This window comes from Cicer arietinum, chromosome 8 (genome assembly GCF_000331145.2).
Source record: "Cicer arietinum cultivar CDC Frontier isolate Library 1 chromosome 8, Cicar.CDCFrontier_v2.0, whole genome shotgun sequence".
NCBI lineage: Eukaryota > Viridiplantae > Streptophyta > Magnoliopsida > Fabales > Fabaceae > Cicer > Cicer arietinum.
The window spans coordinates 7,731,174-7,802,912 of NC_021167.2; the positions used below are offsets into that span (position 1 = coordinate 7,731,174).

At 28.6% G+C, this 71,739-nt stretch overlaps 6 protein-coding genes, 1 long non-coding RNA gene and 1 pseudogene across 16 annotated transcripts; 3 read left to right on the forward strand and 5 right to left on the reverse strand.

The window, feature by feature from the left end:
- Positions 1-5,531: 5,531 nt before the first annotated feature.
- Positions 5,532-7,651, forward strand: LOC101512796 (large ribosomal subunit protein eL33w). The gene is made up of 5 exons (XM_004512345.4): positions 5,532-5,682; positions 5,893-5,928; positions 6,130-6,358; positions 6,444-6,486; positions 7,426-7,651. The coding sequence occupies exons 1-4, from the start codon at positions 5,651-5,653 to the stop codon at positions 6,483-6,485; spliced, it is 339 nt and encodes a 112-aa protein (XP_004512402.1). The 5' UTR covers positions 5,532-5,650; the 3' UTR covers position 6,486; positions 7,426-7,651.
- An 11,396-nt stretch (positions 7,652-19,047) lies between these two features.
- Positions 19,048-23,844, forward strand: LOC101513123 (probable methyltransferase PMT21). Of its 5 annotated transcripts, none has more exons than XM_027337337.2 (8): positions 19,048-19,170; positions 20,565-20,863; positions 20,958-21,106; positions 21,349-21,544; positions 21,657-21,867; positions 22,075-22,747; positions 22,873-22,950; positions 23,157-23,844. In XM_027337337.2, exons 2-8 carry the CDS (start codon positions 20,591-20,593, stop codon positions 23,377-23,379), a joined length of 1,803 nt encoding a protein of 600 aa, XP_027193138.1. In that variant the 5' UTR covers positions 19,048-19,170; positions 20,565-20,590; the 3' UTR covers positions 23,380-23,844. The 5 variants fall into 5 exon arrangements, with proteins under 5 accessions (XP_027193138.1, XP_004512406.1, XP_027193137.1 ...); XM_004512349.4 differs by having other exon boundaries at positions 19,116-19,273; XM_027337336.2 differs by having other exon boundaries at positions 19,170-19,307.
- A 1,774-nt stretch (positions 23,845-25,618) lies between these two features.
- On the forward strand, positions 25,619-32,503 carry LOC101514329 (cyclin-dependent kinase F-4). 2 transcript variants are annotated; one of them, XM_012719145.3, is made up of 19 exons: positions 25,619-25,924; positions 27,048-27,251; positions 27,380-27,431; positions 27,520-28,096; positions 28,174-28,252; positions 28,336-28,404; positions 28,502-28,591; positions 28,681-28,819; positions 29,128-29,230; positions 29,317-29,369; positions 29,470-29,536; positions 29,923-30,031; positions 30,164-30,229; positions 30,324-30,392; positions 30,489-30,549; positions 30,644-30,754; positions 31,077-31,108; positions 31,295-31,370; positions 31,883-32,503. In XM_012719145.3, exons 4-19 carry the CDS (start codon positions 28,089-28,091, stop codon positions 32,098-32,100), a joined length of 1,350 nt encoding a protein of 449 aa, XP_012574599.1. In that variant the 5' UTR covers positions 25,619-25,924; positions 27,048-27,251; positions 27,380-27,431; positions 27,520-28,088; the 3' UTR covers positions 32,101-32,503. The 2 variants fall into 2 exon arrangements, with proteins under 2 accessions (XP_012574599.1, XP_027193483.1); XM_027337682.2 differs by having other exon boundaries at positions 25,658-25,924; positions 27,048-27,304.
- Positions 32,504-34,912: 2,409 nt separating this feature from the next.
- LOC105851149 (uncharacterized) lies at positions 34,913-38,131 on the reverse strand (annotated as a pseudogene).
- Positions 38,132-39,897: 1,766 nt separating this feature from the next.
- On the reverse strand, positions 39,898-43,799 carry LOC101500180 (kinesin-like protein KIN-8A). 4 transcript variants are annotated; one of them, XM_073364670.1, is made up of 7 exons: positions 43,253-43,799; positions 42,654-42,873; positions 42,369-42,419; positions 42,196-42,288; positions 41,739-42,104; positions 40,851-41,510; positions 39,898-40,233 (listed from the first exon to the last, which is right to left on the reverse strand). In XM_073364670.1, the coding sequence occupies exons 1-7, from the start codon at positions 43,720-43,722 to the stop codon at positions 40,201-40,203; spliced, it is 1,893 nt and encodes a 630-aa protein (XP_073220771.1). In that variant the 5' UTR covers positions 43,723-43,799; the 3' UTR covers positions 39,898-40,200. The 4 variants fall into 4 exon arrangements, with proteins under 4 accessions (XP_073220771.1, XP_012574572.1, XP_027193452.1 ...); XM_012719118.3 differs by having other exon boundaries at positions 42,600-42,873; XM_027337651.1 differs by having other exon boundaries at positions 40,851-41,498; positions 42,600-42,873; positions 43,253-43,797.
- Positions 43,800-47,900: 4,101 nt separating this feature from the next.
- LOC101514976 (protein Brevis radix-like 1) lies at positions 47,901-54,043 on the reverse strand. 2 transcript variants are annotated; one of them, XM_004512353.4, is made up of 6 exons: positions 53,641-54,043; positions 52,616-52,736; positions 49,861-50,276; positions 48,962-49,091; positions 48,552-48,859; positions 47,901-48,223 (listed from the first exon to the last, which is right to left on the reverse strand). In XM_004512353.4, exons 2-6 carry the CDS (start codon positions 52,724-52,726, stop codon positions 48,145-48,147), a joined length of 1,044 nt encoding a protein of 347 aa, XP_004512410.1. In that variant the 5' UTR covers positions 52,727-52,736; positions 53,641-54,043; the 3' UTR covers positions 47,901-48,144. The 2 variants fall into 2 exon arrangements, with proteins under 2 accessions (XP_004512410.1, XP_027193182.1); XM_027337381.2 differs by lacking the exons at positions 52,616-52,736; positions 53,641-54,043 and adding an exon at positions 50,512-51,048.
- A 12,163-nt stretch (positions 54,044-66,206) lies between these two features.
- On the reverse strand, positions 66,207-67,205 carry LOC101515300 (protein PAM68, chloroplastic). The gene is made up of 2 exons (XM_004512354.4): positions 66,989-67,205; positions 66,207-66,808 (listed from the first exon to the last, which is right to left on the reverse strand). The coding sequence occupies exons 1-2, from the start codon at positions 67,034-67,036 to the stop codon at positions 66,257-66,259; spliced, it is 600 nt and encodes a 199-aa protein (XP_004512411.1). The 5' UTR covers positions 67,037-67,205; the 3' UTR covers positions 66,207-66,256.
- Positions 67,206-67,639: 434 nt separating this feature from the next.
- Positions 67,640-70,458, reverse strand: LOC140918975 (uncharacterized). The gene is made up of 2 exons (XR_012161475.1): positions 70,073-70,458; positions 67,640-67,949 (listed from the first exon to the last, which is right to left on the reverse strand). It is a non-coding gene; the product is annotated as an uncharacterized lncRNA (long non-coding RNA).
- Positions 70,459-71,739: the final 1,281 nt, after the last annotated feature.

Genomic DNA, 71,739 nt, shown 5'->3' on the forward strand with positions numbered 1-71,739 from the left:
TCTATAGGTACAGGATACTCAACATCATCCTGAATCCTGATACTTAAATTTTAAAACAACAGTGGTAGAAAAAACAGCTCTCTGCAGCTGGACAAGTTAACATACTTGTTTTTTATGTCATGCTTTGAACAAACAAGTGGCCATATAAATGATATTTCACTTTCATTGTTTTGGAAGTGTATATTCTAAAGGCATAAATTGCCTAAAAGTGCACTTTGAGACAGCACAAAATCAATTCTGAATTTGTACATCCTAATTCATATTGGGGATGGACAAGTTTTTGTCTACAAAAATGATGAAATGGGCCAAATGTTCGTAGTGTATGCATTGAAGAGGCCCAAGATTTAAACTTGTAAGGCAGTTGCTATAAAAAAAACCAAAATCTCTTCAGGTTCTGGGAGTGCAAATCACTACCGCAAGCTGATTCTAATAGTGCGACAAAATAAGTTTGAATTCCTATCGCTTTCAGCTCAAATTCCAAATGCAACAAATAATCACACAAATTTTCATGATGATTTCTTCTTACTCTCTTTATCTTCTCATAAGTCTCCAATTAACACCTTCTAATTAGTCCATTCGAATATATATTTTAACAAAAAAAGAACATTCAAGTTGACTAATTTAGAACATGAAGTGAGAGAAAAAATCACATTTTTTCATGACTAGTAGCGGCTACGTATATAAATATTCCCTTTCATCTTTAGCAATTCATAATCATGTCTCATGTAAAACGGGTATGTTATTGTCCACTTGATTGTTTTTATCATTAAAAACTTTATACAACTATTTAGAAAATTCAGTCTTTTATTAATAAGGAAAAATAAAAGTGTAAAAAAATAGTTTAAAAGAAAAAGTAAATTTGGATGAAAAACGTTTCTAAACTTGGTAGTATCTTTTTATATAGAACCCATTTTTTTAAATCAATTATTTAATTGAATAAATAATGATAAAATTATTAAACAAATAAATAGTAAAATTAAAACAAAATAAATCATAAAATTTATATCTTTGAACAATTAAAACCTACTAATGAATTATGTTCAATGGTGAATGCTACTGTAATCTTAGATCTTTATGCTTGAGAAAATAATTTGATTAAAGTTAGTTTGTTAAAATTAAAAGAAAAATAAATGCAACTCTCAAAATCTAATTTATTGAAGTAATATTAATCAAGTTATTATTAGACATAAAGATGGATAATTGTTAATATATACTTCTGCGAATTATTATTGATTATCGTTAGAATTTCAAATAAGTTTCAAACACAATATATGGTGGACCAAATAATGAAGAAGTTGCACTTTAGCTTAATCACATCTCAAATAAAAGATGGATGCAAACATATGATATGATGAAAGGTGTTGTTGGAAAGCCATGACAACTAATCTTATTTAGTCTGAAATCTTCGAATTCGATTTATTTGTAATCAAACATTCTTGTATTCACAATATTGTTAATCATTTTATCAAAATTAGACAATTCAAATTAAATTTTGATGTTTTAAAATATAAAAATAAAAATATATTTTTAAATTATTTGATTTTAAATCGAAAGGTCATTAATTTTTTAAGTATGTAAATGTAAAATCTCTTAAATGCATCCAATTCAAATTCAAAATCTTTATATCAATTCGTTGATCCAAGCAACCTATTATCCATGTTTACACAAATTATTGCCAAGACCATGGATGGCACATGAATACATAAAGGCCATTTATTTATAAAAACAAAAAAAGGAAAACAAATAATGAAAAAAGCAAGCAAAATGGCAGTCCCTATCGTGTCAATGAGAGTACGTAGGAAATGGAATAAATTGTAGTGTGCAAACGTAGGTAGACGCGGCTTTCACGTTGTTTGTAGTAGACATATGAAATTAATAAAGCATCATCATGAGGACCATGTCCCCAATCAATAAATCCCACTTTTTCACAACTATATTATTACTAATATATTTATGACTAAATTACATTTGTGGTCTCTTAACTTAATTTCACGTAACATTTTAATTTTTTATCTTTTTTTTTTCTCGATTTAGTCATTTATTCTTAACAATATCAAATAAAATATGAAAATATGAGTTTATTTGAAGATTTGTGTTACGAATTTGATTAAGTATTATATTGAAGAATATAATTAATTTTATGAGTTTTGATTAATATTTATTTTTTGAATTTTTGTATAAAAAATGATAACATTGTCAAAATTTTAAAACATAAAATATCAAATTGTCACTTAAAATTAAAATAAAGACCAAGTTAAAAAAAAAAAGATAAAGGACTAAAATATTAACTGAAATTAAGTTAAGAGACTACAGATGTAATTTAAGCCTATATTTTTTATTTTATAATATGGTAGTAGATGGATATGATTATTGTAAGTTGTAACATTGAGACAGTACGTCGAGGAAGTGCTTTTTGTGGTCCAGCCAAACATGACTTTAACACGCGGTTTCCAACATGGATCATAATTATGCCATCATGAGTGGAAGAGACGTCGTTAGTCATAGGTCATTAACATTGTTCTCTTCGCCGTAAAAATCTTAAAATATAAAGATTATATAAAGATTTTTGTATCATTTTTTGTAAAATTAGTCCAACATATGATAAATATATATTTAGATAATTTCAAATAAAATTAAGTTGAACAATAATTTTAATTATTAAAATTATATTTAAATTTAAAAATTAAAAAATATAAATTTTAACTTTAAATAAAATTAATTTTAGAGGTAAAATAAAATTTATTCAATGATAATTTTAAACATGTTACAATCAATTTGTTACCTCCAAAATTAATTATGACTCCATCAAAAATAGAACCAAAGCACTAATAAAATTATTAAAAATTTGTTAATTTGGATGAAATTACTTATGTTTTCTTATAATATATTGATTATTTATTATTCTACTTCACATATTTTTCTCTTTATGTAATAGATAATAAAAATTTGTACCATAAAAGATAATCATAAATAATTTTAACAAAATAATAATTAATACTACTTTAAATTTTAAAAATAAAAAACAAATAAAATATACACGATCGCTACTCGTGAAAAAAATTGAATCCTTCATGACAATATTTTTTATTTAACAAATCCTTATAAATAAGTATCCAACTTTTTTTCATGGGTATCAATAAAATTATCCTAAAAAGAATTGGTAATAAATAACTAACTGGTTATTTGTTTGGTTATATGTTTGCATGCACATGCACAAGCACAAATAGTCCTACGGTGCTTTTTTCTTTTCCGAATAAAAACAAACGAAAAAGGCAAGTGAGGAATTTGAATGCGACGTCAATCTCTAAACAGAAAAAAATGTTCCATCTATACACGTTCCTGGAATCCTGCACATGTTACATATCTGTCTCTTCCATAATTACTTAAAATCATTTGAGCCTATTTTTATTTTTAAAATGTGTTTACAACATTTCATTTATTTATAATAATATGTCAACAATAAATTAGATTAACATCGATAAAAAAAAATTAGAAACTAATTACTATTGATGTTCACATTCCACATAATTCAATGCAAATCGCAACAATTGAATTGAAAAATCAAAAAAACTGTACTTTTAAAAATAGACGGATTAGTTTTCAATTTATATAATGAAAATAGATCCAATCCAAATCGAACATACATCTATGTGTCTATAATATGTTGAGTACAATTTTTTTTTCCAATTGTTTTTAAGTGTTTACAAGCAGACTCAATTCATATTCATAGTCTATGTAGGCTTAGCCACTTTACAAGACTTCAACGTTTTCAGAGTTCAAAATATTAATTATATGTTATCAATTTTTATAAATTATTTGATGATTTGTAATGGTCGAATAATAATATAATGTAATGTTTTCATACATTAAAATTATTCTAAATAAATTTAACCAAAATAATATTAAAATAATAAATAAAAATAATATGTATACTTATTTATAATAAATTAAGTATACAAACTCCAATATGAATACAAATTTAAATAATCACGTTGGGTCACGTTTTTATAACGTCCATTTGACGTCATGGAGAAAAACTAAAGTTTTTGAAAATTGCATAGATAAAATTCAAACAAATATTTTTTCGGATACTAAAACTGAAAATTGCTATGTTTACCAAGATAAAAAATATATTTAAACTATATTCTATTTATTTTTTTATTTATTAGACTATCCTAATTAGTCATAAGACACCATCAAAAGCACTTAGACTCCTAAATCCCATATCTCCATCAAGATATGTGGATTGACAATTTTGAGGAGATGCCATCAAAAGCACTTAGACTCTTACATCCCCCAAGCCTACTGCTAACACTGAGTATGGAGACATCATTAGGAGTTATCAAGAATTATTCAAAATAATAACAACTTTATGGTTAGTTGTATTCAAAGACAAACTCATTGAGTGACTCAAACTTTGACATAGTCATCTTGCTTGTATATTAATCACCACATTTTTAATCATATTCTCATTTGAATCTTTGAACCTATTTTGAATGAAATACAATTAACTTTTTTTTTGGAAGAAAAACTTAACACCCCTTTCACTAATATTTTTTTCTTCATGAAAAACACACAGCATAAGTGAATACACGGAAAATATTTGAAAATTGATTTTTGTACCTTTACAATTGAACTTATACTCTTTATTTAAAAATTTAATCCATTGACTTATTAAAATATCTTAAAGTATACAATAAAAATAAAAATTCGGATATTCTGAAAGTTTTGAAATAAGTAATTTTTTAGCTTTGAAATTCTCTTACAAAAAATTTCAGGAATGAAATTCCGGGCAGTTATTTTTCAATATTGGAAATTTCAATTTTTCGGTTGAAACTCCTAGATATTTTTAAAATGAAATTTTTAATATTGAAAATTTGAATTTTCGGTTGAAACTTTTGAAAATTTTATTCAAATTTCTAATACAAGTTTTTTTTTTTTAAATCGAAATTTAGGGTAGAATAAAATTAACAATCGGAATTTTTGGTAGAAGAAAAATAACTATAAAAAATAAGGTGTAAAAGTTCTGGTAGTATAAAGAGTCTACTCGAAATTTCAAGGCGTAAAATTTCTTATAGTTATTTTCATTCTACCATAAATTTGTGCATTTAAATTTTTGATGGTTTATTTTATTTTACAGAAAATTTCAAATTTCAAAAAAAAAATGTACTGGAAATTTTAGGAACAAATGAAATTTCCAGAATTTTATCCGAAAATTTAAATATTTTAGTAGTTATATTTCAATACCGCAATTTTTAAAAATAAAATTTTTTATTGAGAATATTTACTGAATTTTCAAATTTTCATACGAGACTAACTTTCAAAAAAATAAAATTTTTAATATTAAAAGATAACTATCGAAAATTTCATTATTCTTTTAAAAAGTATTTTAATAAGTAAAAGAATAAATTTTTTAAACAAGGGAGTATAAGTTCAACTGTGGCTACAAAATCTTAACACTCAAAATATTTTTACATTTAAAATTACAAATAACAGTAAAATATATAGAAGCCCAAATAATTGGGCCTAACAGAAAACCCTAATTGGCCCACTCCGTCGGTTATACGTATATAATAACCCTGCGTCTAACTTCAGTAGGTTTCCGGCGAGCCGAACGAAGTTGATCGAAACCGAAGCAGCCATACCAAAAATGGTTAAAGGACGACAAGGTGAACGTGTTAGGTTTGTTAACTCACTCTTCCTTATTGCATATATATACACATTTCACTTTCTATTTTTTAAGTTTTTCGTTTTCGATCTATGGTGTTTAATATGCATTTCTAGACCTAGTTAGTTTTTATGATTATTGCATATTTAAATTAATAATAAAGTTGATTTGCAATTTTTCTGGATGTTTGCTAATGTTGTAATTTCTATCCTTCGTGTAATCAGGCTTTACGTCAGGGGTACAGTTCTTGGATACAAGAGGTAGTTTTTTTTCTTTCTCAATTTTTATTTAAATGCTGTTAATTTTGAATCTATTGTGAAGTAAAACGAACATGTAATTTAGGTTTTTGATCATATATAATTATTAGTAAATATTATTATCTACATTTTCTTCTGTGTTGTATAACTGATTTTGATAATGTTTTGGTTAGCTGGACTTAGTAATTGGTAATGTTATTTTAGGTCCAAGTCAAATCAATACCCAAACACCTCTCTTGTCCAGATTGAGGGAGTAAACACTAAAGAAGAGGTTTCTTGGTATGCTGGGAAGCGCATGGCATACATTTACAAGGCTAAAGTAAAGAAGGATGGTAGCCATTATCGTTGCATTTGGGGTAAGGTTACAAGGCCTCATGGTAACAGCGGTATAGTCCGTGCAAAGTTCAAGTCAAATTTGCCACCAAAATCAATGGTAATTTAGAGTACATTAAAATGATTCTTTTAAAACCATCTTTTTTTTATGGTTTTTGAATTTCTTATTGTTGATCTGCTTGCAGGGAGCTAGGGTTAGAGTATTCATGTATCCAAGCAATATATAAGGTAATTTTACCGTTTGTTGAAACTTGTTGAGTTTTTAATTACGTTGTTGGATTAATACGCTTCTTTGCAATCTGATATCTTAGTTCTAGAATTGTATTTATATATATGATTTTTTCGGCCATTTGTGATTGAACTAGTGTCAAACCAAATAAATATTGTGTTTTTGTTATATGATACTGTGCAAATTAAGTCTCTACCTATTCAGATGATGTTTTTTTGGATATTGTTATTTTGATCATATTATTTTTATTTGTTTCTCACTGTATCAATACTGACTGTTTGAATTGCTGACTTCCCTTTTTTTTTGAAGCAGCAATCCTTACCTAAGCTTCATTGTGTTGTCTATGTATTCTATGCATTCTATTTTCTGATTCAAATACTTTTAGATCTATTGATTTCTTTATGGAGAATGAAAACCGCATTTAGTTCTTCTTTGAAACCAAGTTTAATGGTTTCTAGGATTTTATCTATGCGGATATAAAGTGAGCCTTTCTGCTTGAGCCTTCTCCTTTATGCTTGGAGATGTGCTCCAATAAAATTGGCTTACAATTTCCTCTAGTTTTTGTTACCCCTCCCCTTAAATTTATAGTCAATGTATTTTTCCATCCTATTTTCTATTTTAAACATTGATAATCTTTTTGATTTTTCTGGAAAAAGAAAATCGCACAAAGTTCTTCTTGTAACATAGTTTACTAAATTGTTTCTAGGATTTTATTTGTGCGTAAAGAAAATGATAATCCTTTCTGCTTGAGACTTCTCTGTAATCTATGGAGATGTGCTCCAATGTAACTGGCTTACAGTTTTGTTCAATTTACAATTTACCTTGTAATTGTGTTCTTATCATCTACATTTTGTTAGCAAACCAATATGTCAACCTCTTATTGTAATGTAATTGCCCTTTAAATTGTATGCTTATTTGCATTTTGTTTATCTTTGCAGATTATCCTTACCTGTGTCTAGAAGGCAAATGCATTATTGAAGTTAATTTTTGGTCTTTTTTTTTTTAATCTCTGAACAGAATAGTTCCCTTTTTTAGGATGGTGAATGAACATGTATTATTCATCCTTTCTTTTGGTATGAATCCTGATTTCCTAATAGATTTTCCCGCTAATATTGTTTCGATTGGTTAAGTTTCTAAATGATGTGTTAAGTTTTAGTTTTCTTATATTATTTTGGTAAAACTTATTTTTAATATTGTAAATGAATTAGTTATTTTTATTAGCTTTTGAAGAAAATCATTTTTAAATGATAACGTTCATAATCTATCAAGCCAGCTCCTATGCTCCCTATAAAACCTGCACTGAAAAACAAATGGTTTGAAGTCTTGTTTGTCTAATGACAGAGGCTACTACATGTTGCAACAATTGTACTCCCACGACTTGGGGTGGTTTTAATATTAAAAAATAATTAGAGGGTGGTATACCAGTAGAAACCTACCAGTTGTCTCTTGCCGCAAAAGTTTATGCCTACTAAATACATAGAAGCAACTAAATAGAAGCAACGATTTGAAGTTGTCTATAATTTGAATAGAACCAACTAAATACGGATCGCTCAATATTATTTTTTTGGAATATTGCCTACTATCATTTTGAATGAAATTAGGCAATGAAGACCTTAAAAAAGATGAAGTATCATGTCAAATATGCCGAATAGAATTTGCAACAGTAATATTCACATTATTATTAATATCATGTCACAACAATGATTAACAAAATTAATGATAAGTTTCTTATAACCTTCCCTCTTAAACATAGGCCAATCTTTTCATTAGAGAATAACATCTTCCGAGTTTTGACTAGAGCAAATTCATTTAACGTTTTCAATGGTTTAAGACCTAACCACCATCCATCTATATATAGAATTAATGATCTTCCATTAACGTTAACACAATGATCTTCCATTAACAATAACCACTTTTCAACAACCTCTATATAACAAACTTATCATTAGTTTTGTTAGAAATTCATTTAACGTTTTTCCTTTCTATATATAGATATTATTCTCTAATGAAACGTTAAATTAATAATTAACAATATTTGATAATTTATCGATATATAGAGGTTGTTGTATTTATTTTATTTTATTAGTATAAATTCTAAGATATTTATAACTAAGAAAGATATATAAATAGAGAGAAAAGAGCCTTTGGAAAATATGTTATAATAGTCAAATCATGAAGTCAATATAAAAGACCTTAGTTGGATTTGGGTAGAAAAAGCTAATACACATAATTAGGTATTACTATCCACGCATTTATATTTTATTGACTTATATAGTAAGAACAAGAAGAAAAAGACAAAAGTGAAAGAAAAGAAAAATAAGTAATAGTATGTTACAATTTCTATAATAGCATTGGAAAAAATGTCATACAATTAATATTTTTAATTTGTTATTTTCCCATATATATTATCAAAAAAAATAACATATTTAATTAATTTATTAAAGATCAGAAATTTGATATTAAATTTTAACTCAACTAACAAATATCACTATATACATATATAATCAACTTTAAATATGTTCTTATTTATATGTCGATTAAAATTCAGTATATATATTCACTTATTTAGTGAATGAAATATTTTAGCTGTGATAGATTTTTAAATGTTAAATCAATCACTAAAGTTGATTAAAAGAGTTTGTGATCGATTTATATATTAGTAAACCACTAATCAGGATTATTATCGACCGATTTGAAAATTTGTATAGAGCAGTTTTTTTGTAGTTAGCATGTATATTGAGTTAATAATATTTCATGGATTCATGTTTAACAACTCAAAATTTATTTCTCTAGATATTGAATTAACTCTTTTCTTTTCATTTGTTTCTTTAATGTATATTTACGAGAACAAGAAAAGGACATGTAGCAAATAAGATGTCGATAGTCTATTGAAAATTAATATAAAATAAGATGTCGGCAAGTGAAGCAAGGAATAAAGAAATCACGGGTCTAACTAGTCTAAATTATCTTCCTTTGGAAATCTTGCTTCTATTAAAAACCTAATATGGTTATTTCTTCTTCATTCATCAGAAGAGTTGTTTAAAGCTTTTTTTTTTTTTGAATGAATAATATTCTTAGAGTCATTTTAAATAAATAATTTTTACATAAATTTTATTTTATTTAAGATTTTATCTAAGTGAAAAATTGAGTTGTTTGTTATCTTGGTGTGAAGTTTGTTTTATGTCTTTGTGTGGTATTCTTATAGTCAAATACAACTTCCACAATTATTAGTATGATCTCTACACATTAAAATATTATCCGACTTATAGTTAATTTAAGCAAATCATAGTATGTATTAGATTTAAGTTTGAAGTTGAAAAATGTTACGTAATAAAATAGATATAAAGACTATTGAGATAATGAGTTCGTACACTCAAATTATTAGTATCCTTTCATCTTCTTTAATTTGAACAACTCTTTCATTTTTCTCCTAAATATTTCATCTATAATAAAATACAAACAAAAATGATAACTAAAAAGTTTATATATCTAATTAAGAATTTAACTTAAATACATCAATTTTTCAACTGTAATTTTTTTTATATATTTCATTCAGGAGGTAGTAATTCCACCATCTTCAAGTTCTTCATTAGAGTCCAAGGTCTCCTTGTCGGCTGCCTTAACTATTTGCATAGGACCATATCAATCATCTACTGTTTTAATAGAGAAAATGTCAATAAATGCAACTTTAATTGTGAATTTGTTCTTTTTATATATTGGTAGTTACATTTTTTAAGAGTTAATTTAGAATACTCATTTTTGTGGAGATTGTTTATTATTATTTGATTTTCAATTTTTAGTGATTGTTATTGTCGAATGACGTTCATATTTGTATACCTATTATTTATTTATTGAAAGACTGTATCAGATATTTCGTGGTTTTCATTCTCTCACTTTGAGAGAAGTTTTTCACGTTAAAAATTATTATATCTGATATTTAATTTTCTACTATTTTTATTTTTGTACGAAATTGTATTTTTTATTTGACATTATTGAGATGATTATCTTTAGTTTTTTTCGATAGAAACAACTTTCTTAGTGGACTTGTTCTGAAACTCGAATGATAAAAAGCAGCCTATTTAATTTGTGTTTAATTAGCTAGACTAATATAGTACTTGAGATTATGGTCTAGATTGATAAATGTATATATTATTTTTTTGAATACTCAGTCTCAAATAAAATATAAACAATTAAAATATAGATTTATTTGCCAGTAGTGTATAGTTGTATTTTTCACGCGGTATCACTAGGTTTTCTACATTTTCTAGTGAAAGAGATTCTCTAATGAAAAAGTTTGGTATTTGACCTAAAACTTTGAACAAGGAGATAGGAGTAGTGGTTAGGTAAATGTCCTACAATATTTTTAAATGGACTCAATATTCTGTTGTTGGTAACAATCCTATTATTTTTAAAATTGAAGTCAAATTTTAAAATGAAAACTAAAATAAAAATATTAAAATTGTTTTTTTTACTGGATTAGGTAGACTTTTATATCCCATTCCCATCCAAATCAATTTACATGCAAAGTACAATTTTATCTATAAACAACTAGCCGCATGTGTCGTCTATACTTATTTGTAAATAAATACTTTATGAAGTTAATCGTACTAATTTATTTTTGTTATATTTATTTATTCAAAATACAAATTATTATTTATATATTTACGATTACGCCAATTTTGAATTAGTTGATATTCGCATTATTGTCTGATGGTCTCTTTTGTTATATATTTTGTTTTATATTGAAAAAATAAATTTCAATAAAATGTGTAACACTAGCAGAGTAAAATATGACAAAACGTCATAAAATGTCTTAAATAAAAATAACTAAAATCAAATAAATTATTTTCTACAATCAAGTACTTGATTTTTTCTTTTTTTGGTTTTAGTACTTTGAAAGTCAACGAGCTATTTAGAAATTTTTATATAGATTTAATTAGAAAATTATAATTAGTTCATAGAACTTGTTTCTTTTTTCATTAATTTGTAAATAGCTCAGTGAACAAACACTTTATTATATATATTGAAGTTCCATAGCTTTAAAATAAGTTTTAATTGAGTTTCTGAATTTATAAATCGGATTATTTGAAAGTTTAGAAATTTAATTACCAATTATTTAAAATGTTTTCGATTGAAATTATTAGTTTGGAGCTAATTACAATTATTGACACCTGTAAAAACTCGATTATAATTCATAAATCTATTTAAAAAATTTCAAATAGTTCGTGACTTTAAGAATTAAACTTATTTGTCTAAAAAAGTTGAATATATTTGAGAATATCTCACTTGAAAGAAACATGGAAATACAATTATATTTATGAAATATTGCATATATTTTAAGTATTGACTGATTAACTTAACATCATGGCAAAAAAAATTTAATGGCAAAAAAAATTTAATGGCAAAAAAATTTAATGGTAAAAACACAAATATTAGATCGGACAAGTTACATATTTGATTTTTGCTAATATCATTAAAGGAAGACAAATGTAAATTTATTTGTAAAGATTCAGTGTATCCTAAAGTCTTCTCTATTTTAGACTTAGATTGATGCATCAACTCATCACCATATATTTTCTTTATAAAAAATATCATGGCATAATCTATTATCATTACCAAGAGACATATATACAGGTGCTTATTAGTTTCTTAGTGGGATAAATAGAGGTGTTTATCACGTAGGTTAGGTTGGATAAGGTTAAGTCATGAGCGGAATTTGATATTATAACATTGGGTTAAGAGTTTGCACTTTGATTAGGAAGATTTTTGATACACGTCGGTCAAACCTTAGTCAATAGCTCAGACAACCATTGATTCTGATATCACTTGTTGAGTCGTGAGACAAGTCTAAGGAATAATCACATTAGACTAAGAGTAATCAAACAAATGAGTTTGACATCACATCTTTATCCAAAAACTTAACAATGAGTACATGAGTCATTTTACTATATATTGTTCAACATTCACTTTTCCAACTAATATAAGACTCCTAACTTACGTTTGACACTAATATATACAAAATTGGATTAAAAGTAGTGTTGGTGCATGCAGTCACTCAGATCTTGATTGTCTCACAAATATTATAAAGTCTAAATTTTAACATAAATTTTAATTTTTGGTCATCTTATTTTTATTTAATTTACAAAGTTTTAGTCCCTCCTTTAATTTTTAATTAAAAAAATAATAATGTTACACATCTTAAATCTGTATATGATGACAAGAGATATAACAAATTATTGCTATTTATGCATTGGATATATGTGACATCCGTAAGTGCAAGGTTAATTGAAAATGTAACAATAATAACAAAAGTTTTTCCAAATAAAAACAAAAGAAGTGATGACAATGTCGGTGTTGACAGTTGACAAAGGAGAAGAACATGGCATGAACAAACATGTCATAATAATTCAACAATGTCAATATTAATAAATAAATAAAAATCTAAGATTCATATACATTGTGTATCAACCATTAATTTTGTATTTAATTTATTTTTTGATAGGCAAATGAATATATCAATTAAAAAGGTCACTGAAGAAATTCTAATATACAAGATCAATTTCACTCCTTCAAAGTTAGTACAAACATTGAAAACATTTTCACGAATTCCACAATCTCTATTTCCTTGTATATTTAATTGGATTTTTTTTCTTCTCTATTATAACTATCAGAAATATAAGAATTGGAAGAAAAATTAAAAGCTATAGCTTGAAAGCTCCATTAAAATGAAAAATGATACAATAATCCTTCTATTTATATTTACTTAAGGAACCTTAAATTTCTAACTACTTTAACTCTAATTATAACTATTCCAATTAACTCTATTTCTCACTAATTGTTAAGTAACTATTGTTATTTTTAACGGTAACCAAAACATCAGATTTGGGAAAACATAACTATAAAAGAAACACCATGTTCTAAGGAACATAAACAAAAAGTACAGGATGTAAAGATGGAATACTATAATACTAAATAAATCAACACAAACCTCAAAAATACAGTCTTAAAAAGAAAGAGGTTGTCCTTGAATGTAGCTGGATGGAATTTACTCTCCGAATCAAAGTTTCATTTCTCGCTGGTCCTACAATTTTTAAGTCATACAAACATTAACGAGTTTTATGCCTATAATCATTCATTTTTATTTTTTTTAGCAAATGAAATATTTTAAAATTTATAAGAGATTTTCACGTTTCGTTTCATGTTTATAACTTTAAGATATTAAGTAAATGAGTTTACTATTTTTATATATTCAACGTTTAAGTTATTTATAAAGGATATAAAATTTAACTATTGACATTTAAATTAAATATTTTTGAATTTAGATTTTTTATCCCATAAGGAATTACTAATTTGCAAAAAAAATATTTTCAATTTTCAACATAATACCTAAGTAGTTTTTCTTTCTTTCAATTGTAATCTCTAATTGATACTATATGTACACTCTTAATTCATTATATTCCATTTCACATTAATGATAATAATGAATTAATTGATAATGATGATTTAGTAAAAATATTATTAATATTTTTACTTTCTTTCATTAATATGTTTTACTTAATCTATATAAAATTGCCAAAGACAGACAACCCCTTGCACAAGATCCGAATATTATTAAGACCTCAATTTTGTTTTACCTATAATAATTGTGATACATTGATTAAAAATTTGTTAAAATCAAATAAACACTAAAGTTCGATAAGATTTGGTTTATTATAGAGGAAATGACTCATTGTACCAATTTTATTGGGTTCAACAAGAGGTTTTAGTTAGAGAATAAGTCCATAAAAGAAAAATATCATAAGATCCCATCTACCATTAAAAAGTTTGTTTTGACCAAAAATAATAATAATTAAGAATGTTGTTACTTAGTTTTTATTTTGATATGTTATTTGGTAATATCTTTGAATATTATGAAATGTGATTAAGAATGTGTGATTATTTTCTTTCAAAATGTTATTATTTTGATAATATATTTGAAAGTTATGAATTTGCTTTAAAAAATGACTTTTTTTAAATGGTTAGAAGGTAAGTATTTGCTTGAACTTGTATTTAAATGTTATTTACAATTTAATTATTTTGATGTATTTAAATAAAGTAGTTTGAGTTTTTGGTGTTTCCTTCGATAAACATGTAATATTTTCAAATGGTTTATAATTATTAAAATTGTATTTTGATTATCAAAAGTCCAATTTTTTAGATTCGAATAGATTCTCCAAAAACATTCAACACAAATGTAGTCAAAGACAGATTTTGAGACTTGCGTGAGTAGTGGAGCTTAATAAACTTCCAACTAAGCATGGCAACGGGGCGGGCCGGGGGCGGATTTAGCCTCCTCCACCCCCGCACCCGACTAATCGGGGAAAACCCGCACTCGCACCCATTTCATAGCGGGTGTGAAAATTAAACCCCCATCTCCGCCCACAACGGGTTTCGAGTTTCCCCGCCCACACCCGCACCCATTTATATATATAAAATTATAAATTTAAAAAATCATATCTATTATAATTAATATAATAAAATAATTATTATCAGATAATAATAAAATAAAAATTATTTTAAATAGAGATAAAATTATAATTTTTAATATTTTAAAAAATATTAAATATATTTGATATGTATATGTATAGAAAATTCAAAATTTACTCTAATAATACTTGCGGGGCGGATTTGGGTGCGGGTGCAGGGTGGATATCATCACCTTCGCACCCGTCCCCGCACCTGAAATTTAATTTCGGGGAAAATCCGCACCCTCACCCGCACCCAATCAAAATGGATTTTCCCCGCCCAAATCAAACGGGTTTGGGTGGGTATCTGCGGGTGCGGATTTTTTTACCATCCATACTTCCAACATCTCCAACAAACTTTTTTATTAAATAGATTTCACAATTAACTTTATATCATTATTATTCAATATTAATTTATTTTATTAAGCGGAGGTTTAAAACAATAATTTTGCACCGCCACCCTCATTAATAGGGACCAATAATTTTGCTCTACAATGATAGTGTCTATTTACTTTGGTGCTAAATAGAGAAATATTCTCATTGTGAATGCTTTTTAAAAATGTATTAATTTTGTTGATTTTGTAAAAATTAAAATTTACTTACAAAAGTTTGCTTCATCTTTCTTTTACCGAAACAAAAGTTCATTTCATTATTGTAATAGTATGAAAAACACAAAGACTTAATTGTCGTTTTGGTCTTCTTATTTTAGTTGAATTGTGAAAGTAATCCCTCAATTTTATTTCTCCACATTTTTAGTCCTCAAACATAATTTTGGTCTAAAACTTAATAAATTTTCATTTTTTAAAATCATACTACACCATTTATGATCATAGACTTTAAGTACAATTGTTACACCACGAGATCTTGAGGCATAATGTGACTTAAATAAATAAAAAATAAAATTTCTTCAAGTTTTATTAGGTTAAAGCAAATATATGATAGCTCTTATCTTAATTGACTCATGTGGCCACATTTATATATAACTAATTGTTCTATCATATTTTTGTGTATTAAATCTCTTATGTGTTATTATGGATGAAATGAAGTGGTTATTTACTTGTCAAAGAAACTTTCATTAGAGAGAAATTGATTATTATGTTTTAGATAAAGCATATTTTATCAAACTTTTTAATTATATGCAATCTTCAAAAAACTTTTAATCATGCAATGTACCAAATCAAATAGTATATGGAAGTAGGTTTAGATGGTTGTTATCATGACAAGCATGAAGCCAAGACCGAATTGGATTAATTTATATATTATATTGATACATCTAAGAAATTCAATGTAACTTTATACATGTTTCTTGTGGTCGCCGTTACTTATTTTATATATATTTATATATTAATCATGATTTAGATTCCAATAGTGTAGATAACAATTCTTTTATCGAAACTAAAAATGTCCTTAATTACTCACAATGTAGTAAAATATGCTTTAATTTTAGATGATAATATTTGGATCGAAGTTTGTCACTTTTATATAATTCTTTTATTGTAGTTGATTTAATTGACTAGTGAATGAAATTTTCCTTAAAAAAAACAATTCTAAATTTATCATCAAACTATTTTTGGTGAACATGCCATCCTCTACCTATTCAATCAAAGTACATATTTCTTTTTCTTTGAGTCCCAAAAAGAACATAATTCGTAGCTTATAAAACGAGCAATGCTTTTTTTCATAAAATATAAAATAATTCATATCATTAATAATTAAGATCTGAACAACTATATATAGTATTCTACAATAAAAATAAAAGACAACTATATATAGTTTATTCATAAGCATGAAACCAAAATAATCCTTTGAACTCAAACATTATATCTAAATTAATTAAATTAGTTAGATTTTTTTATTTTTTTTTATGTTCGAATTTGAATCCAACCATGCCAATCAAAATATATTATGTTTGTCGAATTTAGTTTAATAATTAATCATACAATGTGAAAAATACTATATTACAAAAATCTACTGGTCAAATAAATTTATTATAAATATTAAGAACAAATCTGAAATTTCGAAAATTTAATAATCTATACGTTGATTTATTAAAGATATTAAGTGTATTTGAATATGTTAATTATAGTTTTTGTCGATAATCTTAATATATATATATGGGATAATGACCGATTAAATTTCTCATTATTCCAAAATAGAAGTCATATATAAAATTCACTCATATGAGTAACTATCAAATTAAAAATATAATAAAATTAAAATTTATTACTTAGTTTAGTCCTTAATCAATTAAAACTCCTAAATAATAAATAATTAATATAAAAATATTTGTCCACATAATTATATTAGAATATAGTTAAATAATAAAATATTTCAGTAATGTTCATATAATTTTTAATCATTGTATATTATTTGTTTTGAAGTGTTGAGAATTTGTAGTGTTTCAACAAAATATCATTTTTTACTTATGTTTTTATAAATAAGTTTTTTAAATTTAAATACTATCAATCCAATTAAATTGACACAAATCAACTTGTTTTCATAAATTCGATTTTGTTCATATTATATGAGAAAATATTAAAAATTAAACAAAACAAAACATCTATCTTTATCTTTTTTTGAAAATTTTATCTCTTAAAAATTGAATCAAATCAACCCATTATACCCCTACTTCTTAAGTTTTATCTCTTAAAAATTGAATCAAATCAACCTATTATACCCCTACTTCTTAATTTTTATAAACAACTCTGCAAAAAAATTATTCAAAAAATTTAAAATGAACAACACTTTATAGCAAAACATTTTTTTTTATATTTTGTATCTACACGATATTTTAAAGTAAAATGGTTATTTTTTGTACAAATTTAAAATGATGTCTAATCATTTTTCTTGTCCACTTTTTTCCGAACTCCTTTATATTGTAGTTTTATTATTTATTTGTTTTTACTCATTTTTTTACATAATTTTTAACAAACATTGAATATTATGGTGAAAAGATAAATTAATTATCTCTCCTATAAGCTAAACTTAAAAAAGAATATTAATTGTTCATAAATAAAATATCACTTTGTCATTCATAGTATTAACCATACACTAAGCATTCATAGTCTTTAACAAATTGAATGTAAAAGAGAAACCCATCATCAACTATTTTGCTAGTCAAACAATAGATATATGTTTGAAACTATTTTGTTTTTAAAAATTATTTTAAATATTTGTAGTTTTATATGTTATTTAATTTTGGTATTATTGAAACTATTTCTGTTATTATATCAAATTTTTAATTTAATCTAATTTTAAAAAATAATTTACATGCATTTCTAAACTTTTTATTTCACAAAATGTACTTTACTTTATATTAAATAATTAATAAAACATAAGTTGAATTGTACCATAAGTCTTTATCAATAAATTGAATTTCCAACTACATTTTAACAATGCAAAAGCTTTTAATATAATAAAGCATCGTATTTCCAAAAAAGGATAAAGTAATTCCTAATTTTTCAATAGTCCGTACTAAATCATACAAACTTATTTTAAATACTAAACAGAAAAAAATTACTTCACTAATATCTTTTCAAATAATAATTTCATTTAAACTTTTATAAGTCTTTATTATTTGATAAAACGTTCATGAAATATGAACAAAAATTACACATATTAAAATAAAATTAAACTATAAAAATTCTGGTAAAGGAATTAAAATTAGAACTAAAAAATAATACAAAATTTAAATCCAACGCCGGCAATCTAAGAGAAATGGATTTTCTTACACATGTAGCTTATAGCAGAAAATGCTAATATAAATATATATATATAATTTTGCGGAATAATAGAAATATATTAATATTAGCACCTCCTTCTTTTATGAGATTCAGGGTCAACAAAGAAAAAGATCATAAACGTACCTCAATTTTTTATATTTTTTTATATAAACAAAGAATCTCATAGTACCTCAGTCGGTGCATTGCATTACAGCATTGGAAATTATATACTATATTATGTGAGGTAATTATGAGGCAGTAAGAAATTATATACTATATTAGAGAAATAATTTTATATATATATAAAAAAAGAAAAATGTAAGTAATAAAATTGAAGATAATGTGAAAATGAAGAGTTTAAGAAATGAAAGACGAAAGTGGAAGGAAGTTGAAGATTGAACAAAAAGAAAGGACAACGAGGCACATGTCGAACAAACATAGTTTCTATATATAAATGGTTCACCTTCTTTTTCTTCATTCAAGCCTCACACACAAATCTCACTCTTTCTTTCTATTCAACCTTAGCCTTTCACTTCTTCTTCTTCTTTCAACTATTCTACGTATACATTCTTTCTTTCTTATCTTATCTTTTTTGTATGTACTTATTCTTCTTTCTTTCAGATCCAAGCTATTCTCTCATCTTTTAAATGTTTGTTTTCATTGCTGTTATGTGTTTTTCTTTCTTTATTTTCAATTTTACAATCAAAACTCAACTTGGGTTTCCAAGATTCTTTAAAAAGATCCTTTCTTTATTTTCATAAATATGTTTCCTCTGTTTTCTAAATTAGCACCACTTGGATTTGGAAAAATAAAAAAAGAACAAGTGTTTGTGTTGTGTTTCTTTGTTTGTTTGGTCTTTTCGGTTATTATCCATTTGTGTTAATAGTTATGAATTTTGAACAAATAGAGTAGATCAGGAAATCACTGACAAAAAAAAAAAACTCATGAAAGAAACTTTTCGTACGTAACAAGAAATGTTGACAATAACGTTTGTATTTATGTGTTGCTTCCTTTTCCTTTTTTGTGTATACGAATATTGTACATTATGGTGTTAGATCTATTGCTTCAATTATGGATTTTTTTTTATTGAGTCAGTGATGGGGGCTTTTAATTGGGTCCCAATGTCATGTGAACATCATAAAGACAATGTGACATTAAATGGAAAGTTAGCTGGTTATTATGAATAATTGTGAATTTTTATGATGTCGGTAGTTATTTACTCTATTTTCTCGCATGTTGTTTTTTGAATGGTCGGTGTTGAGTTATTGATTAGCTGGAATTAATCATTGATTTCCTTTTTCTACTTTTTTTTTTCTTTTTCATTTCCTAAATTTGGATCTGTCATTGGAATTTGTGTCATGTTTTCACATTGATCTAGTTAGGAGACACTACTGGTTTTAAGTATTGTTATGTGTGTTCTTCTTGCAATTAATTCACCTCCTTTGTTATTGTTCTTTATTTCCTTGGTTCTTGTTCCTTTTGACAGGCTGATCTGAATATAGTTAATAGCCTTATCCTTATTAAAAAGTGTGGTAATTGAAAGATTTTAATTCTAGTTGCGTTGCGATCTTTGATATTGCATAGAATCACAGTCAATTGTAGGTAATGAAGTTTTGATTGCGGTCGCATCTGAGATACAACATTTTTGATGTTGCAGCTTAGATCGCGGCCGCAGATCTCAATTTAGATCAACTGGTTTTCTCAAAGTTGAATTAGGCCACAATTGTAGATGTTGATTCTTTGCTTGAAATTTTTAGACTGACTTTTTGATGAGTGATTCACACAGTTGCATATAAAAGTTTCATAAGCATAGTTGCATTGTACTGAAGTTTAGTTGTTCATTTTCTGCAGATAGTTAGTGGAAAAAATCTAAAAACATGAAGCATAAAGATGGAAAACTGATCAATCCCCCGAACAAGCACAGATCGCTGACCGCGGCAATTACTATCATTGTGTTGTGTGGTTTTTCCTTCTACCTAGGTGGAATCTTTAAATCTGGAAATAGTGATAATGGTGTTAGTGTAATCAACAACATTCAGAAAACACTTGAATCTCCTAAAGAGTCCTCAGGTTCTCTTCAAATTAGGTCCTTCAATTTCCCTGAATGCAGCAATGACTATCAAGACTACACTCCATGCACAGATCCAAAGGTATTAATACTAATAATACTTGTTATGTTATGGTTTTTTGTTGAGGAAAATTTCATTGTTATGTTGATTGAGTATATATGCATGATTTTTGTAGAGATGGAGAAAGTATGGTACCTATAGACTTACTTTGTTGGAACGCCATTGCCCTCCAATTTCTGAGAGGAAAGAATGCTTAGTTCCTCCTCCACCTGGATATAAGCCTCCAATTAGATGGCCAAAGAGTAGAGATGAATGTTGGTACAGGTATGTAATATCTTCTTAAGTTGAAATAATCAAAGTTTGAATTGATCTTGTGATTTAATTTATATTCACTGTCAGTGTAAAGATTTACATATTTGATTGGTTATGTGATTGCATGACAGCATAAAATTTTTTAACTGACGGTATATCAGAATTAAACTCTTGATTTTAAGTTTCCTTCTGCATTGATGTGTATATTGTTGTCCACTTTTTTGAAAAATTTGTGTTACATAAATAAATGACAGGAATGTGCCATATGACTGGATTAACAAGCAGAAGTCTAATCAGCATTGGTTGAGAAAGGAAGGGGAGAAATTTCTGTTTCCTGGTGGGGGTACTATGTTCCCTAATGGTGTTGGTGAATATGTTGATTTAATGCAAGATCTGATCCCAGGAATTAAAGATGGGTCAGTTAGAACTGCAATTGATACTGGTTGTGGGGTGAGTTTTAGTCCTTATGTTTTATTTTTTACGTGTCTTGTGTCTGACACCGACAAATGAATTCAACAGAAGAATTAAATTAATTGATTCATATAACTTTGATTTATGTTAGGTTGCTAGCTGGGGTGGTGACTTGTTGGATCGCGGCGTTCTGACGATTTCTCTTGCACCGAGAGATAACCATGAAGCTCAGGTTCAATTTGCTTTGGAGCGCGGTATCCCTGCAATTCTTGGTGTCATCTCTACACAAAGACTTCCTTTCCCTTCAAACTCCTTTGATATGGCTCATTGCTCTAGATGCCTTATCCCATGGACTGAATTTGGTAACTCTTCAATTGATTTCAAAATTTCAGCAATATGTAGCATCGTTTTCGTGGATTCTCCAGGATAGTTTATGAAAACATATATCATTTATTATAGAAATAGCTTATACAGAAGTGTTTATGCTATGAGTGCTTATTAGAGCTGATATAAGTTCAGTGTATTTTGATTCATTAACTGATGCTGATATTTGTATCTGCTGTTTTTAGGTGGAATTTATCTCCTTGAAATACACCGAATTCTTCGTCCTGGAGGATTTTGGGTTTTGTCCGGTCCACCAGTAAACTACGAGCGTAGGTGGCGCGGATGGAATACGACAGTGGAAGAACAAAGATCAGATTATGAGAAGCTACAAGATTTGCTCACATCAATGTGCTTCAAATTATACAACAAAAAGGATGACATTGCTGTATGGCAGAAGGCCACAGACAACACTTGCTATGATAAGCTTTCAAGAGATAGCTATCCTCCAAAATGTGATGACAGCCTTGAACCAGATTCAGGGTGGTACACTCCGCTTCGCGCATGTTTTGTCGTTCCAGACGCAAAGTACCAGAAATCAGGACTCACATACATGAACAAATGGCCTCAAAGGTTGAATGTTGCACCTGAAAGGATTTCAATTGTTCAAGGTTCAAGTTCTAGTAGTTTTAGTCATGATAACAGTAAGTGGAAAAAGCGTGCTCAACACTACAAGAAGTTGGTTCCTGAACTTGGAACAGAAAAGGTAAGAAATGTGATGGACATGAATACAGCTTATGGAGGTTTTGCTGCTTCCTTGATCAATGATCCTTTGTGGGTTATGAATGTTGTCTCATCTTATAGTCCTAATACACTCCCTGTTGTTTTCGACCGCGGCCTCATTGGAACCTTCCATGACTGGTATGTTTCAAATTTTAATTATATGAACCATAAGGTTCATGTGTTTTGTTTATGAATGCTTTTTTGTGTTATGTCATACTAGTATGGTTTTGTAATGATTTGAATTTCACAATGACTTGTGCTAGGTGTGAAGCTTTTTCAACATATCCTAGAACCTATGACTTACTTCATGCTGATGGACTCTTCACTGCAGAAAGCCACAGGTGAATATGAACTCAATCTAAGCACTTAAGTTAAATATGTATTTATAATATAAGCACTTAAGTTTTTTCACAAACTATCTTGAGGAGATAACTGAAAACGAGTAATAAGTTATTTATACTTTTATATACTGACATAAGCACTTCTGAGACTATTTAAGATAGATTGTGAAAATAGCCCGTGACATGTCCAAGTTGATACTTTGCAGATGTGAAATGAAGTATGTGATGTTGGAAATGGACCGTATTTTAAGACCAGGCGGACACGCTATAATTCGAGAGTCAAGTTATTTTGCGGACGCAGTTGCAACAATTGCCAAGGGTATGCGATGGATATGTCGCAAAGAAAACACTGAGTATGGTGTTGAGAAAGAGAAGATATTGATATGCCAGAAAAAGTTATGGCAGCCATCCAACTCAGGATCAAGATAATGTGACAAACTCATGAACATGTGAAGTGGTGAGAAAGGAGTGGCTATTAAGAAATCGTAATTCCATAAGTAAAGAAGCAAAGGGAAACGAATTCAGAGCCATTCTTAACAAAAAAGATTGATTCATTCTTATTATAATCAATATCAATATATATACAGATCAAGGATCAGTCAAGTTCAAATTTTTATCAAATACTATTGGAGAACTAGTAACTCAATAATTTGATTTTGTTAAGTTATATAGAAGATTTTCTTATAGATAATATTCTTTGTATTGCATCAAATTTAATGTATCAGGTGTATTCCTCTTTGTTTATCTATTTTTGTTGTTGTTATTGTTGTGTAATATCCAACTTCTTCCAAAGTTAATTCATGTGAAGAAATGAAAGTTTCATCTCCCACAGAAAGCATATAATATGCTATATGCAATTTATACAATAATAATTGATACTCTTATGTTGAGTTATGTGTAGATTGTGTTCATTGTTAGTTTGTGACTGAAGTTTTCATATATGTGAAACGTTTTATATTGTTAAAATTATATTTTTCTTTATTCAAATACATGTTCTTTTACTTCAGAAAGAATGTCTACACTCAATAAAATATGGTGTTGAGATATATTGTTGAAAATTTATATTGATACATTTGGCAACAATGATTTATTTTTTTCAAAGTAATAAGATGAGGAAACAAATATAAAGTAAAAAAATAAAATAAAACTACAGTGGTCTAATGAGAGGTAAAAGTTGGTTTTTCTCACAAGGTTTAGTTAAATATTATTATAGGCCTTACATGTTCTAAAAATTCAAAGTCCAAAGTCTAATATGTTGAATGTCATTTTTTGATTTTATTCTGTGCGTGTTTGACTTAGTTTTTGTCAAATTTAAATTGCTTCTTAATATAATTCTGGTTATAATTTATAAAAATTATAAATTATAATTTTTTTATTGAAATGTGAGTTTGGCCTCAACTCACCATCAAAACAAACAATTTATTAGTTTATTTAAATATTTGATAAATCTTGTCATTCTTTTTAAAGATATATTAATTAAATTATCGAAGTAAGTTAAATGATTAACATATCAAAATAAACAAGATTTAAAAATGATGAAACCTATAAAATTTGTCAGTAATTTTTTTGGATAAAAAGTTTATCACTAGATAAATTTATTGATTCAAGTCTTTTATATAAGCTCACATGCTTAAATATTATTACATGATTCCTATTTATTTTAAAAAACAAGTACTTAAAAAAACTTTATTAAGTGATCTATGACATAATATATTTAGCTAAATATACTTCTAGATTATTATTTTTTAAATATAGTCTAAACATGACCTACACTTAATATTGCAGGCCAAGTTGGGCAACATTAGTGACTATTTCCATTTCTGTGTGATGGTCAATGTGAATGTGTTACACCTAAGAAGACAAGTTGGGGAATCGTGGCAATGTGGCATGGATGCAATTGTCACCTAAAACATAAACTCACATAGCAACCACCAAATGATTATCTCAATTTCCCTGTGCTTCTTGGTCACAAAACAATCCCTTCTTATTTAAAATTAAAATGAGATAAATGAAAACTTGCAAAAATATAATTATATTACCATGTGCTAAAACATATATTATATGTAAATTGGTGAGAACCAAATAAACATGATAAGATTGAATATGTCATACAACCTAACCAAATAAGCAGCCAATAAAGCACAATTCCTTAAACCCACCACCTAATAATATCCAGTGAGTGGCCACTGACCTGACCGAATTTTATCCATCAAGTTTCTGGTCACATGTGACATATTCCAAGCAAAATGCTATTGATACATCAGCTACACAAATTGAAATCATTAGTCAATAAAATGTTTTATAAATATTAGTCAATAATGTTTTTTATTGGAATGGGCCTCAACTTAGTCCAATGTAAACTTCATTTAGATCCAACATTTAGATTCTAAATACAATGATCCACAATATTTTTAATTTTATTTGCCACTAGTATCTTCTCACATTTTTCAATTTCAAACTCAGGTACAATATTTTGTTTCAGCTTTATTATAAAAAAAAAATCCTATGAGAATGTTGAATAATAAAAATATGAAAGTGACATGCAATGAAATAGAAGTAAGGGAAAAGATGACAAAGCTTAGTATATCAGCACATCGAGAAGCCAAAAAATGTAAATAAATATTAAAATTATTATAGATATATATTTTTTAGTAACGAAAAAAGAATCGAACTCAAATATAAATAGGGGAAGGGAGATTAGTTGGAGTGGAAGAGAAGAAAGAAGCGAAGGCATATATTAGTGGCATAACATAAACATATCTATCATAAAGGGAACGCATCGCATATAATATAAATTAGGTATAACCAACGCTCTATATTTCTTATTTCTTATTTCTATTTCTTGGTCGGCACGGAGCGAATTGAAAAGAGAGAGAGAAGAGAGAGAGAACTAGGTCATCGTATTGGAAGAAGAAGCTCTGGGTTCCACCTCTTCCCGTCCTTCGAGGCGGTCGTTATACTACTTGCTCTTCAGGTCTCTCTCTCTCTCTCTCTATATATATATATATGTGTTGTATCTATTGATTTTCCTTTCTGCGTTTCAGATCCGATCCGATTTCCTTTCGATTCTTCCGATTTCTTTTTTTTAATCGCGTCTGTTTCAATTTTGTTATTCTTTCTGTTTGTTCTTAACGATTTCTTTAATTTATCGCGGTTTTTTATGGTTGACGATTGAAGACGGTAATTGTTTTCGATTGATTGATTTTCTTATGAATTGGATTGTTTTTTTTAATGTTATTTGAACCTGAGTTTGTTGAATTTGGTTTTGGTGATGTATTTTTAGGGATTGTTTTGAGGTTTTTGTGTTGGATTTTGGATTTCGCGTTAATTAGGGTTTGAATATTGGATTCTGTTTGTTATTAGTAGTTGAACGCTTTTAGCTTCCTTAGGATTTCTCCGGTCTATTGAGGTCGACAATCCAGAAAGTGTTTTCGATTGATTGACGCTTCATTGCTTCATCGAATTGAAATTGTAATTTTCCTCCATGTTTATATGATTATGACTTGGTGGATAGTGGTTCTGTTATGCATTTTAAGGTTTTGTTTTTTGTACTTTAGTTTTTGGTAGGGTTTGGAGAGAGAATCATTTTGTGCTTAACGTAGATGAAAATGTTCTACTCCTTGGAGTCTCATGTGCATTGTGGTTATTACTAATATATGCAATGGTTTGTTTTTTGAAGCATGTTCAGATTCGATGAAATGGTGAACTTTTCTCAATTGTATTTTTTGTTTCATGGGGATTTAAAATCTTACCTATTACCATAAAGAATGAATCCTGGCTAGAGCTGCTTGTAGGTTATTGTACCTGGAGGAACTTCGATTTTGGAATTTAGTTTCTAGTTGGGACACAATGACTGATTATTTGTGTTTTATCAGTGAAAAATTCAGACTTTGTGCTGGAAATTTGAAATTTAACTGTTATGATATATGATACGAATAAGTGTAAATACAATCAATTTTACTTGGTCACAATCTTAATTACGTTTTTAATAGCATCTGATGTTTCATTTTTTTTGAGAGGCTAGAGACCATTTGAAAATATGTATGTTGGAATTATTAATCTAACCTCCATTCTGTTGCCACCTTCTATTATTGCAGGGTTGTCTGGTTTTGAATCTAAAGGGTTGTGACTTACATTCTAAAATATGGAGGGAAGTTGTTTCTCAACAAATTGCTACCAGTATCGGTTTTTTGCATTCCAAGAAGTGCTTGATTGGCGGGTTTTCATCCTTGGAAGTTTTCTTCTGGTTTCCTTTGTCAATTGCACTTAGTGTTCTGTTCATCGTCAATGATCATCAAAGGGTACGTCATGCTAGTTTATTCTGATACAGGTGCTGCATCTTGCACTTGTACAAGTAAGCCTTTATTCTTATTCTTCTAAGCAAAAACCAATTTGAAAAGCAGTTTATTGACAAATGTTCCTTTAGCAGTGCATTGCTGACCCAACATTTAGTTAAAACTTCTGGGAAGTCTTCTTCTGGGGTAAGAAGTTTATCTTGGAGAACGTTTATAACATTGAACCTGTTTCAATTTGCTAAAATATTTAACTCAGCTTATGTTTTCTTTGCAGGGCTAAATTATAGTCTGGTGACTGAATATTGGATTCTGGCTGCATCTTTGAGTGAAGCATTTGCATTGAATCAGTACAGACTGTAGTAATTGGAAATTGTCTTCTTTTTGCTCTTGATGGGTATTGATGACAATGCATCAGTTATCTGGCGGTTCTGAAATGAATTATATATTAGATTAGATGAAGTAGATGTTATTTCAGTCCTGAAGTATTGGGTCACAGTGGTTTTATCTAAATGATTAATGCTATTGCAATGATCCATCAATTTGGTGGGACCTGAGAGTGTCAGCATGATCTCTGTACTTGTTCATTTCTACCACCTTTGTCCTCCAACCATAACAAAGCCGTGGGTCTATTACTAAAAACTCTGTGCACCTCTTCCATCAGAACGTTTCTGTTTCTATGCCCTCTTCTGACATGACAGAAAATTGATGGTGGATTTTTTTAGACCAGCAGAAACTTGTTAATTTTATACAGAGAGTATCATCTGCAAGAGATAAATGCTATTTATCTTGTTTTTGTTTACATTTGTTGAATAAAGGAAGTGTTGCTTTGTATTCCGCGGGAAAATGGAGAGGTGAATATTCTTCTGAAGAAAATACTATTTTCCTCATTTTTTGTTGACTATTTTAATATTTTCCCTTGAAACGACAGGTACAAATTAATCAAGGAAGTTGGTGATGGAACATTTGGGAGTGTCTGGAGAGCTATTAGTAAGCAAACTGGTGAAGTTGTAAGTATGCTTTACTGGTTTGATGAAGGTGTGCCCTCCTATTTGATGTCATATTTTTGTCCTAATCAGTTGCAAAATTGCAGGTTGCGATCAAGAAAATGAAGAAAAAATATTACTCCTGGGAGGAGTGTGTAAACCTGAGAGAAGTCAAGGTGCTACATCATACTTGTTTTTCTAGAGCCTTATTTGTTATGTATTATTAGATTCTTTTGTATTTAGTCTCTGATCTCTAGTTTCCCTTGTTGGCAGTCTTTACGAAAAATGAACCACCCAAATATTGTGAAACTGAAGGAAGTTATTCGAGAAAGTGACATTCTGTACTTTGTTTTCGAGTACATGGTAAGTGGCTAAACTCTTTGGCGAAGGGCTGAATTGGCCGGTACAAAAGATCTAATACATTTATTGCTGTCTATTGTTGGGTGACACAGGAATGCAACCTATACCAACTTATGAAAGACAGGGAAAAACTGTTTTCTGAAGGTGAAATTAGGAACTGGTGTTTTCAAGTTTTCCAAGGTCTTGCTTACATGCATCATCGTGGTTACTTCCACCGTGATCTTAAACCTGGTACTTATTCATGATTTTGATACAGTCCTGATATTGTATGCTTTTTGAAATATCTTTTATATTATATGTAGCTTCAGCTTGTAATGCAAGTGTTGCTACCAGATCATTCCTTGTACTTCTGGCTGCCTAAAAACCTTAATTCCGTATTGTGAGAGAAAAATTAGGACATTTATGCTTGTTCTCATAGTCATTGCCAGTCATATGTATAGAACTAACTGGGATATTGGTCATGGTTTAAAATATATTTTTTGTTTATCTTTGTTAAAAAATGTTTTTCTGTTTTGACTTGAGGTATATTGCCCTTGCAGAAAACTTGCTGGTTACTAAGGATATTATCAAAATCGCTGATTTTGGCCTAGCCCGAGAGATCAGTTCACAACCACCCTACACTGAGTATGTCTCCACACGATGGTACGGACCTTTGACTTGCAATATATGTATCACCTTCTGTGTTGGGTATCAACTATCAAGTAACATGTGTGATGGCATATGATTAGGTATCGTGCTCCTGAAGTGCTGCTCCAGTCTTACATCTATAGCTCTAAAGTTGGTAAGTGTCTGATGTTATCTATTGATAATTTGTTTCTTGCAACAATGATGATGAGTACTGTGCTACCATTTTATCTATTAATTTTGTTTTTCTCTTCTAGACATGTGGGCAATGGGTGCTATAATGGCTGAGCTGTTTTCTCTCCGACCTCTTTTTCCAGGAGCCAGGTATTGGGGTCACTATTACACCCTCAAAACTTCCCAAATGATGGGGTTTTCATTTTAGAGTTTGTTTTTTGGATTATTTTAAAATGCTTTTATTAAATTATGTTCCTTGTTTTGATTTGTTTTTTGAGAAAACAAGATATGCAGAAAAATTGGAGTTTTAGCTTTTTTAGTTAAACAAACAATATTTATTAACGAGAAATGTATGATAATCACTTATGGAGAAATGTATGATAATCACTTATGGTGCGCTAATCACTCTTCCTACTAAAAAAACATGGTTGCAAATTACGTTCTTCGTACGTTTTTAAGTAGAATCCTGCTCTAAAGCAATTATGTAACACCTGAATGTTGGAAATGAACACATTCCTTCATTGTGACTCATGCAGTGAGGCAGACGAGATCTTCAAAATATGCGGTGTGATAGGCACTCCAACCACTGAATCATGGGCTGACGGACTCAAACTTGCAAGGGATATTAATTATCATTTTCCACAGGTCAAGATTCTCTACACACTGTTGTTTTTGGTAGTTAGCTTCTGCAATGCTATTATGTGTAAGTGTAACCTAGTGAGACAATATCAATGTTCTATTTAACACTGAACATTTTCTACATATTGCTATGCACAGCTTGCTGGCGTAAATCTTTCTGCATTGATCCCATCTGCAAGTGATAGCGCAATCAGCCTTATCCAAGTGAGCAGTTATTTTGTGGCTTAGCCTTTTAAACCATGTATCAACTAATGATGTGTTTAACTTTTTCCTGTTCTCTTGTTTGCTTTAATGCCAGTCACTTTGCTTGTGGGATCCCTGCAAGAGGCCAACAGCATCAGAGGCCCTTCAACATCCTTTCTTCCAGGTAGTCTTTTAACTGATTCATGTTTTGGTGTCTATCTTTTCTAAATACATTTTTTTATTAGCTGTTTTACTCAATACACTTCTTTATCTGTTGTAGAGTTGCTTTTACATTCCACCATCCCTTCGCTCCAGAGCAGTAGCGAGAACTCCTCCACCTGGTTTGAACTATTTAATTACTATTGTTAGTTGTGGACATGGTTATTGTTCAGTTCTGTGGAGATTGTAATTGTCTTTTTTTTGCTTTTTTTCCAGCTGGAACTAGGGGATCACTGGATCAGCAGGGGATCAAGAGATATCCCGGTGCTTTACCCAATTCAAAGCTTACCAATTATTTTTCATCCCCAAAAGTACAGCCATATTCAGGTGATCCCATTGTTTTTTATATTTTTTTTTATTAGTTCTATGAATGCATGCATCATAAATTAATTCCATCAAGGTAGTAGGAGTTGTAAGATGGTTTGGGTTTGTGGAGGAATATAATTGTTGGAGAGATAAGCGGCTTTCAGATGCCAAACAAGGAAATCGTAATTAAGTTGGAAATTATCCTTTTTTTGAATGATTTAAACTCTGATCATGAAGCCTTTTCCAATTCGGCTTTATGTATATCATAATGGGGTCTTCTTTGATTCATGGCATACTCAGTTTCATACTTCAAATGGCTGATTTCTCATGATGAATGATACAGGTGTGCAACGGAAGCTGGATATGATAAATCAGGTGAGCTACTCTTGCCGCGTCCTTACTGACAAGCACTTGTTCATGCACACATTTTTTTACCTCATGATTTCAACAAATCAAATTGTGTTTTTAATTTGAGATCCTATTTCCTACAAGATTTTTTTTCCTTGTAGTTTCGTTTCTTAAATTTTGTGTTACGCAATAATTTCTCTGATTCTTTTGAAGGATGGAATTAAGAATGAAAAGCCAATGAAGACTACTACACAATCAAAGTATCGACAGCCAGGAAAGGACAGTCCAAGTAAGCTTTACATTCTGATTTATTGTTTAATTATTGTACTGGATAGTGTTTTATAGTATTGGCCTTTGATAGAAGAAATCTAGAAAATTCTGAACAATAAAAGAATAGGAATGTAAAAGGAGCCGTGTAATTTCTCAACAGAAAGGAGTAAATTCCTTTCTAGCATTCAACTAAATAATTAGAGATGGAACCAAAATTTGAAAGGAATGAAAAACAGTGTTCTGCTCATCTTTCATCCACAAATCCTCCAATCCCGATCAATCTTTCTGCACAAAACTTTCCCACCCTCTTTTTAATTGCCAATCCTGAACATATTTACACCTAGTGATTATGAATCAAGATAGTTCAGAGGGTTCATTGAACTATCTTCTCTGGTGCCAGGTAAATTAACACAATTAACATTCCTATGAAATTTTATGAACGAAGTTTAGCTAATCACATGAATTAGGTACTCTAAGAATTTTTTTGGAGCTTTGGGAAGTGTTTTTATTTACAGAAAGTTGTGTTGGCAGCTTCTATAAACAAAGGAGGAGTTGCATGTGGAGTTTCAGAAACAGCTGAGAGGTTGGCCAATATATCTGTTGGTACTCGAAGACAATCCATGGGGCAAACCCGTCCTCCTCCTATGAAGGCCGGAGTCAATTGGAGTTCCGATTCTCCAAACTTCATGCTCAGGCCCGCACCACAGATTCCGACTGGTAGAACCTTCACAAGAAAAGTTGCTGGATGAGAAGTACGAGCTCAATATCGCAAATCTCGGGGGACAAATAATAAGAATGGGTTTTGGTCGTATTATGTTTGCTACAAAAACTAGTATTGCTTGGGTGTTATTGGTAATCGTTTCATACTTCTTGTTGTGGGACAAACACGTATGAGCTGATGCCTATTAATAAGTATGTATATCTTAGCCTGTTATGAACTTCTATGATGTGTCAGTGGCGTTCATAAATCATCGTCCAGGTTTTCTTGGTTCATAGACAATAATTTAGAAATGCTGGTCATAATTACAACAACCGTACTCGATGTTCGATTTTGTATGTTTTTAATAATGTGAAGGCCGGTGGTTCTTGTTACTGCGGTATGATAGTTTATTATTATTATTATTATAAAAAAAAACATTTAAAAGTTTGTCACTTGTTACCTTGCAAATTCTCTGGTTCTTTGTCAATTGTTACCTTGCATATTCTCATTACTAAACTCACGTATATCATTATCTACCGGCCATCTTGGATTATTCTTGATTGTTGTTCAGAATATTGATTTGTGTTGAATTGAGTGTCAATTACATTTCTTTCTTTTTTTATTTGTATCTCAACTTTTTCTATACTATATTAACTAGTCATTCTTCTACCTAACTCTTATAACAATAAAGGGTATTTTTTAAAGCTCGAGTTCTCAGGGGAAAGTGGAGTATGTGGTAATCTAGAGTTTGAGTGGGAGATAAGTCAAGTTTAGCCAATAATTATTCTAGCCAGTGTTCAATAAATGGTATTTCTATGAAAAATAGTATCAATGTAACTAATGATTTTCTTAAGAGATGTGTGTTATTAAATAAACTAATTTTTCTGATTGTATGAAGATATTAATGTTTGATGCAAGCTTTGGTATTTCATTGATTACTTTGTGGATATATAAAAAAGAATTATCAATTTCTGATTCTAATATTGACAGAGAGAGTTATTAAAATTAAATGGTGGAACAAATTTAATCCAGAATTATTAAGAGATTCTACACTCTTAGAATGGTTTAGAAGAAATTCTAACTTTCTTATTAAACCAAAATAGAGAATATTAAAGAAGGACGGTTCTTGGCAGAATTACCAGCTTCTTCAAATAAAAAAGAAATTTTAAAGAAATTACAAAAGGCAATTACTGAATCACAAGACTTCGTATAATCATCTCAAAACTTTACTCAACAAAATGAAGATGATTGCAATGGAATAGAAGGAATCTAAATTATTAAAGTTAGCTGAATTGTTAAAGGTAAGATGTGACCGCACTCTTGACCTAAGACATTAAACAACAAAATCAATTGTCATCATTAAAGACTCCCAGACAAAGCATCATGACCACTTTTGACAAAGACAACTCATTATCTTGGCGTCATTATCAAGACAGACAACATTATGTTTACTTTTGACTTTTGCAATGTATTATTAAACTTTTTACTATTCCCTTTATTAAAGTTGAATTATTAGTGTTATTTGAATTATATAAGGACATCAATGTAAATTAGTTTAGGGATATTATTGTAATTTGAGACCTATCATTCCATTATAAAAAGAAGTGGTCTTTTATTATGCGGGGCATTAAAAAAAAACATATTTAAAAGTGTCAAAATATATATATATATATATATATATAAATATTTAAAAGCTTGTCAATCGTTACCTTCCAAATTCTTTCACTCTCTGAAAGAAATCATTTTAGACAAAGCATCATGACCACTTTTGACAAAGACAACTCATTATCTTGGCGTCATTATCAAGACAGACAACATTATGTTTACTTTTGACTTTTGCAATGTATTATTAAACTTTTTACTATTCCCTTTATTAAAGTTGAATTATTAGTGTTATTTGAATTATATAAGGACATCAATGTAAATTAGTTTAGGGATATTATTGTAATTTGAGACCTATCATTCCATTATAAAAAGAAGTGGTCTTTTATTATGCGGGGCATTAAAAAAAAACATATTTAAAAGTGTCAAAATATATATATATATATATATATATAAATATTTAAAAGCTTGTCAATCGTTACCTTCCAAATTCTTTCACTCTCTGAAAGAAATCATTTTAAGTCTTAATTTTTAATCATGAACAAATTTATGAACTTTGTTTGCTTTTAATTAGTTTTTCAAACTGTTTTTTTATTAATAATAATAATAATAATAATAAAATTTAGATGACTTGAATTCCATATCTGATTATGAGGTTTAAATTCAAATCGGATCTAAATCTATTTTAAATATTCGGTTAAAAATTATTTCTCAAAAAATAAAAAATAAAATTATCAAAAAAAGGCTTGTGGTGATTAATTAAAAAAGGATAATCAAATTAATATATTAAATTCATTAGATATTTTAAACTTAATTTTTATTGAACTTTTATTTTATAAAAATAATTGAGTTTTAAATATAAATAGTTATTTTTTTTTTAAAATAACTGATTTGTAAACTATGAATAAATGATTTTTTAAAAAATAAATCTTAAAAATAATCAAATTTGAATCGATTTTGAAAAAAAATTAATTTTAAAATTGAATTTTTCGAAACCTGGTGCTTAACTAAAAAGCAGTTATTTAACCATAAATAATTGTATAATTAATTTTATAATTGATTTTAAATCAATAATTTGATTATAAATCTAAATCCATGTATTGATTTTAAAATGGATATAGTTTGATTTTTTTTTTAAAATCAACTATATACAACCCAAGTTGAATGAATTTTTGTTATGGAGGAATTCCAACTTGTATGCATGTTTTTTGGAAATGGAATGTTAAGACATTATATTGCAAGGCAAATAAACTTCCAGCTTAAACAAAAAAGTTCACGTGCTGTCTAAATGGCTAAAGAACTGTGAAAATTTGGTTATACAATGTAGAAGAAGCTTTGAACATGAAAATCTGGAAGTGTGGCCACATCTACTTAAATTATACTACATCCAGTCATAAATTATACTACATCCAGTCTTAAATTTCTTCTCTGTTGATGCTCAACAACTTTATAATCTATCACTTCACGGAACAAGTTTTGGCCAAGAACTGTGTTCTTACTTCCATATACAGCAGCTTGGACACTTGCCATCAGTTTTGCTATTTCCCTTCCAGAAAATCCCTCGGTTTTAGCTGCAGCTTCCTTTATGATATCATCACTCAATCCTTTAATCTCTATATTTTGTGGCTGTCCTTTCAACAAACTTTTAACAAAACCATTTTTTCTTGATCCAGCTTTGGCAATGTACTTATCCAGATATAGCTTAAGAAGTTTATAGCGCTCCTCTTCTTCGGGCAAGGGAAATTCCAGGACCTCATCAATACGGTCTACCACAGCTGAATCGAGATCACCAGGACGATTTGTGGCAAGAGCAAGGACTATGTCTTTGGATTGATCACCGGTTTGAAAGAGGAGGGCATTTAGTGCACTTCGCTGTGCTTCACTCATGTAAGTCTTGTTCCGCCTGTAAAAATCATCCCATACAATCAATTCGCTTGGACAATATTTAGTGCAAAGAATGTTGATTTCGTATCATGCTGCATATTAATATTGTGCAACTTTTTCTTCCTCTTTGTAACTTTGTTTTTAATAAAGATATGAATATGTTAAGGAGTCATGAACTGCATCTAGTAGATCCTAACTATCTTGTGTTGCCACAGGCAAAGAGAATGCTAGTAAATGAAAAATCATGGCGTTACTTACTCGCACAGAAATGCATCAGCTTCATCAATGAAAAGCAATAAACCCCTTTTTGACTTCTTGGCCCAATCAAACAACTGGTGTATCTTTGTCACAGCCTGTGATCCGAGCGGGGCAACATCTCCCCCTGTCATCAATGCATAATCCAATCCCTACATTAATTTGATAAAAAAATCAGACAAAATAACAATACTACATTTGTCCCAAAATATAAGTCCAATTTGAAAAAACAAATTGTCTCTCAATATAAGCCCTTTACCAAACTACTAAATGCATTAATTAATTTTTTTTTTAAATATCCCTAATCAATTTGCTACCTTTTAGTGTCAGTGTTTAACTACAACAATAATTGAAGGACAGTTTTAGAATACAAACACACTATCTAATTTACTACATATGTGTGAAATTGTCAAATTGTTCTTATAATAAGAGACATAAGAATTATATCTAAAGCAAAGAATCCACTTGTATAAGTTGTACTGACTGACTATTGCATTCCAAAGAATCAATAACCTGGACTTGAGTTTACAAACACACTAGGAAAATAAATTTAGAGAGCCTTGAAAACAGAAAATATTGAATTCATTAGTTAAAGACTTCCGTAGTCAGCAAAATTATGAAAAGGAAAAATGAAAAATATTGAAAAATGAGAAGATAGTTTGCTAATATGTTGATGACATTCACGACCATTAATAATAGAATCTATGGCATATCATAAAATTTGAAGTTTTCCATAAAATAAGAAAAAAACAAGGTAGATAGTATGAAACACTTGAAAACTCGAAAAAGATCTAAGTATGAAATCATACAGATTTACGAGCCAATTCTCTGGCAGCCATTGTCTTTCCTGTTCCTGGAGGGCCATAAAAAAGCATGTTTCTGTACGGTGCCTTATGTGCATTTGTATTCGCAGTTGCATATGCTAGCTGCTCAATTCTTTTATTAAGAGAAGGATGCAAAATCACATCACCAAAACCATTTCCATTTTTTGAAGCAGATTCTACATTAGTGCTTCGGGACAGGGAGCTCATGGTACGAGACAACATGCCAGACCAGGGGTATTTCCCTTTGGAGGACTCTCGGATCAATGATGGTTGTCCCAATATTCTATCAACATATCCCCAAATAACCCGTGCACCTTCCCTACATTAAATCCAATATGAATTTAAACTTGACAGCATGGGAATCCAATATAATATGAATTTAAACTTATAGCAAAGTACAATTTTTTTCTATAAGTAGCTCATTCCAAACACTAAACAATTTCTACCTCGTAGTGTAGATCCCTGCTGCCAGAGCAGTCACTCCACCAACTGCTACAACCAACTTATTTTGGTCTGTTAGAATGGCTCTTAAGCCCCCTGCAAAAGATAGATCGAGTTTTCATACATGGAAATTGGTTTGGAGTTTGTCTAACTCAGTCAAGCAAAAAATACTGGAGTTAATAATCAAACCAATTAAGCTAAAATACATCATGTAAAAGTAAATACAACCCACAAAATACTATAATGCTGGTTAATGAGTAAGCTCATAAAGGTAAAATAGATAAAATTATATATTGCTACAAAAATTCACAAAATTTCCTTTTAAAAACAAATTTCCACAAATGCATAAATGGAGAGATGATTGTTGTCTTCTAACATTGTCAATGTAAACCATTTGCACATTGCATACTGGGCATCTAGTAGAAATGTACCTCCAATATGGTCGAAGATAGCATTTATGGAAGCGACCCATTTTTCTCGCTCTTTATTTGCACGATCAATTAGCATTCGCCGATTAACAGCTTCAGATAGTTTTGCTTCATGCGCCCTCGCTTCTGCTTCTGCCATAGCCCTTACTCTGACTGTTTCACGTTCAATCTCTGCATCTCTTGTTCGGTCTTCCTTCGATGTGACTGAATCTGTTCTTCAATTGCACCCCGAGCTTGCTCCTGTCTGATTGAAGATTTTTCTTGCATTTTCACTAGCTCTTGGTTACTTGTTCTCTTGTATTCACTCTCTGCCTTACAAATGATAATGCAAGAATGAGAAAAACTCTTAAAATGACAAATGATAATGCAAGAATGAGAAAAACTCTTATCTGGTTCTTCATTGCTGTCTTATTGTGAAAATTGCCTAACTAAGTTGTGTCAAAAAGTCAAGATTGTGGAACTAGTATATCATATGATGGTCAAACAGAGGCAACTAAAATAGGTTTCAAGTAGAGATGTATCTGTTTTTTATGATTCTGGGAGGCAGTTATGGTGGTGTATTGTTTTTTATCCCTTGTTGGGAGATGTATCTGTTATTTATGTTTACTGTCTCTTCTCTCGTTGCAGTACTCCTTTTGAGCTGCATGACAACAATTATGTGCTCAAGGCAATGGAGTTTGGTGATAGACCACAAAGTGATACTGTCACACACAATGTTACAGATGGAGGGGAATGTCTTAGCATGTCAGGCTTGCATCAGTCTCAGGTTCCTCCTTCAGTTTCAAGCTTGTCAATTAGGCCTCCCACATCACCTCCATTCCCTGGAATATTGAAGGCAAGAGTCAAGCAAGAGCATGATATGCAAGTTTATGATATCATCTTACCATATTTAAGTGTGTCTGTATATCTTGTAAAGAAATTTACCAAATTAATAATATACCTTCTACTAGTTAGTCATCAGTGCAGACAAGTCATTTGGTAGGTCGGAAGTAGATAGGCCCGTCTGCTTCTTTATTGTGTAGGCTGGACTGGGAAATTCTTTTACTACCTTAGCTGAATCTTTACTCCACATATTTTTTCTGTAACTTTTCTGGCAGTGTAGTTAGAGAGATCTGGTATGGAGTCCAAAAACATATGATAAATTTCAGAATTCACTGATTTACTGTGTAAATTGTAAAGTTTTCCTACTCATGTGGATATAAGTTGGTATTTTGACCATTGCACCTTGTTTGCCTTGAATCATTTGCTAGAGTCCTTGTGAGGCTCCCAGTATTCAATTTCAACTGTGATGGAAATTTTGTTCCCCAATTTTCTTTGGAATGTCATCAGCAGAATAATTGATTTAGTTGTTATCTAAATAGGTGTGGATCAAACCCAACTGGTGATGGTTTCGCACTTTGGGAGGCGGCGAAGGGGATTCAGGATCATCAGGGGAAGGAGAAGAGAGGTCGGAAAAAGTGTGGTTGAGATATTAGTTGAATTCTCTTCAGATGATTGTATGTATCTAATATTGGTGATTGTGTAGACCTTCTAGTTGAGAACAAATCTGCCTTACTATTTCTCCTAATTTTACCAAATTTCTTTGCTTGCCATTCTGTAACTACTAGGAGTTATAAATACTTAATTATAACTTTTGTTGGAATGTTAAATGAGAAATTATTTTATATATTGTAATGTAACATACTACTATGCATGGACATGTGTGCTTGAGGTAAATTTTGTACTTTGTTCTGAATGTGGGCTTGACAAGTTCAAACAAGAGAATTATTTTGACAATGTGGATTAGTTGACAGTTTATTGATATCATCTGGGTTATATATTGTGAATTCCCGACAAGATTTTTGTTTTGTTTTGTTTTGAAACTGATAAGATTGTTACAATTGACATTAACAGGCAAATATTTCTGATGAGTTGCCCGAGAAGCTTATTGGAGTTGTTCGTGTTTCTCATTTAGAGCTCAAATCTGCCATAGTCCCTAAACTGGATCCAGATCCATTATGACGAACCAATTCTTTTCTATTGTTCTTTTATACAAAATCATTTGTTTGCAATATGCTCTTTTGTATCATTTTTCATTTTACTGGGATGTAGGTTCATTGTTTTTTGTTATTCGTTCTTTCTATGAAATTATTTAACGAAGTATCCAATAATTTTAAAATTTTATAGAAATTTGTTGAATTGATCTATTAAATAAGAGGTTTTAATTTTACGATTCGATTAATAAAATTTATTGTTTATATTAAAATATTAAATCAAGTAAATTGTTATAGAATTACTCCTAAAAGTAACTGATTTATACCCTTCATGATTTAAACAAATAATAACAATAATAATAATATGTTGCATTAACAATAATAATAATATGTTGCATTAACAATAATAATAATATGTTGCATTCTACACACTTTCAAATATATTATAATCCATGTCAACCATAATTTTATTGAAATTGGTGAGCTTTAATATACCACTCAAATCAAATAAGAAAAAAATGAATGAATACAATGAGAAATAAAAATAATCACGGAATTTTCTCAAAAGTATCAATACCCTCTGGTTCTACTCCTAACTAAGCCTAATAAACTATCATTCTCTATCTCATTTACAGATATACTTAATAATGGAATTTCGTTTGTGCCACGGCCAGTTCAAAGTCTTCAAAAAATACCAGACCTTCTGTCACATGGGTTCTAGTCTGTCCTTGAATCTCCCCCGTCACTTCCAAGTATTTCCCTTTCGACAAGCAGACTGTGGCGGAAAAATGTAATAAACATGTAAGGTTGAAGAAACCGTTATTAAAGACAACATTTATATATTAATCTTCAAGATACAAAGTTATTTAGTTTCACATGAATTCTTGCAAAAATAATATAGATAACAACTTTCATATAATGATCCTAAAAAAAGGTATATTACATTAAGACTCTAAGAGGGATTATTTCACAATGAAATCCTTACAAAAAAAATCTGAAAATATGATGAATCATATCTTAAAACAACTAGTTATGATGATGAGCCCCAATAGAATAAGACATACAAGTCTTTGAGTTTCAATGAATAAAGGCTATGTGCTTCATATATTTTATTTGATTTTATAATTTTTTAATGTAAAATATAATAAAAGATGACTTTTCTTTTATGTTTAGAGTGACTAAGAAGCATTCAACCACAATAGGTGTTTAACCGAGTCTGAGATGCGTCGAGCTTAAAAAATATATATTTTATTTATTGCTAACTAAGGAGTGTAAGACAAGTTCTTTGGTGTGTCAAAAAAATGTTGGTGCCTGAGACATGTCAGTCACGTGACATGACAGTTTGGAAAAGTGTATATGCTTTATAGAGGTTGGGGGAGAAGAAACACATACCTGAAGAAGTGTGGGTTCAGACATGACATGGCTTCTAGTTTTTCTCCCATTTAGTGCAGTAACTGATGGGCTGTTAGCAGCAGTAGTGTCCCAAAAGCTTCGTTTCTTGGCCTTTGGTAGTGGTGATCGAAAACTTGGACTTTTCCACTTTTCATGCGTTGGCCGTATGCTAGATCTGGTTAATATTGTCTCTGCTGTTGTTGCTTTTTTCCCACTTTTTTCTGAAAACTTGCAAATAGCATCGTCTTTCTGCTTTATAAGCAAAGAGCGGTCCTTTCTCATTCTCTCTATCTCTGACTCCAGGGATCTTACATTTTCATAAAGTGTTCTGACAGTGATGGCTATCTTCTTTCCGTTGTACTTGGTCTCTGGAGTGAGATAAATTGCAGTAAAGAGAGAGTTTCTGGTCCATCGCTTTTCGTTTGGTTGAAAAGATGTTGGAGGAGTCGAAAGAAGAGATGTAGCGGATGGTGGTGTTGAGCATGAATATCCTGCTAAGGACTGTGCTTCGAGTGACAAAAGCTTTTGTTGCTGCCGTGCTAGCTGCATTCGCATTTCCCGATTCTCCTTTTGCAGCTCAAGTACTAGCGTGGCCTGGTCTGTTCCTGTTTCAATTACTGGAAATAGATCCTCATTTGCATCATTTGCCTGCATCCATGTCTAACAGGTTTCAGTTTCGTTATTCAGAATCAACTGAGTGATGTATTCGACACCAAATGAAAAATTCCAAACAACAAAAAATGTGAACATTATATCAAAGGGTAAAAACATGCTCGTTATCACTCCATAAGCCAAAATATTAATACATGTGACGATTTATGAAAAAACATTTAGAAAATACTCGTACTATTGTGTCAGTGAAATTTTGAAATGGTTAGAGGATTCAACCTTTGTTCGAATCTCCTTGGCTCTATCAGCCCAATGAAGGGTGTTTTGAGTTTCACCAGATGAGAGGCTACTTGGGCTTATGTTAGCAATCATGACAGTGCTGCATGTTCCTCCTAGTGAATCTTTGAGAAGCTGAGTCAATTTTGAATTTCGGTATGGTATATGCTTCTTTCCATCTACAAGAGCATTGATGCAGCTGCTTAGTGCAAGAAGAGACCGATTAATGTTGGCACCCTCAAGAGATCTAAGTGTTATTTGATCTGTGGCAAGAGCTCTCTCTGACCCTGCAAGATCAACCAACGAGAGCTTTCCCACATTTTTAATAATATTCATTGCAGCATCTCTAACTTGGTATTCAACAACAACCTATATGTAACAAATAAACTAAGCACAAGTCACAATCACAGCATATAAGGGTTTTTGCATCATTTTCTGTAAACACCCTTCAAAAGTGTACCTGCAAGACAGCATGGGAACGTGAAGATGTTTCATTTGCACGAGTTGGTTCTGTAGTTCTGTTATGATTTCCTTGCTGAAGCAATATCATCACCTGAAGCAGCAAAAGCAAATTAAAACTTAAAAAATTCATTCAGCAATCTTCCAATATACCAGAATGGTTCAGAATATTACTTCATCAGTAGAGTAAACTCTGTATTGTGTAAGACCTGCTGCCACAATCCCCTAAAATATAGTTAGACAAGGTAAGATCAGATTGTGATTTAATGGGATGCAGCAAAAACAAGAACTCTTCACAACAAACAAAAATTCACAGGTACCATAACAGGAACAAATTATCAGTAACATTTCTCTTGAACATGGCTAATTTTCTTTTAAAATTACAATTAAGATAAGAAAGTGGACCTGTTTATCTTCTCTCAAAACTAGAGGTCTTCCAGGTGAAATCAAATCTCTTACGGTTTCATTATAAACCTCAAGATAGGACAAATGAACAGCATAGTTTCCATCACAACTTCTCGTCTTGATTTTACCGAAAAGATCATTAATTGCCAACACCATCACCCCCGGGCTCTCCACTGTACCAAGCATTGTGTAAGTTTTTCCAGCTCCAGTGGCACCATAACAAAAAACTGTCCCATTCCTCCCTTGTAGAACTCCTTCCACAAGTTCTGAGGTTCTGAAAATGCAATGTAAACAATTTTTTAACCCACCAATTAATAACATTAAGATGTGAAAGCACTTATAAAACTAGTCTATACATTGTTATTAAACTTCAGAAGATTAAAATAGAAAGTAAAGAGATGGAAAAACTTCATAGATTGTAAAAATAAAAGTGATTGAATGTAACTAGAATTGTAAGAGAATCCAATAAGACATATTTAATTTAATAATGTTATACTATATTTGTAGGAAAGCCAAATTTAGGAAAATTATGAATGAAGCACATAACATACACACAAATACCGAACAGCACACATGAGATAATAATTTGAGAAAAGTTAATTAATTGAATGTAATTAAGGTGTGAATGTGGTGGTATAGAGAAGAGAACTCACGTGGTGGAATAAACTTCCTGTTGAGTAGCTGAATCAGGAAAGCAAGCATCAAAGGTGAAATGACGTCTACGAATTCTCTTCAACCTCAAGTAACCGTTAGGATTAACGAATTCGGTCAAATAAACGTCACGGGGATTCACGATCGTTACACAACACCTCGAATCCGCTTCCTTTTCCTTCTTCGAAATTGGTCTCACTCTCACAAACACCGTTACTCTGTTCCCTGTTTTCTCCGTTTCCGGTAACGACAGCTTCCGAGCCACCACACGGTTCTTGGAAGAAGGGTTCTTGGGAGGTAAAAGGTTTTTTTGTTTGTATAACAGTGTTAGGGGTTTCAATTTCTTCTTTAAACCTTGATGTGGATTTGAATTGTTCATTGTGTGAGATCGAGTTGAAACTGGCATTGAAACGTTTCTTGCAATTTGTTCGTAAAGTTGAGGAGTTTTTGGTTGGTCTATGAGAGAATCCATAGTACAAATTTCTTGGTTTTGAAAGCTTGATTTGATGATTGTTACAAGATGCGATCAATCTTAGAGAGAGTTGGAGATTGTTTGAATTGTTCATTGTGTGAGATCGAGTTGACACTGGCATTGAAACGTTTCTTGCAATTTGTTCGTAAAGTTGAGGAGTTTTTGGTTGGTCTATGAGAGAATCCATGAGTGAAAATTTCTTGGTTTGGAAAGCTTGATTTGTTGATTGTTATAGAATGCAATGAATCTCAGAGAGAGTGTTCTTGGCTATTGGACTTTCTTAATTCTCGTGAAATGGTGTGGAGAGACAAAAGTGTGTGTATTATATAACGGTAGAATAATATAGCCCAAACCTTGATTTGAGATTTTTATTATTATTATTATTATTATTATTATTATTATTATTATTATTATTATTATTATTATTATTATTATTATTATTATTATTATTATTATTGGTGTTTATCCTTTGCCATTATCAACGACTTATTATGAAATAATACTAAATTATTTTTGTTGAATTTATAAAATATTATATCGACTTATCATTATTATGCTAGCGAAGTGGTTTGGCTCTATTGGGTGGTTGAATGTAAGGCGGTGAAAAAAATTCAGTTATGAGGTTTAGATTTAAAATTGGATTTAAATTTATTTTAAATATTTGGTTAAAAATTATTTCTCAAAAAATAAAAGTAAATTGTCAAAAAAAGGCTTGTGGTGATTAATTAAAAAGGGATAATTAAATTAATATATTAAATTTATTAGATATTTTGAACTTAATTTTTATTGAGCTTTTATTTTGTAAAAATAATCAATTTTTAAATATAAATAATTGTTTTTTTTTAAATAACTGATTTGTAAACTATGAATAGATGATTTTTTAAAAATAAATCTAAAAAATAATCAAATTTGAACTGATTTTGAAAAAAAATCGATTTTAAAATTGAATTTTTTAAAACCAGTTGCTTAATTAAAAATCAGTTATTTAACTATAAATAATTTTATAATTGATTTAAATCAATAATTTGATTATAAATCTAAATTCATATATTGATTTTAAAATAATATAGTTAAAAAAAATCAACTTAATACAACCCTAGTTGAATGAATTTTTGTCATGGAGGAATTCCAACTTGTATGCATGTTTTTTGGAAATGGAATGTTAAGACATTATATTGCAAGGCAAATAAACTTCCAGCTTAAACAAAAAAGTGTCTAAATGGCTAAAGAACGGTGAAAATTTGGTTATACAATGTAGAAGAAGCTTTGAACATGAAAAGCTTTGAAGGACGGGTCCCCTTTTTTTTAATAAATTAACAAAGAGTAATTAAAGACAAAGGATAATAAAAACATGAACTGATGTAAAAAAAAAATACAAGTATAGCTTAAGTGATTTGGGCATGAGAAGATATATAGATCTTATAACAACGAAAATAAATTAAATAGGGAATAGTTAAATTACTAGAGACAAATGAAGACTAATACATATAAAAGAAACTATTAGAAAACATCCAAATATACGAATAGAGAAGGCATTCATACTTATAAATTATTCAATTTTTCATGAAAAATACTCACATATAACAATCTATTATATAAATTATATTTATATCTTTATAGATATGAATGTAAATTTTTGTGTGATTTTTTTATTTTTAAATAATATAAATTATTTTATCCTTCTATTTTGTTTAACCTTTTATTCTTTTAATTTATCCACCATTAAACTAAATTTGTTTAAATGATAGTAAACTAAATTTATTCTTTTAATATCAATCGAACATATTAGTGTCAGATTGTTTATCCACTCTAATATTGTATAACTATTTTGTTTGTTCTTTTGCAAAAGTAATTATTGTCATTTAATTTTTCGAAAATTTATCATAAATTTTTTCCGATTCTCCGTTCGATAATTTTTTGAATCTGTCTCAGTCTAGAGATTAATAAACTAAAAAGATATTTATTATCCATTACAATAATACGAGGTCGTTTAATCCGTGTAATCTATAATCGAAAGGCTAGTATTTTATTTATGAGAATTTAGTGGATAATCTAAGTTGTTGTATAACTAAAAGAAAAAATACTCTTAAACAAAAGAGAAAATAAATAAATTGATAAATGTGGAAATAAATCTACATATAATATATCTTAAATATATACGCTCGTGTTAATATTCATTTTTACAATTTACAAATTCAAAAACAAGTTTAGTCCAAATTCTACAAATAATATTTGATGTTAATCAAGTTTATTGCAATGATATTCAAATATAAATTATTTTAAATTTATTTCAAGGTTGTCAAATTTAAATTTTTAAATAAATTTGTTTTATTTATATAAATTCAATATGTAAATTCATCAAATTTATCACATATTAGAATACTATTAAAATTGATATATAAAAGACATATTTTTTTAATACTATAAATTTATCGATAATTCAAACTTCAAATTTAATTACAAAGCAAAAGATTCGACAGACGTTCGCGACTTGTCGGTCATTTATCGAAACTTCAAATTTATCGATAATTCAAACTTCAAAATTTAATTTCATACTAATAAATTAATATCAAATTAAACTAGGTAAATTATATCACTGATCGAGATTCGACAACCGTTTGCGCGCTTGTCGGTCATTTACGGTGATGGTAAAGATGAAGGTAGCACGAGTTCAAAGTAAGAAGAAGATAATGTTTCGTTTGAGTTTAAAAAAAGTAAATGTCATTTTAAAATTTGTTAGAGAAGAGTGGAAAAAGAAAGAACTTTTTAAATTGAGTTTGAAAAATCGACTATCATTTAAAATTAAAGTTATGTATTCAAATAAATTTAGTTTCCGGAACAAAGTTACCAATTTTCAAATTTACCAAACAAATTAATGTGTTTTCTTACACCTCAATAGATATATTCGTCTGAATTTATGTACTAATCCATTATTTTAATAATCTTGATTCAATTAATTTTTGGTTGAGTTCACTTTAACTCAAATTAATTTATTAAAATCAATTTAAAATACTAAATCAATACTTATGTTGGGATGAGAAAGTACTTTTTAATAGTTTCTTACATTTTTATGCTAGTTTCCTCTTGTTCTATTGTTTGATACTATATATAACTGCCACATTTAGTTTTTTAATTACCATGTCTATTGTTATTGATGATGGTTTTAATTTAGTATCAAGTTCCATTTTAAAAGCCATTTCCATGGTGTCATGAATTGAAGAATCTATCCTCAATTCATTCATGACTTGATCCTTTCTTTCATGCACAGTGTTCAAGCCAGCCACTTGCCATCATGTTAATTGATTTAACCTATCATTCTCATAATAATAATGTTATTATGTAAGTGTTCTCACTTGACTATTGCAAGATATTTTTTCTATTGAATGATATATGTTTTTTGATATTTTTCTTTTCTATGATGATATCAAAATTGTCCCTTAAATTTGTAGTAGTGTATCAATATACTCTCATATTTTAAAATTATTCTTAAAATCAAATTTTTTCTTTCATTGATATTTAATATTAAGATTGATAATGTTGATGATGATATTGAAACTAAAGAATAATATCATGGATAAACTTATTAATAGATTTAAACATTTGAACAAATTCGTTGAACTTTTTCAATTTCAATATTATTTCGGAATGTGAGGGACTATGTTGATATAAAATTCTTACAATTTTAAATAAAAGATTGGGTATTTATACAAAATCTTTTAATAGATTTTTACATTTCTAAGCCTGTAAAAAACTATTATTGATGATAGTATTAATTTATCCTTTTATTACTATATTATTGATATCAGGTTCAATTTATTCATATAACTTGAGCTTTTCACACTAAATAATGAGTTCAACCATCACATTTGGCTTACGAAATTTCTTTTCTATCAATTTTACTAAATGTGTGAGTACTGTAAACTCTAGACAAATACAAAATTGATTTATAAGTTTAGTTAGATTAGTCATCATAAACTCTATTAAGAATTCTATTTATTCCTAACATAGGACTTAGTTTTTTTACGATATCAGTGTAAAAACAACAAATCATAACTATTTCTAAACCGTTTTTGAATAAAAAATTAACTACTTTGTAACTTTGTGTGATAAATTCATCAAAAAGTGTACAATTCAAGCAAGTAAAAGGACAAATCCAATTGACCTCAAAAGTAAACAAATGTAGCAAATGATAAATTTATTAATAACCATGACCACAAAGTACATATATATAAAATGAAAATATTAAACATCCCAATAAATAAATCCAAGTCAAAAACTTATGAAGCTATGAAACCATATTCACCAATGATATGAAATGCAGTTTTATATATAAGACTCTACTCCAAGAAACTGGAGTTGACAACATTGCATGCAATTTTTATGAAACAAATTTGGAGATTCCAACCAGCTTAGGAGATAGCTTCATAGGTATTGAGCTTGAATTCTCTCTCTGTTCTCTTCCCACCATTTCCTGGCTGCTTCATCTCCAAACCTCTGTCGGCTGCAAAAAGAGTTCTGAATCTGTCAATACAAAAGCCTACCAAATAGCAATCTTCTAAATAAAAAGTTTTCTTAATTCGCCGGTTGAAAAGTGCGGTCTAGTGCACGAGACTCTACCAGGTAGAGTCTGGAAAGGGTAGATGTACACAGACTTAACCTTACAAGCGGACGAACAGTCCGCTTTTAGAATTTGAACTCATGACCTCTAGATCACAAGACAACCTGTTACACACAATCTAGGATGTTACTATTTCATACTTTCACTTTAGTACATAATCCTAGGATCATCAGGAACATGTTTTTGACATAGAATAAGTATAATGAGTTACCTGAATTTGACGCGGCGAAGCTCCTTGCTCCCATCATGAAACTGCCTGATGGTAACAAACACTCCAGGCTCATCTTGTTCAATCCATTCTGACTCAATTTCACTGAAATTGCTGAAGGAAAACTCATCTTTATAAAAAGTCCTTGATGACCCAGCTGCATGCATGTTTTGAACATTGTTTCCTTGATACATAGTCATTTCAGAAGGTTGATTATAGTACTGATTCCTCTGTGTTGAATCATTGTTCAACCAAGCAGCCACAGGACTATCTTGTCCAGATAGTTGTCTTGAGTGAGAAGAATCTCTTTGCTGTTCAAAGACAACAATGTACGTAGAAAACAAAATGCAGTACATGTAATATTAGAGTCTCTTGAGTCTTGATATCATATGAATGTAGAAATTATAGTTTACCTCATCCTCAGATGCTGGAGGAGTGTTAAGAGCTGTTCGGTTGAATTTCTGTACATTGTAAAGCTCTCTGATCCTGTCATAGTTCTCACCCCACCACACTTGAGCTTGCCATTTGTCAAACATTTCTCGGCTTCAAAATTAAATATTAAGCAATAAATATTTTCAATCATTGTTGCTTTAAGATATTAAAGTTTATCACAAACTAAATTATGATCTAGTTTGTATGACATTAAGGCATCAAAGGTACATATTCTTTCATAACTTAGGACATTTTGTTTGGATAAACAGCTTATTTAAGCGTTTATCGCATAAGAGCTTATCATATAAATGTATATGTATAAACTATTTCTATTCTTTCACAACTTAGAACATCATGTTTCGATAAACATCTTATTGAAGCATTTGTCGTATAAATGTTTGTATAAGCTATTTCTATAACAAAAGGTAAAATAAAGTTAAACTGTTTTCATATAAGTTATATGTTGTTGTCATAAGCTATTTTAAAGAGCTAATGGAAATGAGCAAAATATAGTTTATGACATGTCATAAGTTAAAATAAAGTTAAACTATTTTTCATATAAGTTATAAGTTGTTGTCATAAGCTATCTTAGAGAGCTAATGGAAATTAGCTAAATATAGCTTATGATATGTATAAGTTATTTCTATAAACTTTGCAAACAATCTCAAAAGTGTTTTACACCAGCAAATAAGTTCAAATAAGTCAATTTAAACGGATCGATATTGCTATGAAACTTATGTCAAGGACCAACATATAAAATCTACCATTACTAAATAGTAAATACTTAGCATTTCTTCTGAGAGATCATTTGCACCATAGTAAGAGTTAAACTAAAAACTAGTAAAGGAAAACAAAAGCCTATAGTAAATTCTAAACATACTTGAAGCGAATTCTTCTGAGATCATTTGCACCATTAGGAAGAGCCACAAAGGTTATGTCAACCCCTGGCTCAACCTGTGCCACCCACACTTTGGTTTCTTCTTTTTCTTCCTCCACCACAGCTTCAGGTTCTGGCACTACTGGCTCATGCACTGTAGTAGTAGTGGTTTGGACACCACTGGTTGAGCCTATGAATCTTTGTTCTGTTCTTCCACCAGTGAAATTTTCACGTAAGTCACAAGGAGGAGTTGAACCTGAGCTTACACCTCCCATATAAGGGTATTGAACCCCTTCTGAGTTAGCTTCAGAATCAGCATATGATGATCTCAGTCCTTTTCTGTAGGAACTTGTTCCTGTGCAGGAGGAGGGTTTGAGTTGCTTGTATGCACCTGAAAACTTCAGCACTATATCCTTTATCTGCATGTGCACAAAAAATAGACATTAAAGTTATTACCATCAATGCATTAAAGCTATGTGTGGATTTTGACCATAAAATCTAAAGATTAGATCACCCTTTCCATTTAAAAACTCAATAGGATTGCTTAGTTCAATGATGAACTATTGATGGACAAAAAGGTATAGATGGAGAATCAATTGATTCAATTCTAAAGTTACTAGAAGAAGAAAATACAAACAAAGCAATTAAAAGTACCATTTCTTGAAGCCATATAGTTGATTGCAAAAGTGAAATTAAAATATAAGCTAATTAATCTGAAGATATCCACATGGATTTGGTCAAATCATAAAATAGCAGAAGAGCATGTGAAATGTCACACATACAAGGAAAGACTAGATGGAGTCTAAGGTTTTTCAGGCTTGTGTTATTTTAGAAGCATAGTGCATTAACTTTACAGCTAGTTCGGTGGAGAATGTACTTGGAGATACAAGTGGATGAAAACAACGTTCATGGACTTGAAACTCCCTTTTAGGTACCTCATATATATCCTATACTATCAACTGTGTGCCTTCAATGGAAAGCATTTCCTATTTGTAGAAAACTCCAACAACATCTATCCAAATATGAATTGTCAACATATTCATGTATAAATCAGAAACATTTGATTCAAACTAGTTGCTATAGGCATCATGTTGTAAGATAATTAAATCAAAGTTTCTCCCATCTTTTTAAAAAGTTAAGTGTCTTGTTCAGAATTGCATGCAACAATTGCTGCCAAGGAGTAGCATGAAGATCAAAAGGTATCTAATAAGCATTTATAATGAGAACAAAAATAGACTCGTCATAAAATTTGAATGAAATCCATGTTTTTCTATTTATATGGCAATTTTATTTAAAATGCTTCAACTATACTCATGGCTAATGATGTAAATAAAATTGCTACTAATAAATGTTTATATACTTTTTCTGTCGTAATAAATAGTATTAAAATTGACGGCAGTCAACAACCTCTAACAATATCGCAGTCAACAACTCTAACTATATCGCAGTCAATAACCTCTAACTATATCGCAGTCTGATACATCTAAATTGTTCAATCAATATTAAAGAGTCTAAATTTTAAAAACAAATTTTATTTAAATTAAAATTTGAACTTTGAAATATATAATTGACATGACATTGATAACCTCAACTACATTAAATCTAAACTCATTTAATTATAAAATACTTTTGAAAAAACAGTTGGGCGACAAGAATTTTAAGGATGGGCCACACCATATATGAATATGTCATTCCATTTTTTGCTAGGCATCTCTGTGAAACAATAACTAAACCAATGAATGTGAAAGATGTTTTGAAATCAAACAGTTCATCAAAACAAAGAGAAATTAAAATGGTAATTAAGTCATTGAAGAAATAACAATCTTGGTATGTTAGAGAGTAAATATTAATTAAATTTTATCATATTAGATTGTAAAATTTACGGAAAAAAAAAGGTACTACATTTTCATATGCAATTAAAATTGGCCAAAAAAGGTACTGAGAAACTACTAGACAAGTTGGTTCCACAATTCATAAATCAAAAGAAAGAATAGGCCTCAGAACCGACTTGATTGGTTGATGATGATGTTAGTCACATCACCACCACATGCATATAAATATAAATTAATTAAATGGACCAATCTAAGTGATGAAGTGGACCATCCGTCAACAACATAAAGTGTCCAAAACACTGTACAACACATTTACGTCATCCTAAAACCAAATCAATCTCTTCCTACTTCCTAGATAAATAGTATACTCGTGTGTGTATCACACACATATTTTATATTTATATCAAAAATATCAAATAAATCACATCCTTACACACAACTTTTGAAAATTTACTTCAACTATTATATATATAAATAAAAAAAAAAAAGTAGTCCAACATATAATTGAGATTCATTTCTCCTAAAAACAAAATTAAGATTCATCTAACTAGTTGATTAATGTTTATTTATTCATATACTCACATTGAAAATTGAAAAAATCAAGTTTCATTATTCATACACATAAACTTAAAATAAAATTACATTTTAAACACAAAATTATACATAAAATCAAAATATCATTAACACAATACTAATATTAATGTTATTCAATTTAAAAACTATAGTTAAATATTCATAATAAAAAGAAAAAGCCTCAAGGCAAAATTATATATAGGTATAGAGTCTATATAGATGGAGATAAAAACATAGAAGATTCGAAGGATGGTCCCCACAATTGGAGGACACTCATATAATTTAGTTTTGACGATGAAGGTAGAAAAAAGTAAAAAGAAGGTGCAAAAAGCAAAAATTGTAAGAGAGAGAACCTGAGCAGTCAGGCTTTTGACGGCTTCTTTTCTGGTCGGCGTGCCACTCTGACGGACTTCTTCAGCCTCTTCTTCCGCCGCTTGCTTCGTACATCTTATGCATTCAAACATCTTCACTCCTCTGCAAATTCAAACAATAATAACAAAACCATGCAATACTATTTATTTATTTATTCTTTTTCCTTCACATTCATTTAATCAAATAACTAGTCATTTGGAAATCAACCATATCAATGTACCATTTTGTTTTTAAATATAAACAAATCAAATACGTGAATAAAAATATATTTGAATAGTAATAAAATAGTCGTATTCAAATCATTTTTATTTTTAAAGAAAAATAAAACATGTACTAGGAAATAAGTTCATGCAGCAACAAAGGAATTTTTTATTTTATTTTATAGATAAAAAAAGAAACAGTTTCAAGTAAGTAATAAACAAATGGTCCTAAGCTTATAAAACGAAAAGGAAAAAAAACCATTGAATCAAGAATAACAGAAAAATAAAATAAAATGTGAAGCAAAAGAAGAAAAAAAAATTAATAATTAAAATTCGGATTCACTCATTCTCGTTAGAATAAGAATGATGGAGCTATGGCTACTACTATCATGTCATGTAAGTAATAATGATCATTTATATACAAAAAATCGAAAATAAATAAAATAAATAAAAAATACGAAGCGTATCCGAGACCAAATTTTCTGACACAAATTTTCGATTCTCTCTTTTTATCTTTTGTGTAAATCAAAATCAGTAAATCACAATCACAATCAATCTCCATCGGAAACAAAAAAAAGTTGTATAGTGTTCTTACTTCTTATCATAGAGAATCAAATTATCTCTTATTATTAATTATTTAATTAAACAAAATAATACAAAACACGGAACAAAAACAACTAAAAACTATAAATTAATGATAAATTTAATAAAATATCACTATTTTCGAAAAATGTATTTAGGTTGACATCGAGAATAGTAAAATGATATTGAGTAATTATCTGAATTATATTGAAAAATGACTTTACCAAAGAGCAAAGAAAGTTGTTGTTGTTCTAGGTTTGTCTCCTCTTGACGTCTCTTCCGTAACTCAACTTCATATTGAGAAAGTGTTTATATAGAAACTTTGAAACAACAATTGAAGAGAAGTGCTAAAAATGTGTTATAGGAATTGTTGTCGTTATTTGTGTGCTCGGAAATCACTCCAACAACCATAATGCTTGTTTGCTTGCTTGTAGTTTGTACAAATAACAACAACAAAAAAGGTTTCTAATAGAAGCACAAATTATGAATTCATTCACATGGACAACGAGAAAGAACCACTCTGTCTCTAGAATGGGAATGTTGACGAGACGATATTTTGAAAAGAGAAATTGACGGTTAGAGGGAAAAGGAGAGAGAAAGAGTGGTTGATTGAGAGTGTTGTATTTATATGGAAAACAAGGGGAGGCAATGGGGCGTTAAGTGTGACGGAAAATGTTTTTATTAACAAAACAACAATATTTCAGTGGGGCCTACAGATTGGGGTATCTCACTTCTCTATGGTAGTTACTATTCTTTTGGTTTTCTACTTAACAAATGTTTAATTCATTTTCATTTAATTCAATGTGAATGCTAAAAAAATTATCTTATATTCGTGTTTAAAAATTATTTAAAATTTTAATTGTAATATCTTTTTAAAATAGTCTTTTTGGTTTTGAGTTTGACATACCAATTTGATTGAGGTCGATTTAATAAAAATAAAAGAAAAATTAATGAATAATTCATTTAAAATTAATTTGTCGAATCGATACTAGTTAGATCATTATCTTAACCATGGAGATAGAGAGAGTTGTTGACTTATATTTATGAAGAGTGTTGAAAATCTTTATTAGAATTTTGAACAATTTTTAAATATAATTATGTAAAAGTGAGATAAATGATATTATATGCACACTTCAGATTCAATATTTTTCTATTTTATATTAATGGTAATGACGAATACATTAAAATTTTATTAAAAATATTATTCTCTCTTTCATTTACTCCCTTCATCCTCGATTATAAGCATATATTGATAATCTTTGTGTTCTTAAATATAAGCTCATACGCAAATTACTAGAGATATTTATTACACTTTTTCAAAATCTACTCCTATTAATATTAGTTCTTTCATCTTAAAATAATTGAATTATTTGATCATAGTACATATAATAAGAAAAATGTATAAATGAAAGAGAAAATACTATTTTTATTAAATTATATTTATTAATTATTAATGCATTATCAATATCATAAATACATAGTAGAAGATATTACATTAAAAATGTTATAAATAGTATTTATTAAATAATATAATTGAAAAAAATAACATAAATTGAAAGAGTTATTCGTTTTGAGCCACTTTCTTTTGACGAATTGATCACATATTGTATAACAGAGGGAGTATTAATTTATTTTGAAATATAAAGTGTTAATATTAAATATATCTATATACAGTGGATAATTTATAAATAACTACATACAAAATTTACAATATTAATTTATATTATCAACTTTTATTAATATATAGTAAAAAACTAAACCATGTTTGTAGCGAAGTACAAAGGAATTCTTTTTAATTTGTGTAATAGAAGGAATAGAGTTTTGAGTTAGAATGATGTAAAATCAATCTATCAAAATCAATTTTAAGTTCTGAAAAGTGATTATCAGATAGTACGAATCTCAAGTCTAGATAACCACATGTTAATTTTTCCATAGTGAATCCAAATATTCCCTATGTGACATGCTATGATTGGTTTTGATATGTTTTAGATGAGAATAGATGATTGAGATATTTGATCACGAGATAGTGACTTATTTTATTAGTTTTAATAAAAAAAAATCATCAAATATAAAATATTATAAATAGTTTTTTTAAAGACATGTGATTTATATGATATCTCACTCGTACCTTGTTATTGCCCATTAAAATTATGGAGACTCACATGATCATCACATTGTTATTTGTTAATTAACGCGTTTACTATACAAACTCTTTTTCAATGAGCACGAACAATAATGGACAACGAAACATTTAGGGTGAAATTAATTGTTATTGAAATATTTTAATTTTGTTCGATTAATTGTTATAGAGATATTCTTTCCCTCTTGATTGAGTATTCATTTACTAAATTTTGTCTTTTTCTTCTTTTAGTAAGAAAGTTTAATTTAATTTTTTAATATAAATAAAAAATTTAAATAAAAGTTTGAGAGAAAGTTTTTTTGTGTTTTAATGACTAAGAATGAAATAAAAAATAAAGAAACAAATGGTGTGAGAAGTAGAAAAGAAACAATGTAGTAAAGCAAGAATAAAACACAAGATACAAGTATATTTGAACTACATGTATTCTAAATATCTTTAATATTAATGTTCTATATGCATAATTTCTTTTTGTTATATGATATTCTAATTTTCTTTGATATTAAAGTTATATATATATATATATATATATATATATATATATATATATATATATATATTTTTTTTTTTTTTATATACACTATATATATAAAAAGAAAATATATATATATATATATATATATATAATTTCTTTTTGTTATTACATACACTATATATACAAATAGAAAAATTATCCTCATATACTTCAAACCTTATTTGTCATGTTTATTGTTTTTTCTCCGGCTCATGTGGCTTTCAAACCTTATTTGTCATGTTTATTATTCTTTTTCTCCTTCAATCTTCAATATTAAAAACTATAAATCCAAAATCAATGAATAAGAACGAAAGTATCATAGAAAAATTAAGAGAAACTAAAAAGGAAACAAACAAAAAGCAAAGTAAACAAAAAAGAGAGAGATGGACATAAGTCGTTTCCTCTGTCGGAACGACAACCATCGCTTTGACTGTCGTGCGGCCAACATCGCAATGCATTTCCTATCTATCTTTTCCTTTTCTTTCCTCTTCCTTTAATAAAAATAAATCCTTTTATTAAAAGTTAACTAAATGTTATATCTTTTAATATGAGTTGTCATGATACAAGTTGTACAACTTGATAGTTCCAAAACTAAATTTTATAAATAAATTAATATGAAATAAACTTTTAAATTTGATTAATTAGATGTGACATCTTTTTAATCATTTGAGTTGTTGAAACACAAATTGTACAACTTTGTGATTTTAAAACTCTTTTTGTATAGCCAAAAATAATAAAAATATTCTTATACAAATTAATTAGATGAAACATCTTTATAATCCTTGAATTTGTGAGACACGAGTTGTACATCTTGATAGTTTTATAACTCACATTTTAAAACAATTATTCAAATTAAAAACTCATTTTTTTCATCAAAACAACTTTTTTTTATCAACAAATAAAATGAATTTTCTTTAAAAACAATCAACACATCCGCATTTTCTACACAATAACTATGTAGGTTTGATTTCTCTGTTGCACCTAGAGATACGTAGGAGAAATAACGCACCTGCATAATAATCAAAAACTTGTTCTTTTCTCGCTCTATTTTAAGTACTCTTTTATTTTAGCATCACAGTTATAAAAATTATATTCACATTTAACTAATAAGGAGAAATACATAACAAAATTTTTTGCACAATTAATTATAAGTAACCAATTTTTAACAGATGTCATATTATGCTAATATCTTCCATACACATAACTGAATCTCGAATTTTAAATTTGGTTTCAAATACCATTTTCTATTCTTAAGAGTTTTTCAATATTTTTCATATTAAAATAAATTTTGGTGGCGACTATATTGAATTCGAGTTAACTTCAAAATTTTAGGTTACGACAATTATCATTAAATTAATTTTGAATGAATTAATTATGTAAAAATATTTAAACTCGTTTAAATAGGCATTTCTATTGTGCTTTTAACAAATGAACTATCTACTTAGATGATTGTTTAGTAAATGAAATGACTTTCTTTTTTAACTTTTTGCAATTCTAAAAAATTATATAAAAAATAAATTACTATTGTTGAAATGTAATGAAAATGTTAAAGGTGTGGATGGACTTGGAGTTAATGTAGAAACGAGACAAATATGTATTGAATGTAAAAGTGCAAGACAATGTTAAAGGTGACACTAACTATGAATGACTATATTAGGGAGAAGACAGCACAGGCAAAAACGCATGTGTTGGATAACCAAAACTAGACTTCTACAAAACCAAAACTAAGTTGCCACGAAGATAGAAGAATACATGACATTGTTGGGCAGCATCAACATCAAGTAGTAAGAAGAAAACACGCATTATCTACGATAATAGCCGAATAAGCAAATGTCATGGTGGATTTTGTAAACTATGATGCATTGGCTAGTACGATGAATTTTGCATATAAATGTCTCACATACTTGTTTTTATATATGCACAATCAATCAAACAAATCTATTATTATTTCCTTCCATTATCTTTTTGCTTAATTTTACTTATAGCTTTGATAAAATACTAACAATAAAAATCTAAAAGTTATCGTCGATCACTTAATTAAATTTTAATGTGGACAACATGCAGCATATTGAAAATTTTATTGATGCTAAAAAGTATGAAACTTTTTGAAATGTGGTGTTGTACGATTTATAGTTGAAACTTGTTTTATATCTGATTTTCAAAAGACCACACTGTCAAAAGAAAAGAACAAATTAACTAGTCTCTTAGATTCAAATTGAACAAAATAAATAGATTTTTGGCGACCACACTTTAGTTTATAGGAAAAATTAATTAAGTGTTGTGAATATTATTTTTACCTATATAGAAGGCAGAAGGCAGGGTTGGCTCAATAAATTTAGAGGTCTAAAACTATTTTTGAAAACGATTTCATTTTTTACAAAAGTTAGACTTTCTTAAATGTGAAATAATAACAAAAAAGTTATGAATCTTACGAAAATAATAATAATAAATTATTAGTTATACATATATCACAAATAAAATTCAAAAGGTACATCATTTATCATTTTTAAAACATACAATAAAAACATACTTTAATTATCAAAATTATTTTAACATAAATCCTATAAATTTCGAGGTCTTTGGCAATCTATGAATAAAAGCCTTCATGCAAAGATGATTCTTACCTTAAAAGGAGGTGCACACTTCCACAATCATTTATTAGCATTACAATAAACTCCACGGTTCCATCAAGTGCATATAATCATATTTTACTTTTTCTCATATACAAAATCGGTTAGAATAATAAATTAACAAACAGACAAACCAAAAAATTAAATTAATGAATCATTAATATATATATCTAAAATAAAGAGAGAAATAAAAATAATATGCCTTCCATGTTAATTAATAGGTATGTAGTAAATTATAAACTATTATAATTTTTTTTCAATTTTTTATAAAATATTTAAAAAATACATAATTAATAAAATATATATTTCTCTTTGAATAACTAATTAGAACATAGACCATATTTCAACTAACAATAATTATAAATTTCACGAGAGATAAATTACAAATTAATTACAGATTAATTAAAGAGATCTATTTTCGAGAACAACGTAATTTTTTATTTTATTCATCTCAAAAAATGTTTTGCGTAATTTTTAAGAGTAAAAAATTTGTGATATATAACATTCCCTTTTAATTAATAGATCAATAAAAAATATTTTTCTAGTAATTAATAAACACGTATTATTTTTTAACTAATTAATTAATTAACGACAAACATTTAATTTATGTATGATTCACATAATATATTATAGTTTTTTATAAAATATTTAAGACAGACATTGTTAATAAAATATCTATTTTCATTTAATGAATTGATTTTGAAGAGTTTATTTTTTAAGTAATTGACCAGTAAAAATATGTCCATTTGCATAATTTATATGATATATTGTAGTTTTTTAAATTTTTTAGCTAAATAATACCCAAAAGACATACGGCTAAAGAAACATATATTTCTTTTTAAACTAACCAAATATATAATAATATAGTAATGTTCAGTGAAGAGAGATATGAAGTAATAATATAGTAACGTTGGTGGAGAGAAAGTAAATATATATATATATATAATGGAGAGAAAGTAAATTGATATAATATCTCAAAAAATTATCATTTTTAATAGAATTTTCATTATTTTTCTTAGTTGTGCCATCTAATAATATTTTGTGATATTAAAATAATTCAATAGTATAATTGAAAAAATAATTAAAATTCCACTGAAAATTAAAAATAATAGTTCTTTTGAGATAGTTTTTTTTAATATAAATCTTATTTATAAACTACAATTTAGTATATTAGATCAATTTAGTTTGGATTTTTATGAATAAATATCTAAACCAAATTGAATGTGTTCTAATTGATTCGATTTAATTTTATATAACTTTTGTGACTGAATCTGAAACAAATTAACTAACTCAACGTTACGCAAATTGGTTCCATTCAAATGGTCAATTATGCTTTTAAAAAATAAAATTATAAAAAAATTGTAATTATTTATAATACCTCTGTTGCCTCTAATCCTTTATGACACCAAAATATAATCCAAAACAGTGAAGAGACTAACCAAATCAAGCAAAACAGAAACAAACTAGCTAACTGAAATAGAAACATGTGCCAAATAAACAAAGCTAACCAAATCAAAACAAAAATAGAAGTTAACTTATGCATGAATCTTGTTCACGAAACTCTTTCAGTGATCTAAGTAGTATAATTAAACTTTACATTCGAAGATTGTAATGTATCTTTTTGGTCAGATTTAAAAGAGAGATCAATACACATTAAATTTTTTTTTTCAAAATACATTGAATCAAAAAATTCGGGATATGTGATCGAGTATTAGGTTTTCAAAACTGAAATTAATCAATTGAACTGATTACTTATGATTTGATCTTTGGATTTGAATCATGCATAGTGTGACATTTTGCATTCACACGATCTCGCTGATCCGACTAAGACTAAATAATTCAAAAAAATTAAAATATTTTGAATTTTAATTCACACTAATATTTTAAATTTTAATTCACACTAATATTTTGAATCACAATAAATCATTCACACTTTTAATTTTGCATTCTTTAGACATATTTTGATTTTTTAAAACAAAAAATTAAATTTCAAGGGTTTTGACTAAACAAAATCCAAGTCATCAATCTTGATGGTCCGACTCGATTTTTTACTAGAATGTATAAATAATATAATATACTCTCTCTGGTCACTATTATAATAAAAAATAGTTACTTTAATAATTATTAAAAAAGTTAATTAAGTACAATTATTTTTTTATATTTAATATAAAATATAATTAAAATTTATTAAATTATTCATTTGAATGTCACACTCCACTACTGCCATTAATTTTTTTTATTATTATTAAAACATTGTTATATCAAGAGTATTATCATTAAATGAGTCAAACATAATTAATTTTTATTTATAATAATAATCAAAATTTAATACAATCTTTTTTATAATAATGATAAGAAGAAGTATTTTATAGGTCAGTTTTGCTCGGTTTGCTGGGTTCAGTGGATTTACCCACCCCCATCCACGAGGCATACATAGTAAATAAAATATTGATGATGAGTAAAAGGTTAATTGATTTTTGAAATGGTAAGCCTCGGTTATATTAGTTTTTGAATTTTATAAATTGGTAAATAAATTTTCTAATTTGTCAAATATTAATTAATATAATTTATATTTAAATTTTTATTGTTAAAATTGTGACGTGACACGTTAATTGAATATGTGATCTCTTTTGTTCAGATCTCATAACAATGTCATTACAATATCAACTCATTTTTATTTAAAATATAAATATTTTATAGACTAATTTATCAATAATTAGTCAATGTATAATTACAATTAATCACAAATTTATTTATGAGATGAAAAAATTTAATTAATGAGTTTGGTCATGAAAAGATAACATTAATGTGTTCAACGCTAATATTCAACTATAATATCACATAAAAATATTTAACGACAAAATTTTTAATAATAAACTATTTGAATTGATATTTTTGAGTAAAAAAAGCTACAAAATTGATATATTTTATTTATATTTTTTTTAATTTTTTATTTATATTTTAATTTAAAAATATTAATTATTCCATAGGTAGTTAATAGGTTGAACTATCTAGATTATTTGGAAAAAAAATACATCTAGATTACAACTAATTAATTCAATTAGCTAGAAGCATCCTACTAGAAGTGAAAACAATTTCTAATTTTAATTAAATTATTCCATTGTTTCGAAATTGGAAATATAAATATCATAAGAAGGTTACGAATGTTTATTATTGGCTGGTCAAATCCTTGACTCCTCCAAACACATAAATTAAACTCGTTTTCTTTTTTATAAATAAACCATGTAGATGTCGCGATATTTCACATTAAAAAAAAAAGTGATGCTATATTTTCCGGAAAAATTTGATCTTTTATTTATTTATGAATTGTCAAAAAATATAATAATATGTTAGTAATCATTAATCATTTTTCTAAAAATAAATACGCTCAATCTTTTACCCCTATTGACTATTGTTATTTGAGTGCAATTGTATGTTTATATGTTATTATCATCTTTTTGTTATAAATTTTTTAAGAAATTTAAAAATAAAAATTTCAAATGAAAAATTGATTTAAATAAATTCTTATAAAATGTATTTTATCATTTTGGTATAATTTTTTTTAAGAATAAATTTTTAAAAAATACTTAAAATTATGATATGTCATTTTGAATAGTTTCTCTAAAAAATAATTTTTGAAATGTATATTTTTTAAAATGTGATTTTTATTAACTTCAATTTTTTAACTATAAATATCTAAGTTATTAAATATCAAAATTATTTTTTAATTTTTAATAAATAAGTTTGAAATAACTTCTATTATTTTTGAATAAATTTTCAAGAAAATCATTTTTAGAAATATAAAATTAAAATTATTTCTTAATTAATCTATAAGAAATTGGACCTTGAATAGAGACGAAAAAATATTGCATCTTAAATCAGACAAAAGTTCCTGGACTGTTGTAAATATTCGATGCTACATTTCTCTACAAACACTGCTTTATTTGACTAGTAAATAAATGTTACATGCATTATAGTATATTTCTATAAATAACATAAGATCATGAATGTGCAAAACCAAGGGTGGAAAAAAGGAATATATGATAAAAGATAGCTAGGAAGAGATTGATGAAAGGAATATACTGAACCGTTGGGTCCAATCCAATCTGGTTGCACGAATGAAGTGCAAATGGGTTAGAGAATCAAAATCAAAATTGAAAGAAGATTTTACAACAATCTTGTCAAAGGAACAACTATTTGTACCACAACTAAAAGGGTTTCATGTACAATAATTCATAGTAAGAGCATAAATCCCTCGGTCAATTCGATGTATCTATCATATATTAGGGTTTTTTTAGGCTTAACCGTTAATCCACAAATAAATAACGATATTATTAAATTGAATGTAATGTTTTGAATTTTTGTATATATGTATCTTTTATTATATTTTTCATCTTGTCAACGACAAAAAATATATATACTAGATTGTATAAAGAACATGTCATCTTAGGTTGTGCATTATATACAAATAAATTTAAATAATATTAAAAAAACACTAAAAAATAACGTGAGAAATCAAAAATTGGAGAAAACTATCATCATTCTCAAATGACGACAAGAGAATAACACATAGATTTGTCTTACAACACTGTCTAAAATAAATATTTAAACTACATCTCATAACATTATAACATAAAAGTAGAAGACAAAATAAAATAATCAAATATTAGTTTAAAATATTTTTCACTTGTGCGAATTGTAAATAAGAACTAGAACCATATAATATATTTTTGAATTTACTGTTCGTATATAATTTCAAGCAGTGTTAGACATTTTCAATTCCTCAATTTCAATCAAACCTAATATTTCGAGAAAATACGAAATTAATAAAGACAAATCATCAAATAGCAATATATAAATATTTTATTTTTTTTGAAAAAATTAATTAACAAGTAAAGCTAATCGATTAAAAAATTATTTAATCGAATAATAAAGTCATGTCATTGAATAAAATTTGACTTCGACCCATTTTGAATAAAACACAAGTTCTTAAAATAGAAAAATTAAGTAGTAGAAAGTATAATCTTCATACATATAAAATTATAAGTGTTAATCAATGAAAAAAAAATCAATATAGTAATTTTGTTTTTAGAGATAATAAATATGAGTTTGTTATGAACGAGAGTTAAATTTAACGGAAAATGTTAAACTCTCACAACATAGTAAATTCAAGTTTGAATTTTCACCAGAAAAAATATCCATATTTATTTTACGCGTCTCAAATAGAATTACTTTCGGTATAAAGAACGTATGAGGAAAAAAAAGTGAATTTATGTATGAAAATATAATTTTTTTAAAACAAAATGAATTATAAAATGAATGAATAAAAAATATACCATGTAACAAGGTTACCCAAAAAAGAGACATTAAGCTTAATAATTAACATGCATACAAATAGTGCTACCGGCTATTGTAGGTTGCCAAACATTGGCTGCAAAATTTAGGTACTCATTCATGGAAGTGATGATGTTGTTATAATGCTTTGGTTTACTTTTAACCCACACTTGTTATTTTTATCTTTTGCTTTATTCCTAGTGTTGAGGTTTAACCCTCTTTTTAAGCAAAGAATGCTTGGAATACAGAGACATTTTAACAACCCAAATATAAAACTATACTTCAATCTCTTTGTGTCATAATCTTAGGGGTTATACTTTAGCTAAAGAGGTTTTCACCTGATCATGTTATTCAAAAGAGCATATATATATATATATATATATACACCAATGTTTTCGCCTTCACAATATAAAATCCAAATTGTTTTATTTAAAATTTAGGATAAATATTAATATTGAATATCATATTTTAGATTCAAATTCATAATCTTGGGATTATTTACAAATATTTTAACATTTCATTTTAAAAAACTCTAAATTACAACTACAATATATACGAGTGTTTCATTTTTAATTAAGAATGTTCTGTTTTTCTAAGAACAAGTAATAGTAGGCAACTATCCATTAGGCTTATAATATTTGTGTTATGAAACTTTCGTTTTCTATGTATTTCTTTTTATTCCATATTTGAGAAAAATATTTATAACAATGAAGTCTTCACTGTTACATTTATTTATGATATTTTCATTCTTCTTCTACTTTGTAAAAATAGTGAATTTTTTTTCTTTCATGAGAATGAATGGACGGTATGCTTATCCCCTAAGTACGAGGTTTGATTCTCATAAATGCAAAAATTCATTATTTCCACGAGGTGGAGGGGGCGAGAATGAATAAGTGACGATACTTATCCCTTAGATATTGAGTTCGATTTTTACGGAAGACAAAAATTCATTATTTCCACGAAGTAGAAGAAGAGCAAAAAGGTCTTCATTAACAATGCCGCAACAGGACTGAACTGAACTGATACAAACGGTAGTAGAATGAATGGGTCTTCTAGATACCAGATTCAATTTCTATGAAAAGCGACAAAAGCTCACTATGTTCACAAGGTGGAAGGGAGATCGTAATTAATATTAGTAGAAATTTCAAAAGTGGATTGTATCATGCAATTTCTTGAATAAAGAAATTACCTAAATGTAGTGTTATTTGTTATTTAGTTGTTGAACATTTGGATGAACAAAAAGGAATACTTCAATAATCAATTTCTTTTCTATATTGGTTTTTTTTAGTGAGACAAGATTTAAACAGTTCATGACTTACTAAACCCTTTAGAGAAAAGAAAAGAAGTTGATGCAAATTCCTATGCAAAAGTAATTTGACTGATTTGCAAAGAGGCATATATGCTACTTGTGAATGTTTACTTCTTATGTAAACATACTTTTTGGTGAAGGAAAAGGACATAGCAATTCAGCTCCCTGTACAACATAGACATGATGAGTCAATGTATGTTCAGTATAGATAGAATTGCACGTGTTTTCCTTTTCCATTCTCCACTGCCATGCCTTGATAGGTCAACAATCTCTTGCAACTTCTGTATCAATTTAGAGATAAAAATATATTTCTATAGAAATTTTGGGAGACATAACTAATAAATAAATTCAAACTAATAGCTAAACTTTTTGATGAAGTTATTATCTTATTGCTAACATACAAGCCAATAAAGCTGCTGGTTCCAGATATATTTTGGTCTTTTAACACGTAAATATAGAAATTAATCATTCAATTTAAGTAAGACTACAATAGACAACAAAATTCTCTCGAAAGAGTTTCAATGATGTTGTCTCAAATGAAGTTAGAATTGACCTAAAATACTCATCCTAATGATATTGAGTCTTCTTCACAAATATTTTGATTGTGTACCAAGTTGTATTCATAAGATTATTTTTTATGAAATGCAATAGTCAAAAAGAAAAAACCCTAAATTCCTAACTCTTAAGACTTTTACCAACATCATGGTCTAAAATAGAGGTGAAGCATGAAAATAAGTTGATTCCTTCTGCAAAAAGACTATTAACTAATATAATTAAAGATAAGATATAAGATTGATTAGATGAATAAAATACTAATAATATTAACAATATACTAATTATTGAAGATAGAAAAAAAAAAACTAATATAATAAAGTGACAATATAAATAATATATATAGGCAAAAAGAAACAATGGGCTAATCCTTCCGAGACCCACTTCTAAATGATTGCCAAAAAACAGGCCAATTCTTTTGGGCTTCAGTCCAGCCCAAAAGTGAACCTTCTCTCAAAGGATCCCAACTAGCAGAAACAATCCCATAACTCACTCCCAATAAAGCTGACCCAAAAAAGAAAAAAGAAACAATAAAAGGAACCCAATTAGGCACATCAATTTTCAAACCAACCTTAAGATAATAAAAAAATGGGAAAAACAAAAGCCCAATACCTAATGGCACCCCCACAGACAATGCCATTCTACCTATCATTCTGTTTGTCACTACTTCAGGAATTATCCCTTCCTCTCTCTCTTCTTCCTCTTCCTCTTCATCATCTTCTTCTTCTTCATTGTTCTTTTTCATATTCTTTGTCTTGTTCTTCTTCTTCTTTGGAGAAGGACCAAACCCTTTTGGACCCTTTAAGGTTGCATGTATAGGTACAAGGTTAGAGAAGTGAAATTGTTGAGACTTTAAATCTCCACTCACATAATTGATTTTGTTAGTGAGTATAAAAATGTTGTTGTGCCTAATATGCTGCAATCAATAATAGTATAGAAATCAATACAAAATATATAATATAATTGTGTACATTTAAGAAACATAAACTTTTGAGTCCTATGTAGTACTAACTAAACCTTAAAATTGGTTGGAATTAATTAGAAATAAAACATTATTCGAAATTGTTTCATGAAATAGAGAAAATAGAGAGAGAACCTTGTGGAGAAATTGTGAATTGAGAAGTGTGGGAGTAGTTGTGGTCATGATTTTGAAGGTGTTGATGGATCTGGATTATTACATAGGTGGCAGTGGCAAAAGATGTTTATTTAATTTTTGAGAGTAGTTAGATTTTGAGAGGATAAGGTTTTCTGAAGGATATCTCATATCTGTTTCCCTTCACTGTTTTTGTGTCACTCCGGGAATTTGCTTCACGCCAAATATACTTTATTGGAATATAAAATACGATTTAAATATAATGTTATATAAATACACTGAATATCATATTTTTTATTAAATATTAAAGTGTTATATTTGTATTTTATTTTGTGTCGAGTTTTATATTTGAATAATAAAATATATATTAGAATATTGTATTTGTATTTAAATTTTATATTCTGATAATATTAATAAGTATATATGTCAAGATATTATATTTATATTTTATTTTATGTCAAGTTTATATTTCCATAACATTATTCAGAAAATATGCTGCATTTTTAAACCACGGCGCACTGTATGTAGTCTCATGAATTAAATTGAAAACATAAATGTAACACATCGTTTTTCAAAGCGTGAGTGTATTTTTTTTTCAAAAGGAATTAAAATAAAACAGGGAAATAAATAAGGTAACACACATTTGGATAAATATTTAAGTCGTAACGCAATGACAAATAAGTCAACAGAATTTACGAGCAGCAGAAAAATTCTCAATCCATGAATTCAAAATATATTCATAACAAAAGTAGTACAGTCTTCCAGTTTAAAAATAAACACAACCCAAAAGAAAGACATCCGTTCCCTCTGTGACAACCTAGTCTGATCATTTTACAAAACAACTAAACACCCTGAGTGATCTTCACGCGCCCCGTGAGATCCTCCTAACGTAGCTGCAGTCAAGCGTCCCCATCTCCATTCCCGTCCGTAGGGTACGAACTGGTAGGATCGTCCTGATTCTCATCTGAGGGCAAAGCCCAGATTTCCACAATAATTGTAAAGGGTCACCAACCGAAATTAACAGATAACACATAACATTTAAGTTTTAAATGCACAAAATAACCTTTCAACTAAGCATGCACCTTAAAATGATTTTCCATATGCTAAAAGTTCATATAATGTTTGCCAATTAACAATGAACTCAAAATGAAGTTCTCAAACCATCAAGTAATACATAACTGACCAAAGCATTGATAAATCAATTGAGCAATCGATTATCTAACTCAAAATAAGGACTTTTGCTGAGTTCCTGCCTCTCTGCCAATCGATTTCCAAATCGATTTCGTAAAAGATTTTGAAAGATATATTTATACAATCGATTGGCAAATCGATTAGGTTAAAACAGTGAACTTCATGCAACTCATCCAATCGATTGGGAAATCGATTTCCCTACTTATTCTTCCAAAAAATACTTAAACTAATTCAATCACATTCATACATAATCCCAAATCTTAACACTTAGCACTGATAACGCAATCGCTACAACAACATGAGTTTCGAAATAGTATTGCAATCAAACATGCTATCACCAAATTCCAAAACATAACACTTAACACTTATAACACAATACTACAACATCATGGGTTTCGAAATGGTATTGCAATCAAACATGTTATCACCAAATTCCAAAACATAACACTTAACACTTATAACACAATACTACAACATCATGGGTTTCGAAATGGTATTGCAATCAAACATGTTATCACCAAATTCCAAAACATACACTTAACACTTATAACACAATACTACACAGACAAAATGAACCAACAATTCACAATTTAACAGGGTGTAGTCTCTCACGGACAAACACATGTGCAGTCTCTCACGGACAAACACAATTCACCAAGAAACGTAAGTCGTAAACGTACCACCTATCACGGGTCAGTACTGTTTACCGAGGTGCCACCTATCACGGGTCAACACAACTTACACAACGTAAATCGTAAACGTACTGCCTATCACGGGTCCGTATCGTTTACCAAGGTGCCACCTATCGCGGGTCAGCACGATTTACCAAAACTCACATAAGTAAACAAGACATTAAGAGATTCCCCATTCTTAATTCTTATTTAACTTAAACTAGGGCGTAGTCTCTCACGGACAAACCCCTGTGCAGTCTCTCACGGACAAACATAAATGGTTTTCAAAACAAAATGTTAAGTAACCGAGACATTAAGAGATTCCCCATTCTTAACGCCCAGTTAACTTAAACGATTTTCAAAAACAAATATTAAGTAACCGAGACATTAAGAGATTCCCCCTTCTTAACGCCCAGTTAACTTAAACGATTTTCAAAAACAAATATTAAGTAACCGAGACATTAAGAGATTCCCCCTTCTTAACGCCCAGTTAACTTAAACGATTTTCAAAAACAAATATTAAGTAACCGAGACATTAAGAGATTCCCCATTCTTAACGCCCAGTTAACTTAAACGATTTTTCTTTAAAACAAAATATTAAGTAACCGAGACATTAAGAGATTCCCCATTCTTAACGCCCAGTTAACTTAAACGATTTTCAAAAACAAATATTAAGTAACCGAGACATTAAGAGATTCCCCATTCTTAACGCCCAGTTAACTTAAACGATTTTCAAAAACAAATATTAAGTAACCGAGACATTAAGAGATTCCCCATTCTTAACGCCCAGTTAACTTAAACGATTTTCAAAAACAAATATTAAGTAACCGAGACATTAAGAGATTCCCCATTCTTAACGCCCAGTTAACTTAAACGATTTTTCACAAACAAACACACATTAAGTAAACAAGACATTAAGAGATTCCCCATTCTTAATACTCATTTAACTTAATGGTTTTCAAATTCTACACAAAACAAACTCAAACAAATTCTCACATTCAATTCATAATTCACACCAAAACACATCAATCAACAAACATCAAGTATGAACATGCCAAATACGATGAACACAAATCAACATAATAAATTTCATTTATTCAAAATCTTACATCATAAGGTAAAATCATTTTTCCCAAAACAATACTCCAATCCTAACACAATTCGTTTCCACACAACCACAGATAAGGCCCTAGATGCAAACTAAAAGTTTGGAAGGAGCCCTTACCTTAACGTTAGCTTTAACGTGGGTTTCCGGTACCGCGAGTAAAACCGGTAAAAATCTTCGCTCGCAACGTCGCCTCCAAATTGGTCCCATAGCACCGTAGCGTGGTAGTGAGCAACTTTCTCTTCTAACTCTTCGCGAAACGAAGCTTAGATCTAGAAGAAACAGAGGGGTTTGTGTTTGAATCTCAAATACCGTTTTTCTTCGTTTTTGAATCAAAGAGGAAGAGTGGAGTTGCGAAATCCTTGTTCTAACACTCACCCAACCTTGGGTTACTAGTCTTGAAGAAAAGAAAGCAACGAAAATGAAAATGGGAGAAGGAGGGAAAAATGGTCGCGGGTAGCAGAGGAAGAAGATGGAAAATCGGATTTTCCTTCCTTTCTTTTTCCTTTCTTTGTTTTTCCTTCATTTCTATTTCCTTATTTCCTTTATATAATCTTTTCTTTTCCTTTTCCTTCCTTCTAATTTCCTTTCTTTTTCCCTCCAACCAAACATATATATATATTAAATATAACTTAACAAATATCCCAAAATATCTAGATATTTGTTAAATTACCATTTCACCCGTAACGCATTAAATTCTACGTAAAGGATTCTCCGCACTTAATTTAAATTTATTTATCGACGAGTAATTCTAAACGGCGTCAAAATAACTTTTTGATCATATAAACTCCAAAATATTATTAACTTTGGCTAAAAGTCTCCGAGTCAAAATCCAAAATATATAAAATACATAAAGTGTACTTTAAAATTATGGGTCTTACAATAAACAAGTCTGTTTTTTTTTTGGTTTTTTTTTTGTTAACAATGATATTAGTGAAAAAAACATTAAAAGTGCATTTGTTACTAGATATTTCATCCCAAATATTTATAAATAAAAAATTAATTATTGGTTAAATTATTCTTTATCGTTTAATGTTTTTTAGATTTGGTTTTGGTTTTATAACCTAAATATCATTAAAAAAATATTTTAAAATAAAAATCAATTATATTTAGTAATAAATAAATAAATAATCAATAAGTAACACCATATTATATTAATAACAAAATACATAAAACTTGCTAAGTATTATATTAGTAATTATAACTTTTTTTTTATAAAAGCATTATAATGTTTCTGCATAAAGTGAAGGTTGAATTGTAATATTAAATATTAATAACATTTATTTCTTTATATGTTTTATTACATTTAATTTGTGTAACAAATAATAACTGAAATGAATTGTTGTTAATACAAATAGTTGGACTTTCTATTTACGAATTCAAATCCCGAAATTTAGAATTAATAAGTTATAAACAAATCTTATTGTAAATCTTTAATAAAGTTGATAGTTCTATCTAATTTTATATAGTTGTGGGTGTTATATTATAGGTTAAAGTCTCTTAACTTAATTTCAGGTAACGTTTTAGTCATCTATTTTTTTTTTTTCCGACTTAGTCCTTTATTTTAATTTTAAATGACAATTTGATATTTTATGTTTTAAAATTTCAACAACGTTATCCTTTTTTAAACAAAAATTCAATCAAAACTCATAAAATTAATTAATTATATTCTTCAATATAATACAAATTTCATCAAATCCGTAACGCAAAGCTTCAAATAAACTCATATTTTCATACTTTATTTGATATTATTAGGAATAAAGGACTAAATCGAAAAAAAAAAAAAA

Excerpts from the sequence above, each read along its gene's own strand:
- LOC101515300 (XM_004512354.4), bottom strand. The coding sequence starts at position 67,036 with ATGACCACAACTACTCCCACACTTCTCAATTCACAATTTCTCCACAAG. Across the intron at positions 66,809-66,988 it reads ATTCACAATTTCTCCACAAG|CATATTAGGCACAACAACAT; the intron begins GTTCTCTCTCTA and ends TATTGATTGCAG.
- LOC101512796 (XM_004512345.4), top strand. The coding sequence starts at position 5,651 with ATGGTTAAAGGACGACAAGGTGAACGTGTTAG. Across the intron at positions 5,683-5,892 it reads CGACAAGGTGAACGTGTTAG|GCTTTACGTCAGGGGTACAG; the intron begins GTTTGTTAACTC and ends TCGTGTAATCAG. Across the intron at positions 6,359-6,443 it reads ATTTGCCACCAAAATCAATG|GGAGCTAGGGTTAGAGTATT; the intron begins GTAATTTAGAGT and ends ATCTGCTTGCAG.
- LOC101514976 (XM_004512353.4), bottom strand. The coding sequence starts at position 52,726 with ATGTTTGAATGCATAAGATGTACGAAGCAAGCGGCGGAAGAAGAGGCT. Across the intron at positions 50,277-52,615 it reads TCAAAAGCCTGACTGCTCAG|ATAAAGGATATAGTGCTGAA; the intron begins GTTCTCTCTCTT and ends GTGCACATGCAG. Across the intron at positions 49,092-49,860 it reads CTCAGAAGAATTCGCTTCAA|CCGAGAAATGTTTGACAAAT; the intron begins GTATGTTTAGAA and ends TTAATTTTGAAG.
- LOC101500180 (XM_012719118.3), bottom strand. The coding sequence starts at position 43,722 with ATGGATTCTCTCATAGACCAACCAAAAACTCCTCAACTTTACGAACAA. Across the intron at positions 42,105-42,195 it reads GTTCCCATGCTGTCTTGCAG|GTTGTTGTTGAATACCAAGT; the intron begins GTACACTTTTGA and ends TGTTACATATAG. Across the intron at positions 40,234-40,850 it reads CTGAACCCACACTTCTTCAG|TCTGCTTGTCGAAAGGGAAA; the intron begins GTATGTGTTTCT and ends TTTCCGCCACAG.
- LOC101514329 (XM_012719145.3), top strand. Across the intron at positions 28,405-28,501 it reads TAAACCTGAGAGAAGTCAAG|TCTTTACGAAAAATGAACCA; the intron begins GTGCTACATCAT and ends CCTTGTTGGCAG. Across the intron at positions 29,537-29,922 it reads CCTCTTTTTCCAGGAGCCAG|TGAGGCAGACGAGATCTTCA; the intron begins GTATTGGGGTCA and ends TGACTCATGCAG.
- LOC101513123 (XM_027337337.2), top strand. The coding sequence starts at position 20,591 with ATGAAGCATAAAGATGGAAAACTGATCAATCCCCCGAACAAGCACAGA. Across the intron at positions 22,748-22,872 it reads ATTGGAACCTTCCATGACTG|GTGTGAAGCTTTTTCAACAT; the intron begins GTATGTTTCAAA and ends GACTTGTGCTAG. Across the intron at positions 22,951-23,156 it reads TTCACTGCAGAAAGCCACAG|ATGTGAAATGAAGTATGTGA; the intron begins GTGAATATGAAC and ends GATACTTTGCAG.